We start from the raw sequence: 68,407 nt of genomic DNA on the forward strand, positions 1-68,407 counted from the left end.
TCGGAAAACAGAAGGCCGCTAAGAAATGTAGAAGAAATGATGGACTAAGGGCAGGGGGGATCACAATTTGGCCATCGTTTAGGTATGGCAAGAATCATCAATGACTATTCAAATAAGGGATGAGATAAAAGTGTTTGCTGGAAAGCAGGATATTAATAGTCTCCATGTGTCTCCCCACAAGACACCGATGGGTACACAGGGCAAGACAGAGACGGTACAGATCAGCGACTTGACTGCTACCTCCTTCCTGAGTGACCCGGTTGACCTAACCAGCGACGGGATAAAGAGACATGAGTTCCTCTTCACCAGGGGCCGTGAGGACACAGCTCCACTTCCCAGGGTTCCTGCCCCAAATGCACACAGTGTGTGTAACCATGAAGTATCAGACAAGCCCAAACGGAGGGCATTCTCCAAGATAAACAGTCTATTCCCCTCAAACACAGGAGACAAAGAAAGACCGAGGAACTGTTCCACACCAGAAGAGTAAAGAGACGTGACCATGGAATGCGACGCTTTCTGGACTGATCCTACAGGACTTTTGCCCTCTTTTGCTGTAAAGGACATTAGAAAGACAAGGGGAGCTTTGAAGAAATCTGTGGGTTAGTTCATGGCATCGTACTGATGCTCCTTTCCTGATGTTGGTAATCTCACCGTGATTGTATAAAAGACGGTCCTGATGTGTGGCTCACACGGAAGGGTTCAAGTGCGAAAGCACATTAACTCTAGGATTTGCTCTCCGAAAACGGAAGAGCCAGTGTAGTAAAATGTGAGCATTTGGTGAATCTGAGCGGAGGCTCCACCAGAATTTTTGGTATTATTTTTGCAACTTTTCTCTAAGTCTGAAATTGCTTCAAAATGAAATGCTATTTTTTAAGCGCAGGCTTTTCTGATCCAGTTTCAGCCAGAGCTGCTAACTGCACCCACATTCTAAAACGAGGTGCTAGACCATCTAAAGCAGTTTTTCCAACCCAGGTGGTTAAGAACTGGTTTTAGAAACCCCAGGAGACGGCCCCCTCCTGCCTAGAGTGGGAGAGATGCCAGCAGGAGGAACTGGAAGGTAGAGGGGGGACTCTTTCCAGGGAACTGTTGGGGTGCTCTGCTTCTCCCCCTCATGGGGGGAAGTGCACAGTGGGAGGGAGCTCCCCTTCTGAAAGACGGAGGGAGTGGGGTTTCAGGGAGCCCATCTGCAGAGCTTGGCCTGTGTGTTCTGGATTCCGGGGGTGCTCAGAGGCGGGCTGGACCTAAGCCTGGGAAAGCTTGCAGCAGGGATGCTGACGTGGCTGCCCATTCCAGTGGTGGAATCAGAGGTGTGGGTTGAACACTGTCCAAGCCTTGGTGGAGCCTTGGCTTTTGGAGAACCAGCCGAGGACCTGGGTGAAGAGTGGTGACTTGGAGCTGTCCGTAAGGGACATTGTGCACACCAGCTATGGGCTAGGGCAGCAGGAGAGTGGGCAGTGGGACCTAAAGGAGGTGGTCCTTGAGTAGGGTGTCCCAGGCAACCAATCAGAGAAGACCCTGCCCAGGAAGGAAAGTACAGTGTGAGGCTGGTGGGGGGGGGGGGTAACTCCAAAGAGCCCTCAAAACAACCCTCCAGGAAAAAAAACCTAGCCAGCTTGAATCTTAGCTCTGGCCACAGCAAAAGCGCACTAGAGGGCCTGGGTGCCAGGCAAGGAAAATCTTCCCTTTCTGTTCCCATCTCCATTCCACACCAGTCATGGAGGTGCCAAGGAGAGGAGGATGGAGGGAGCAGGAGAATCTGGGAGGTCCCCAGGGGTCCCCAATGTAAAATGGCAATTACCACCGCATCTCCCTGTTGGGTTGGGATTAAAAGAGATAATCCATGAAAGTGCTTGTCGTGGAACGGGGCCCATGGAAGTGCTCATAAATGTCCCTGCGGCAGCAGGAGCAAGGAGCCCAGGGGCCCAGGGGCTGCGCAATAGATGCCTGGTTCTGTGTGATGCCTGATTCGAGCTGCGGCAGGACATCAGCCAGAGCCAGAGAGGCCTTTGCTGGGCAGAATAAGGTCCCTGCAGGAGGCAGATAAGACTGAGCGTATGGTCAGGGCCTCTGTCCCCTGGAGCTGAACTGAAAAGAGAACCAGTGCCAGCTGACTGGACTGCGTGGGCTTGGCGGGCGGGGGTGAGGGGGGCTTTCCAAAGACCCGAGCGCGCTGGCGCGCCCCCTGGCGGCGAGGCCGAACCTCCCGCCCCTCCCAAGGGCTCGGGGACCCCCCCTGGCTGAAGAGGGCAGCGCGGGGGCTCAGCACCTGGCAGAGTCACCGCCAGCCCCAGCGGCAATTACGTGCCAACTGGAGAAAGGTGGCCCTTCCTCCAGACATTCCGCTGTCCCTTCGCGGTGCGAATGGCGCCCCCTGGAGCCCGCAGAAATTATGGGCTCTTCCAGGGGAAGGTCTGCTCCTCCTTCATTTCTGAAACTCTAAAGCCCAGCGCTCAGGGCAGGCTTGATGAAGGTCGACAATCCGTGGAAGTTCTAGGTTAAAGCATCGGGACATATTTGTTCTTTTATAAATATCCAAGTCCGCGGGTCAGTTATGCAACGCTCCGAGCCCCGCCTGTAAAATGGGCACAAAAATACTGACTTCGGCTGGAAGGAGAGCCTATCTGAATATTTCTGGGCGCTCGGGACTCACTCTTACTGACTGAATATGCCCGTTTCTCGCCTCAGGTGACCCGCAAAGGCGACTCAGAACCAACAACCCCCACTCTGGGCTAGGAGGCAGAGCTGAGGACCAAGGCAGTGACAGGATTGGATTGTTGTTGTGTAAACACAACAATAGAGTCGAAGCTACTCAGAATGTTCGGATGTCGGACCGTGGGAAGAGGAGGACTGAACCCCAAATTCCAGCAGGGCCGAGTGACAGCTTAGTCACGAAGCTGACAGCAGATGTGAAACTGCTCAGACATGGGAGGCGCTGCTAACGCGAGAAGGTTCGAAACAGGCTGTGGCAGTGACTTCAGGTGAGGACTTCGGGATATATCCGTGTTCCTTCAGCTCCAGTTGCGGGGGGGGGGGTGGGGCAGGGGGACTCCTGGGTCACTCTGGGTCTGGGGATTTAACCTAAGGAAATGATAGCTGCTGTGCTCTGGAGGCTGGGTCCTTGGGGGTGGCCTTTCTCTCTACCTGTCCCTGCAAACCTGGCATGGAGGAGTGGGTGAATTTGGTTCATCCTGGGCAATGGGAATGGATTTGAAGAACCATTAAAGTACCTTGCCTCAGGCCCCGATCTCAGGTCCAACCAGCAGTAGACGGGGAGGCAGGGCTGGTTCCAGCAAAGCCAACACTCATGAAAGCTTTGCTCAGGATATGAGCTGCGTGTTCTTCACATGCCTTCCCCTGTTAGCTCATGGAGTCCTGACAACTGTGTAATTACCTCTAACTATTACTATCCTCACTGAGGTGCAGAGAGGTTAGGTGACCTTGCCAAGGTCACCTGTCAAGCTAGCAAGCCGTAAAGCCTGGGCTGGCATGCTTGTCTGGGATCCTGTGCCCCTGAATCACCCCTCCTCCGGTCTCACCTGCTTTCCAAGGCCCAGTTCAGAGCCCTATTAAGAAGGACCTGAAAGCTGCTCTTCCCAGAAGGGGACAGCAGGGAGCAGTGTAACCAACAAGCCTTAGAAGTTTGGCTCCCTTCCAAGGTAATCATCATCCTGAGAAACTGTCTCAGGGATGTTTGGTTTTGTCCTCTAGATGGGGAAGACATGCAAAAAACCAAGAAGAGAGCCAGTCCGCAATCAGAAACAGGACCGCCATTCTCCTGAGCATCACACCCGGAGAGACAACTGTCGCTTCCCCAAAAGGCACCGCAAACACAGGTCAGCCCCAAACTGACCTCATCCCCCTGCTCACTGCCCAGATCTGCCTCTCCTCCTGTACCGCCTCCCTTGCTTTATAGAACCTTCTACTTCTTCTTCCTCCCTGCCTCTCACACTCCCTTGAACCCGAATCTCTTCCTTCCACTTCCTACATACCGACTGAATCTATAGACCTCTTTCGTCTTGGCCTGTTGACTCTGCCCTGGTTGGGGCTTCCCCCTGTCCTGACCCAGATGACCTCTTAAGTAGACTCTCAACATTTCAAACCACCCTCCCTGCAGCCCCCGGAGCGCTCCAAGTGGCCAGTCTAACCCCATCACTCCCTGCCTACATGCCTTAAGTGGATAAAGAAACATTTCCTGCTCTAGCTTTGTTTTAACTAACAATGGCCGAGGGCTCACACTACGTTCTAGGGGTGCTGCTGATCTGACAAGCCAGTCCATATCCCACTTCACTCGTCTACCCAACCAACCCATCCACCCATCCACCCATCCAATATACTGAAAGCCAGGGACTAAGCCAGATGTTTAACAGACACTAATCTTCACAACAACGCTCTGCGGGAGCTACTATCATAATTCTCATTTTGCAAAAGGAAAGATAACCAGGCTCAGAGAGGAAGTTGCTCAAGAACATATTGGTGAGTTCTCAGGAGCAACCCTCTAGCAGCTGTGACCTATTCCCTGCCAAGGGGGAGGGCTTTGTGGAGAAGGCAGAGGCTTGGGTCATAACTGAACTTTCAGCACACTAGGCTGTCCAGTATGGGGAACCTGGGGTGGAGGGGGGCACCGGGATCACCGAGGGGAGCCTCAGACCCCTCCTCTTTAATCCAGGACCAGGACAGAAACATCAAGGAGAGAAAGTGAAGGACAGCTTCCCTTTCAGCCTTCGTCCCCAGCGGGTTCCAGATGACACGAAGAGCTGTCCCTCTTCCCCTCCCTGCAGTATCCAAGATGTCAGTGCCAACGCCAAGTTATCGGGCTTAGAAGGGGACCCTCGGAACCAACCCCTCCTCCCCCTCCCGAATTACAGATGGGAAAAGTGAGAGCTCACCTGATACCTCAGCCTACAAAAGCCGGAGTGAAAACCCAGCCCTCCTGACTTTGACCCACTGCCCTGTCGACCCTTCCTCCCTAGACATCTTTCTCAGGGAACACTGACCGCCCATGGCAGGGGGGCAGGAAGGGGGCCTTGGTGGTCACCTGGAACCCACCTGGGTTGCCGTCCTGCCACTCACCAGCTGTGTGAGTCGGGAGGTCACTTCACATCTGTGTCCGCCTCTGAACGATACGGGTATAGTGATACCGACCTCACAGAGCTGCTGAGAGCCTCAGTGACTAATACAGACATGCAAAGCATCTGGAATATAGGGGGTGGTGGGTCAACTTTAACCCCAGCTATGTTGTCCTTAAAGAACTTACCTTGGCAGAGAACGCAGCCCGCCCCAACCCACACATCACACAAAGAGCAGTATGAAAGCATCTTGGAGAACAGATACAGGTAAATGCTACAGAATCCTGGGAGCAGTAGTTTCTTTCCGTTATCGGCTGTTTGATGACCCAGACCCGACAAGAAGGAAACAGTCCTGTGTAGAGCACACAGGAAGGAGGAGTGCCGGTTTGGAGGAGCACTCTCTATTGTCCTGGTGACCTCGAATCTGACCTTCCCCAAATACCATGATTTGGCTAAAGAGCTTTTTCTAGAGGCCGGGTCTGCGGGCCGCCCACGAAGCGCCGAGTGGATCTGGCTGCGAGGGCCGCTGGGGGGTCCCAGAGACCCCCCACCCCCACCCCGGCCGCCCCGCCCCGGGGCGCGGACTACAGCTCCCGGCATGCCCGGCGCGCGGTACCTGCCCGCCCCCAGCCGCTGCTTGGGGAGGATGCAGACGCCTGGGCGAGCCGGGAGGATGGAGGCCGGGGAGGCAGCGCCGCCGGCGGGGATGGGCGGCCGCGCGGCGGGCGGCTGGGGCAAGTGGGTGCGGCTTAACGTCGGGGGCACGGTGTTCCTGACCACCCGACAGACGCTGTGCCGGGAGCAGAAGTCCTTCCTCAGCCGCCTGTGCCAGGGGGAAGAGCTGCAGTCGGACCGGGTGAGGCCCGCGCGGTGAGCGGCCCGCGGGCGGGGGGTTCTCTGCCCGCTCGAATCCGGGCTGGCCTGGCCGGGAACCCGGCTGCTTTTATATCCCAAGAGCCGGAGGCAGGAAAAACTGGCGAGGGGAAGGGAGGAGGAAGTGACTGGGAGAGCGAGGCATGTGCCCATTGCCGTGGCAACGGGACAACGCCAGGCCGCGGCCATTTGGAGCCTTCTGAGCACTGCCCGGGGCTCCCGCCTCGGGGGGCTGGTAGGATCGGGACTCTCCCCCTTCTTTAGGGCCTTCCCTTCTTCCCCAACGGGACTCCCGCACTGGGGAAGGGAATTGCTGAGGCTGCTTCCCCCGCCCTTCGGAGTGTGGGTGGCCTAGGAGTGCAGGGAGCTGGGTGGAGAAGTCCTGGGGTGCCTTCTGAGCTGGGCCTCATCAGGGAGGAGCCCTGGCCTATCTGGCACCATTTCTGGGCTCCCATCCCGGCTCTGCTGCAAACTGCCTGCGTGACCTTGGGTCAGACCCCTCCCTGGTCCAGGCTCAGCCTCCTGTCTGTAACCAGAGGAGGCTGGTCCGGAGGTGACCTCTAGGGCCCCCTCTCCCTCATTCCCTGACCCTCTAATGCTGTGACCTTGGGCAAGTCCCCTTTTTCCCCCTGTAGAGTTGCACGGATGCCCGCCCTGCCTCCCTGCAGGCCATGCCTGTCCAATGAGATAGCGGCTCCTTTGGTAACTTGTAAACATCCCATGTCCCCAGAATGACTGGGGAGCTGATGGAGATAGTGTAGGGCTGGCTTCAGAGGAACAGCCTCTAAGAGGGACGATCACTGAACCCTACTCTGGGTTGGGTGCCCCTCAGAACTCACTGGAAGCTGACAATGACCCCTAGTTAGAGGGGAACGGAGCGAGGCTCAGAGAGGTCAAGTCACCTGCCCAAGGTCACACAGCGAGAAAAAGGCAGAGGCAGGATTTGCTTCTAGGTGTTTCCGACCCTAAAGCCTTTCTCCTCCATCATGCCCCTTTGCTCCAGGAAAGAGCAGACTGCGTTCACTCCCTCCCTCCAATCCATACTGGGCCTGGAGTGGGGGTCGGGTTGGGGGTGGGAGAAGCTCCCTCTCCTCTCATGGCCTGTGCCCCTCATGTCCATAGGATGAGACCGGGGCCTACCTCATTGACCGTGACCCCACCTACTTCGGGCCCATCCTGAACTTTCTCCGGCATGGCAAGCTGGTGCTGGACAAGGACATGGCTGAGGAGGGTGAGTTGGGCCAGAGGGCTGGCTGGGAACTACATCCTAGCCCTTGCCCTCTGCAGGCTGCCGGAACCTTCCATGGAGATCCCAAGTTTCTCCCAGTTGGGAGGTGGGGTGGGGGGAGGGACATTGAACTTCTTCCCCGCTGCCTGCCTCGTGATCCCTGAAAAGGCTGAATCTCAAGGCCTCTGCATGGGTTGAGCCTCGGGGCTCTGCCGAGCTGACCTCACCGGAGTTTTGTTGAGTGCCCACAGAGAAGCGGAAGATAGAGGGAGCCTGTGAGGCCGGCAGCCTCTGTTGTGGGCACGGATGCTCTTTCCCCGGACCTCCTGGGAAGCCAGGTGTGCGCGGGGTGGAGGTGGGCATGGGAGGAGGAGGTCTGGCTCTTTCTCTGTGGGTGATCCGGTATCTCTCGGGTGCCTGGTGAGGCTGGCAGGTAGCCGGTGGGTGGAGCCGGTGACTCTTCCCCAAATCCAGCCGCCTCTCAAACACAGCTGGCTGTGGGTGGAGGTGGGGGAGGGGACCCTGCTCCCCCAGCAGGGGGTTTGGTCCCTCTGGGGCCTAGGTGGCCGAGGCCCGAAGATGCCCACTTCTGGCTCCAGCAGATGGTTCAGGAAGCCATGCCTGGAAGAATACCCTTTTGGCAAAGCCTCAGCCATGGGCAGGGCCTACAGTCAGGGTCAAGTTAACTCTGAGGGGCCCAGGGTGTGGCTCTGGGTCAGACCCAGCCAGGCCAGCTGGACATGTCACTTTTCCTTTCTCCGCTTGTGTGTGTAAATTAGGGGTGGTGAGAGCATGCTTTGGGACAACAGGTGCTGTGAGTCCCAGTGCTCATACCCTGTGGGCGTCTAGCACAGCCCATCCTTCCTCACTTGGGGCCCACGGTCTCCCTTCCGGACCCACATGTATGTGGTGTTCTAGAGGCCAAGTAGCTCCCCGGTGGGCTAGGGCTCACATTCAGAGTGAACGGTGGGCACCCACCCCGCCGCTTTCAGGCGGCTCCTCAGGGAGCACAGGTAGCGGGGGACCTGGGAGCGGGGCCCGCGGGGAGGGGAGGTGAACACTCTCACTGCGTCCCAGCTGACGTCTGTTTACAGGTTCTGGGATTCTCCCAGCACCTCACAGGGGGCTGGGGCCCCCACCAAAGGAGCCGGAGGACCTGGGAAGAGATTTACTAGCTGTGTGGCACCAAGAAATTCACTTATGCCTCTTTTGCCTCCATGGCCCCGTCTATGAAATGGGGTCACCATAATGCCTACCTTCCCAAGCCACTGTGGGGGTAAAAGGAACTAAAGCAAGTGTGTTCCTTAACTCAGCACCCGGCACCAAGGACCCACGATGCCACGTTAGCTGTCTGTCCTCTGCAGGGCTCACGAGCTGCACTCAGGCAGCAACGCTCAGTGGCTGCCCCCTCTGTGTCAGTGCTGTGTGGGCGCCTGGGACAGCAGGCCGATCAGGCCTGGGACCCGTCCTCAGGGAGCCCAGAAGCCAGTCAAGGAAAGGACCAGAAGGGGTCCCTGCCCTGTACAAACACAGGGGAATCGAAAGGCGCGGGGCCATTGCCCTTCCCTGGAAAGGTGACTCACTTAATCTCCGAGACTCTCAGTTCCCCCAGCTGTGTAGGGACATTAATGCCTGCTTCCCCACGTCCCCAGGGCTCTGCAAACTGTAGGGCTGGGGAGGGGCAAGGGCACAAAGATTATGCATTTGTAGTGGGCTCTGAAGTCAGAGGAACTTGAATTTGGATCCCAGCTCTTGCGACTTAACTGGCTGCGTTGCTTCAGACAGCTGCTTCTCTTTCCGGTCCTCAGTTTCCCCGATTGTTCAGGGGAGGCAACAAAGGTACCTATTTCTAGTGCTGAGAAGAAACTGCAGGAAAGGATGTGGAATGCTTAGCCCAGTCCCTGCACTGAGCGCATGATTCATAAACAGGAGCAGGTCATGGGGGCCAGCCACGGTCCCTCTCGTGGTGGTGTTCTAGGCTCCAGCCTCAGCCAGCTCTGTGTCTTGCCAGCCCTAGAGCAGAGTCCAGATGAGGGCATTGGCAGTTGTCCCTGGGTCGCCAGGCTCAGCACAGGAGGGATGTAGGGTTGGCTGGGTGATGGCCTCTCACCCCTAACACAGAGAATATGGGATCCCAGGAAGGAAACATCCCCTCCTGCTGGAGCCCGGAGCTGACTGGAGTGGGAATAGGTGTCGAGGCAGAGGGCACGAGGGGAGAAGAGCTCACGGGGGCCACCGAGTGACCCGGGGGCTGTCCGGTCTGTGCCAGGCGTCCTAGAGGAAGCCGAGTTCTACAACATTGGCCCGCTGATCCGCATCATCAAAGACCGAATGGAGGAGAAGGACTACCCCGTCACACAGGTCGGGGCGGCGGGGCGGCCGGGCGGCGGGAAAGGATGCCAGGGCTGGGGGAGGCGGGGAGAGGCTTGAGAGAGTTGGGGAGGCCAAGCTGGCCTGTAAAGGGAGGGTGTGGCTGAGCTTCCGGGCTGCCCAGCAAAAGCCCCAGACGGGGAGAAGCGCTCTGCTTGCTGTCCCTGACGCGGCTCTGCTCGCGGTGTGACCTTGGGCCCATCGCATCCCCTCTCCGCCCCTTGATTTTCCCTTGTGGAATACAGAGGTGTGGAGACCTGCACACTCCCCTTCCTTACAAGCAAAATGGGGTCTGTGTGGAGGAACAGGGGGCCCTGTGGGGGCAGGGCACAAGCTGCTGGAGTTCACAGTTCGGAGCGGGGGCCCTGGGCCCCGTGTGTAGGAGTTGCTGGAGGGATTCTCTGGCCCACCTCGGGGGAGACGCGGGTGCGGGCGGATGGGCAGGTGGGAGACTGAAGCAGGGAGGCTCCATGCCGTCCTTCCTGCCCCCTCATGGCGCCCGTGGTCCAGCTCTGCCACATTTAAGTTCGGTGGCCGTGGGCGAGTACGACTCACCTCGGTGAGTCCAGTGCGGGTCCAGTGCCTGGCAGGGGGTAGGCTCTCAGAGTGTGGCTGCCACCTTCCCCCGTCGCCCTGCCCCTCCTCTCCTTCTCGGGGCATGTGGTGTGGGTGGGAGGATGACAGGTGCACCTGCCCCGCCCACGGGTGTCCGCCACGTCGCCTCTCCGCCTGCAGGTCCCCCCCAAGCACGTGTACCGCGTGCTGCAGTGCCAGGAGGAGGAGCTCACGCAGATGGTCTCCACCATGTCTGACGGCTGGCGCTTCGAGCAGGTGCGCGGGGGCCCTGGGGCCACACCGGGAACCGCCGAGCTTCCCCGCATGGCAAGCCCTTCCCTTCCGCACCCCCGGGCTTGGGTGACCTACCGCAGAGCCGCAGGGCAGCTCTAGGCATCCTAGAACTGGGGGTTCTCACATCCGCTGGGGAGTGGTCTACACAGCAGGATGGGCGAGTCTCTGGGCCCCAAAGCTCAGGGGCAAGGAGATCGGAGCCACATGAATGAGCTGACTCCACCTTGGGTCAGCACCTCCTGTGACAAAGGCACAGGGCCAGTCCCAGGGTCCCTGCGAGCGACAGGCTGAGTCCTGGCCTCGCCACGTCTGTGAAGGCCAAGCAGCAGCTTCCCGTGAGGGTTCATAGTGTCCGATCGTCCCCCAATCCACGTGCAGTGTAGTCCTGGAGACATTAATCACAAGTGGGGTTGCCCTCGCCATGCAGCTCGTGGCCCGCCTCTCAGGTTTCTAGAGGAGTAGAGCCAGCAAGTTTACCCAAGGTCACTCGTGTCCCTAGGGAAGGAAGAGGGTTTGGCCACCCCTTTCTCTGCGCCCACCCACAGCTCCTTGCATGTGGAGGTTGACGAAGGGAGAAGGCCCAGAACGGCGGGGCAGGATCGGGGAACAGGCCCCGTCCAGGAGCCAGAGGCCTGGATCTACCACTTACGAGCCGCGTAACCTTGAGCAAGACCCATCTCCTCTCTGGGCCTCAGTTTCCTAGTCTGTGATATGGGGCAGTAGTGCTCCCTTCGCAGGACTGTCGTGAAGATGGGAAGGGCCACTGATAAAGTCCCTAGCCAAGGATAGGACTCCAGACACTGGCACCAGCCAGCACCCTGCAGGCTATGGGTCTGTAAGTCTAGAAGACTCCAGAGAGGACTCAGGATCCCGAATTCTAATCCCTGTTCCACCTCCTCTTCAAGCCAGAGGGGCTGATGGTTTTCCCTGCCTGTCAGGTGAGGGTCCCTGGGTGCTAAAGGTCCTAACCAGGGCCTTGTGGTTGTGGTTGCCCGGGGCCCCCAGAGCAAAGGTGGGGCTGCTCTTGAGAGCCTACGGGAGACTCTGGCAATCGCAGGGGCTCCCAGAGGTTGAGCCGACAGCTCAGGGATTGCTGCTCATTGGCCCTCTGGCCTAAGGAATGGACAACCTGTTCTACCTCTGCTTGTAAGAATGAACAGAATATTCTATGGGTGCCCATCATGCCAACCCTGCCCTACAGCTTGGTTCTGGGACTGCTTCAGCCACATCCGGGATGGAGGGGGACAACCTGCCCATCATCGGCTTCCACCTGCTTTTAGATAATGGCCTCTAGATCTGGGCTGGGGTGAGGGGTGGGGAGCAGCAAACATAGGTAGCCTTTTTCCAAGGAATGCTCCCCCCCTCCCCCGGCTTAGCTGGGCCTGGAAGCAGACCTGATGCCTAGGTGGGGGATGGGGAGCTGACTCTGACTTTCTATGGAAACTCAGGGCTGGGCCTGACCCGAACAGCAAGATCAGGGCATAAGTTGGTATCCTGACCAGTGCTGATGTCAACCCCCATTCTGGGCTGGCCGCCTTCAACCCAGCCTGTCTTCTTCCCCCCGCCCCCCCAGCTGGTGAATATCGGCTCTTCCTACAACTATGGCAGTGAGGACCAGGCTGAGTTCCTGTGTGTCGTGTCCAAGGAGCTCTACAGCTCCCCACATGGGCTGAGCTCGGAGTCCAGCCGCAAAACCAAGGTGAGCCCCCAGCCTCAGCTTCCCTCCCTGACCCCCCCCCCCCGCCCTCCACCTAGCCATCCCTGCTTCTTTCTCCCTCCTGCTACACGCACATAACCACCTGGTCACAGCCAATGCCATCCATCCCATGCCACCCATGGTCCCATCTGCTCACGCCAGTTACCCAGGCCCAGGCGGGGGGAGAAGTGAAAAGGCTAGGCAGCAGGGAACCTAGGGCACAGCAGCAGGGGACCTAGATGCCGTTTGGAAGGGGTATCTGAAACCAGGGGTCTGGGCATGGTGTGCTGTGCTCTGCACGACCTTGGACAAGCCACAGCCTCTCGGCGCCCCTGTTGTGTTCTCCAAGAACTGAGGGTACACCACATCCTTTCTGTGGTGCCATCAAGCTTAGAACTTCTGGGATCCAAAAAATGGCCAGTTTATTTCGCAGAGGGCAGAGGAGTCAAATCCACTAATCCTGCCCCTTTCCAGCCCCTTCCTCAGGAGCTCTGCAGGAGCGGGTGTCAGGAACTGCATGGGGCCCAGCCATGTGTCTTTGGCCCTGGCCCGAGGCAGCAACAGCTGGCCATGGGGAGAGGCTGAGCAGAGGTCCTGCCACCCGGAACCCAGAGCCAGTCAGAGGCCCCAGGGCCTTTGGGCAGGCCCATGGGGTAGGGCAGCGAGCCAGGTTGGGAAGAAGGGACACCATTCCTAGGGGCCTGTCCCTGTGCATCAGAGACTTATGAACCCTGGCTTCCTGTTTGTCTGTCTGCCCCCTTGTTCTGTGACTTCCCCTGCTCCCCCCACCAGGGGTCAGCACTGTCTTGCAAGGGTGCAAGAGTGAGCCCGCTGCTCCTGCCTCTCCAGGAGCCCCTGGGGGGCCTCCCAGATGCGGGTGGGGTCTGCCCTGGGCCTTCCCTGGCCTCCTTTCTACACTGGGGCCTCCTAAAGTGAGGACGTCCCTCGAGGACGCCCTGGCCATATGCCCGCCCGCTCCCCTTCCACCCCTGGGAGCCCCCCTACTGCTCCGTGAGTCCCCAGCCCGGCCCCATTTTCTCTGCCCTTCCTCCGGTCCCTTCTCAGACTCCCCCGTTCCGGGGGGGCTGGACGAGATTCCCCAGCTTCTCCCTCCTCAAGGGCCCCCTTCGTCCTGCCCGCCCGGTGGTGGGGCCCGCGGGGCCAGCCACCCGCCGGCACTGCCCGGCCGGGCCCCTTGTTAGCTGTCCACTCTTTCTTCCCTGGGTCCGCCGGCTGGTGCACAGAGCGCGGAGCAGCAGCTGGAGGAGGAGCGGCAGCAGGAGGAGGTGCAGGTGCAGGTGGAACAGGTGCAGGTGGAGGCAGATGCCCAGGAGAAAGGTGCAGCCACCCCCCGAGGACAATGATTGCTAATAACCGCCGGCGCCTCCCGCCCCCTGCCCGCTGGAGCCCGCTGCCGCACCCGGGGGCCGGGGCCTGCGGGGGGACGGGCCGCCAGGGCTAGCTCCGCCGCGCGCCGGCCGCCTCCCCTGCATAACCATCCCTTCTCTCACTTTCTCTTTGCAGCCCTGGCAGCTCAGGAGCCCGCTAACCTTTTCTCCCTCCCACCACCGCCTCCTCCTCCTCCGCTTCCTGCCGGAGGCCCCGCCTCATCTCCACCCACCTCTTCTTCCTCCTGGATCTCATCTGCACCCTGCCTCTTCCCTCTCTGCCCCTGCCCGGGTTTCCTCTCCTCCGCCTGCTCGCACCTCCCTCCCGGGGCCGCCCCGGGCCCGGCCCCCCGCGCCCTGCCCCCGGGCGCCCCGGCCCCGCACCCGCACCCCCGAGCGTCCCGCCTGCCGCCTCCCGCGCCCCGGCCTGGGGAGCAGGGCCCCGGCCGTCTGTCCTCCGGGCCCGCCAGCCCCGCAGCCACCGCCGCCGCCGGGCCCCGCTGAGGCCGGGCCGCCCCGCCCCCAGAGCCTCACCTGCTCGCCTCCTCCTCACCTCTCCTCCTTGCAGGTTCCCGTCCGCACCCCTCAGACCTGAGGCTGCGCTGGCCGTGAGGGCTCCTCCCCGGCCCCTCGCCCGCCCCCAGAGCCGCCATCCCTGGTTTGTAGCTTGGCGGAGCTGGAGGGAGGGCGGAAGCCAGGAGGGGGCGCGTCTCCTGTTCCCGGACCCGAGCCTCTCGCTCGGCTGACTTTCTCCCCTCCCCTGCTTTTGGCCTTGGGTGTGAGGCTCTGAGAGGAGAGGAAAGTCAGGGGGCCGGCCTGGTTCCCAGCCAGCCGCCAGCACCAGGGCTCCAGAGCCGGGCTGGAAAGGAGGGAGGGGAGACAGCGGCGTCACAGCCCGCCCCTCCCCCACCAGGCCCTGGGGTTCCCGGCTCTTGGGTGGGGGGAAGGACAGCCAGCCTGGGAGTCCCTTGGCCTGCAAGGAGTCAACCAGAGTTGGCTAAGGATCTGGGTGTCACAGAAAAAGTCCTGGCCAGGTCCCCCGGAGCCCCTACTCAATCTTAGCTGCCTGCTGTGTGACCTTGGGCAAGTCACTGCCCCTCTCTAGGCCACAGTTGCCTCTGAAATGGGGACAGACAGCTGCTGTCTCTGACCTTTTGCCTGAGACAGCAGGGACCTGGCCTTGACCCCCTCTGGCCAGAGTCTTGGGGACTCTGACCTCCGAGGCAGCCGCCACCCAGCCCCACCCTGGGGTTCCCGGATGGGCAAGCTGGGTCCCCTTCCTGCTCCCCCTCCTCGGCTCTGAATTCACCTTCTCTGGGCCTCAGCCCCCCACCCTCTTCTCAGAAGGGAGCCTGTGACTCACCTACCTCTCTCTCTCTCCCTCTCTTCCCTGCCCTGCCCTCCATTTCAATCTCCTCTCTGCCCTCCCCTGGCCTTGCCTCACCCTCCTCACTGGCCCCACCTTCCCTCCCCCATCCTGGTGTTCTGATCACCCTCCCACCCGCCCCCCTGCCCCTTCCCCCTCTTATTTTCTAGCTGTTACAAGCCAGAGGCACCCGGATGTGAGGCCCCAGATCACCTCCAGGGACTTGGGGTTCCGATCTGAAATCCTTTATTTTTGTACCGCGGGGTGGGGCCCCGGCTCCAGGCAGAGGAAGCACTCTCCCCCCTGCCACTTCTGTCTACACCTGCGGGGCTGTGATTTCCCCCCGCCTCTGGGGGCGGGGCAGGGGCCCGCTGGGACCTCTCAAGGCCCGAAGTGGGCCCTGGGACCCCTGGGCGGAGCTGCCTGCGTGTGGCCAAAGTGTGACGCTGTCCAGCTGTGTCTCCCACGGCCCCACAGTCCCTCCCCCGGGCCCCCCAGCTGCATGAATGGTACCCTCCCCCCTGACCCCGTCACGTCTCCTCCTTGAGCCTTAGTCTCCTCATCTGTCAAATGGGTTCGCTCTTCCCGCCGCCGCCACCTACCTCACAGGGTTGTTGTGAGGTTACAAAGACCAGCAAGGTCGCAGACAGCCCTCGGGGAGTGTACAAAGCACCAGACCGGAGGGTGGCCCTCCCTTCACCCTTCCCTCAGAGGGGGACGGCCCTGCTCGGCCCCAGATGGAGATTCAGGTATTGGCGGGGTGAAGGGCGTGGGGGTTGGCCTTGTGGGAAGAAGAGGGAGGGTGACCCGGCCTTCACCTTGGCCGCTCCCACCCCTGTCTGCACAGTGGGGTGCAGCGGGCCCTGGCCAGGAGGGGGCAGGCCCGGGTCTCAGCAGGAGCAGAGCAGCCCTTCAGGAACTGGTAGTGATAAGGGCCAGGGGGACACGCCTCCCTCTGTCCCGGGGAGAGTCTGGGGGTAGCAGGGGCTGAGCAAGAGGCTCCCCACGCCTTTATGATCCCCCGGGCTGTGTCCAACCCCACCATGTAATAAAGCCTGAAGAAACAGCCGCTGGGCTGCCTTCCTCTCTTCCTCTGGGCCACCTTCGGGGACGGGGTTTAACTCAAGGTTGGGTCAATGACTCCTAGGTGATGGGGCTTTTTCCTAAAGCCCGGGAACCCTGCCCTGTGGTCACTCTCCTGTGTATTTTGAGGAAGGAGGTCATGGCTCCGTCCTCTGCCCCACTCTGGCTTGCTGGGAGAACTTGGGCAGGTGCCTGCCCTCTCGGGTCTCAGTTAACTCATCTGTGAAGTGAGGGGTTGGAGCAGGTGACTTACAAGGCCCAACCCCGGGGAGCCATGCAGGTCTCTTCCTGCCTCTGGGCAGTCCTAGACCAGCTGGGGATGCTGAGGGGGTAGGGGGCACCCGGGACCAGCATGGCAGGGCCCCCTACTTCCTGGCCTCACCCCACCATTCCTGTGGCCCTTTGCTCCAGCCTAACCCCAACAGGACACCCCCTGCTTCCTGCTGTGACTTTTCTTTGACCCTCTGCCCCTCCAGATCACTACCACCCTTCACCCAAGTCCAGGAAATAGAAACACCCAGGCTCCTTCTCTCTGAGCCCACTGGACCCCGGGCTTCGGCCTGACACCCCCCGCCGCGGCCCCTACCTGGCCAGTCCCTTCACATACCTTGTCCCACTGCGTGTCTACCGTGTTCTCCCATTCCACATCTTAGCGCTGCCAGGGACATCCTGGCAGAGCAGGAGTCCCCTAGGCAGAGACCCTCCCCTGGGCCGGGTGAGGCACCCCCTGCTCTGCTTGAGCCCGGAGGGGGGAGCCCACGCCCTCCCCTTGGGACATTCGGCTCGCTGGACTGACCTCACGTTCTGTGTCTGACTTTGTAAAAAGTCATCAGGAGGCTTGTTAAAAGAACAGATTGTCTACCCACCCCCCCAATTCTGACTAAGACTTGGGTGGGGCCCACGAATTTGCATTTTAGCGAAGCGCCCAATACTGTGTCTGCCAACCTCTGAGAAGCCTGAGCTGCTACGGGCTGGAAATACTTTAACATTTGCCCCACTGAGAGGTGCCCCCCACCCCTACCCCGCAGTGTCTGCTCCATCTCCTCTATCTCCCCACCACACGCATCCCTCCCCCAAACCCCGAGCTGGCCGGCCCAGCAGGCAAGCACCAGGCTTCAATGGCCACTCCCTGCCTTTGAAATTTCCCCCTTCTCCGAGGCTCCCCTTCCTTTTCCCAGCTAGGCTTCAAGCAAGACTTGTCCGCACTGCTGGGCTCCCCACTTCCTTACCTCCACTGCTGCCCCCAGAGAGCACGAGCAGCCCTCCCCGACCACTCCCACTTGGCTGCTAAGGTTCCCCCCCCCCCAGCTCCCCTCCGGCTCTGCCTACACCCCTCAGCCTCCCTTGTGGACCCCCATCTGTAGTGTCTGTCTCTCGCCTCTTCAGTCTTCCCACTCACCTTCTGCGGAGGGGCTCTGAAATCCTCCTCCAGACCTCAAGCCCTGCCTACCTCCTGCACACCTCTCTCCCAGAGGCACCCCAGGTTCCGACACCTTCTCGGAGCCCTTCCCTCCTCAGGGGCCCCAGGCCAGGCAACAGGTCCTCCACTGGCCCCGTGGATCAGGACAGACACCTGGGAGTGGTCCTGGGTGACTTCTCCCTCACCCAGCACCCATCCACCAAGGCACCTGGAGGACACAGGGTCCTTTCAGTCCATCCCCATTGCCCGGCTCATTCGATCCCCTCCCCACCGTCCTGGAGTTCAGCAGTGGCCTCCCCACCTCCCACTCCCTCTACACTGGGCCTAGGGGTCCTTCTAAAATGTGTATCCACTCACGTATCACTCCCCTGCTATAGAGCCTTCTTCCGTGGCTCCCCAGAACACCCAACATCAAGTCCCTAACTCCAGATTTTTTTGCCATCTGATCTCCGTTTGCTTCCCTCTTAACCACTGTTTAACTCAGAACAGCTCACGGATGTGCCCTCTTCTTTTGGGACTTAAACCTTTGTACCTGCTGTCCCCCTGTCTGGAATGCCCTTCCCCACCTTGGCCACCTTTGGGTGGCAACTCAAGTCTCACCTCCTCCAGGCAGCCTTCCCTGACTTCCTCAGCTCCAGGCTACCCCAAAACCCCTGCACACTGGATTATCCTCCTCAACCCTGAGTTCGGGAGCTGAGCTCTGTGCATCTGTCTGGCCCCAGCACAGTGAGTGGCACATAGCAGGAGACCGAGGGCTTAAGAATGAAGGATCCCCAGAATGCCAAGGGAGTGTCATGCTGAGAAGTGGTGGACTGGGAAGCAGGAGGCAGGGCTTCCTCACCAGCCTTCACCCCGAACCCGACCCCGCTGGTGTGATTCTGAGGATGGCTTCTCTCCTCTGCCTCAGTTTCCTCCCAAGCTTGCAGACAGAGCTTACACTTGTCCATCCTGATCTGAGGGTCACCAAAACACCTTCCTCCTGAGGTTGCTCCTGGGACCTGAGCAGCTGCCCTGGAGGTCACCCCTGCCCCCCAGGCCCCACCTTGGCCTTCTAGACATTCGACAAACAGGCTGGGCAGGAAGCAGAGTCTGCTCAGCCAAGAGTGTAGGGTCGATGCCAGGCCCCATTCAAACCCCACAGCAGGCCCTCAGATCAGACGGCTTTATTCCACAGGGCAGTGGAACTCACTTCCAGGTGGGAGTGGGCAGTGGAGGCCTAGGGGACAGGTAGGGGTGGGGTGAGGACCCTAGACCTGGGACTCCCCCCACCCTTTGGCTTACGGTGGCAGCTGGCTCACTTGGCTGTCTCCAGGGCTCTGGGGGTCCCTCGGGGGTGCCTCCCATCCCCACCCCTCAAGTTCACAGGCTGACTCTACTCTCTGCATTGGCGGAGGGGAGCTCAGACACCCCTCTGAGGACCCGGAAGCCCCATGATCACTGCTGGGCGACTCCAACCCCCCAAGTCAGCAGCAGAGGAAGAGGAAGGAGAAAAGAGGATCAGGAGGCAACAGGGCGGGCGTGAAACCCCCTAGCTGGGCCTGCTGACCGTCCAGGCCCTGGGGCGCAGGGGGAGTCTTCACCAGCTGATCTCCATCGCTGGGGCAATGTCAGGGAGCAGGTTGGGGGGACGACGGATGCCACCTCCTGCCTCCACGGGGCCCTGCTGCCCCCAGAATACTCGCTCCCCTGTCTGGTGGGGGCCCTGGACTCTCTGCGTCCAGGTGGTGGGCCCCAGCTCTGCAGGGAGGGGAGCTCCTCAGGTCAGCACCTGCTGGATCCAGCCTATCACCCCTGTGATGCGGGTGTAGACACCAAAGTAGTTGGGCCGGCCACAGCCCAAGCCCCAGCTGACCAGCCCAGCCAGGAACCAGCGGCCACTGGGCTCCTTGCACACCAGTGGACCTCCCGAGTCGCCCTGAAAGGGGGAGAGATGAAACAGTCGCATCAGGGTAAGCCGGGGTTCCTGACTGCTAGGATTTTGCCACGTGACAAGAGACTCTTTCGAAGCCTCTGCTTCCCCTGCTCCCAATCAACAGAGAGAGCCCAGAGCACCCCTGCTGGTCGGTCCTTCCCCGGGTCCTGGCTGTTGCGGAAGAGTGCACGTGTCCCCATGCCCCACTGCTCTCCGCCTCCCTTCTGTGGGTTCCTTCCACTCCTAGCTCCTGTGTCCCCTTGGGCAAAATGCCTTGCTCAGGCAGGGGGCAGAACTGGATGTGAGCCTGAGACCTGCCCACCACCTGCAGCCCTCTGGTCATTGGGGGCTACAACTTGGTGCAAGTCTCCACCTCCCCAAGCCTCAGTTTCCTTATCGGTAAAGTTGGGACAGCCATCCCGGCCCAGGGCTTCAGCAGGCTGGTGTGAGCAGAGGGCCAGGCCTTGAGTGATGTGAGCGATGCCCACCCTCCCTCCCTCCCTCCTGGCCACGGCGTCCCCCCTCCCCAGGCGTCACCTGGCAGGCATCCTTCTTGCCCTTCCGGTAGCCAGCACACAGCATGCGGGGTGTCACCTGGTAGCGGTAGGCCTCACCGCACAGATCCTGCGGGATCAGCTGCACATCGACCTTCTGCAGACCGTTGCTGGTGGGCCCTGCCCGGCGAGGTTGGGGGCAGAAGGCAGAGACGAGGGCGGACTCTTGTGCTATTGTCCTTACAGCTCGGGACTCCCCCACCATCATCTCTCCTGCTCTGCCCGCCCCCTACCCCTCCGCCTCACCATCACCCTGTTCTGGTCCCTCGTGGCCCCAGGAAACAGAGTCCCCACCCAAAGCCTATCTGGGCTAGTGTCCTCTCTGCTGCCCCTCCTGCTTGAGGCGTCTTGGCCAGCTCTCCCGCCCCTGCTCGGGGACAGCCCCTGGGAGGTTTTCCCAGAGCACACATCTGACCCCTCCACTCTCCACTTAAAATGTATCAGTGTCTCCCCTCTGTCCAGCTCAGTGCTCTGCTGGGGCCCCAAGGGAGGGCCCCCAGGGAGCTTCAGTCTCCCCTGTGCCTGGTCCCGCCCTGAGATCTCGTCTGTCTGGCCAGGGTGCGGGTCAGTGGTGTTTTGCTGGAGGCCTCAGTGGGTTTTAAAGGGCAGGTCAGGCGACGTCCTGTTCAAGCTCCTTCCTGCCAGCCCTCGCCAGCATCCACCTGCCCCCAGCTCCCTTCTGGTGCAGGGTGTGCCCAGGACTTCCGGGGTTGCCACTGTACCCCTAGCGGGAACCCCTCTCTCCCCACTTGGACACTGCCGACTCGGCCTCCCAGCCTTGGCTTAGCCAGCACTGTCTCCCCCAAGAATGTTCTCTTCATCTTTACAACCCATCTTCGCCCAGCTCAAGGTCTGGCATACAGCAAGTGCTTATTAACGTGTCCTTGAATGAGTAGCAGATGCACTCATCCTGGCTTTGCCACCATCTTCCAGCGTCCTCTTGAACAAGTCACTTCTCATCTGAGCCTCAGTTTCCCCATCTCTAAAGCATCTCTGCAGTCCTGCCTGCCTCCAGGTTGTAAATCACTGTCCCTCTCTTTAAAGCCACCCCTGTTAAGGGTGAGGGGCCTGGCTGTGGCTGTGCCAGGCTGGGCCTGTATTCAGAGAACTGAGCTGGCCCCTAGGGATGGGGAGTTTAGGTGGGAAGGGGAGAGACCCCCGGCTTCGGGGGCAGTAGCAGGCACAGCCGGGCACCGGGGTCAGGGAGTCCTCGCTGCCAGTCCCCGTTCCAACCTTCTCTGGCTGGCTGACTTGGAGCAACTGCTCGAATGGGACCATAATGCCAACCCTTAGGGGTATCGGGTGGATTAAACAAGACCACGTTCCCGAAAATCCCCCCACCATGTAGAAAGTCACCTGTGTCCAATGAGCAGAGGTTGGAGCTTGCCCATGGGCTCTTGGGTTCCTAACCTGCCCCATCACTTCACACGTATCCCCCAAGATAACCTCCTATCCCCTCCGTTCCCTTGAAACGTGATCCAGAAGGAGGGAAGGACCGGGAAGGCCGGAGCCACCTGCTAGACTAACAGCTTGTGTTCTGTAACATACAACCTGGGTTCACCCCAGGACCAGGGGACCCCCCCGCCCTGGCCCCTCCAGGCTCCGGAGCCCCCGGAGGCGGACCACACCCTCACGGGTCCTAACCCCGCCCTCCCTGCAGCCCCGCCAGCTCACCGCCCTCGCGCAGGGCACCCCAGCCTGTGATCCAGCAGTGCAGGCCGGGCTCGAAGAAGTGGGAGCGCGCGGGCAGGCAGACGGGGCGCACAGTGGCCGAGCGCACCACCGGGTGGTCGAGCTGCAGCAAGGCCACGTCGTAGTCGTGGCTGTCCTCCTCGTGGTAGGGGTGCAGGAGCAGCCGGCTCACCTTGAAGGACACCTCCCCCGGCCAGCGCGAGCTCTGCCACACCTTGCCCAGGAACACCGTCCACAGTGCCGGGGAGGCCATGCTGCAGGTGGGGAGTGGGGCAGGGGACCCCGCTTAGCCGCTGCTTCTTTCAGCCCTGACCCTTAGGCTAGCTGGCTTCCCCACCCGGGCCACCACCGGAGGTTACATCCATCCCTTTCCTGCTCTGGAAAGCCAGCTGGTGGGGGCTACAGCCCATGGTGCTGGTGCTGGAGTCCACCTGCCTGGGTACCAATCCCAGCTTCGTTCCTCCCTAGATGTGTGTTTGCTTCTCTGGGCCTCAATCTCCTCATCTGTGAAATGGGGGCAGCATCTTCGGCTCCTGTTACTGGGGGGAATTCTGTCAGACTGCACATATAAAAAATTAGCCCAGTGCCAGACAGTGGCAAGTATTTCTCTCCCTTTTGTCTGTGCACCTAACAGACGGGGCTGCTGTGAGCTCGTGGAGATCTGCTGGTCCTCCCTGGGAGCGGGTGGGCTTTGAATAGGCAGCGACCAGCAGAGGCTGGGTGGTGAAGACCCCTGGATGCCGGGTCAACGTCCAGCACTTTCTTGACCTCATGGGCCGCAGGGAGCCAGGGAGGCAGCAAGAGAGTGAGGTGGTCAGACTGTACCCAGAAAGGGCACCCAGGCCCCTGGGTAGGAGATACAAAGTGGGGCCAGGCTCTGGGCTCCCGGGCGGGACACGAGGTGCTGGGGAGAGTGTGGACAGGCAGCGGCTGGGGACTGGTCCGGCGCACCCAGAGCACTTGTCGTCTGGCTCTGGATGTAGGGGCATGGGGCGCAGTGCCACGGTGGCCCTGGTCTTTGGCTAGGGACTGTGTGGACCCAGGACAGAAGAGGGGGTCTCGGAGGGGAATCCAGGACTGGCAGGGCCCAGGAGATGGGGCTGGGAGTGGAAAGGGTTGCTGTCAGCCCACCATGCAGATGAAGAAGCTTTCTGTGAGGTTGAGGGGGGGGTGTGATGTCCCTTCTTGGAGGCTTCATGGGCCCCACCCACCAGGGCACAGGCACCTGGCATGGAGGGGAGGGGTATGGTCTATGGCCCCGTGAGGCTGTTCTCTGCTGTACCCCCAGTGTGGCACAGCTCCCTAGTATGAGCATGATAAATATTGCTGAATGGATGAGTGATTACGGGAAAGAATGAGTGAATGAGTTGCTGACCACTGACTGAGGGCGGACAGGTGGAGCAACCTTCCCTGGGCACGGACTGTGTTCATCGTGGAGCAAGGACTGAACCCGAGCATCAGAGCAGCTAGTCTGATGGGCTTCCCTCCATCCCGCCCTCCTGCTTGGACCTCAGACCCACTCTCCCTCCCTGCCGGGCCTCGCCTCCCCTCCCCCATCTCTTGTATCTCCATTCCCACATGCCCTGCTCACCTGTCCTCCTGGAAGCAGTGGGCGGCTGTTATGACCCAGCGGTCCGCGATGAGCGCCCCCCCACAGATGTGTCGGCCCCGAACCTGGAGGCTGGCCTGCCAGGGCCACTCACCCTCCGAAGACACGGCCCCGCCCACGATGCGGCTGGAGGGGCCCTGGAGGCCACAGTCTGGGGGTGCAGGGAGGGACAGGGACGGCCAGAAGCCAGTGAGGAATGGATACAGAGAGAGATGGAGAAGGGGAGGCAGACAGGAAGCCAAAGGAAAGATGGAGGGGGATGGGGAAGAATGACCCAGAGTGCGTGCAGAGGCCGCACAGAAAGAGCCCAGTGAGCTCTCCCTCACTCCCCAGTGCGGCGCCTCCTTCCCTCTGTCCCACACTCAGGGCCCAGCGGGGGAAGAGGGCCCTCTGCCCGCGCTCCCCACTGGCCCCGTGGCTCACCACAGTGCCGCTCGTCCGAGCCGTCTCTGCAGTCGGGCAGCCCGTCGCACTGTGGGTTGGGTTTCTTCACGCAGCTGCGGTCCTCACACTGGAAGGTGAACGTCCCACAAGGCACCCCTGGGGGGGAAGGGGATGGGGACAGGGCATGGAGCGTGGGTCCCGGAGCCCCAGGGACCCTCTGAAACCAGGCCCAGGGAAGGTGGACTCTGAAAGAGGTCAGGAGGAGACTGGGGAGCTGTCCCTTGAGCACACGGAAGGGGCCCTTGAGGCTCCTGCAGGGTACCCTAAAGGCAGGCCATGTCCCATGTCTCTTCACCTGCTCAGGCTGGTGGGGAGCAAGGCTGTGTCTCCACTGTCAGGAGGCTCCTGAGAGCAGGGCTGTGCATCTCCTGTTGGTCCAAGGCTCCCTTTGGAGCCCGGCCCTTCCTCTAGATCTGGGCCCCACCAGCTGGCCACCTGCTCCTCCCTGTCTTCACCGTGAAGAACTTTCTGCAGCCCCACCTGGTCTTGGCCTGCTCGTCTTTCCTTCTGCCTATTTAAGTTTTACCTCTTTGCAAGGCGAAGTTCGAGTCGGAAGATTTCCCTGCCTGATGTCCTCCTGCACTCCAGGCTACCCATACTACTGGACGTGATATCCAGAAGGCACTCGGCCAGAGACAGTCACCATCACATCTTCCTACCCACAGATCATCCCAGAGGACAAAGACCACCTCTTTGGTGTCTTTTATTCCCACTCCCTCCCTCTGCTCACCTATCGCTGGCTTGCATGCAGGTGTGGGTTGGATAGATTGGGACGGACGGACGGACGGATGGCTGGAGAAGGGTTCATACAGATGGGTTGGTGAGTGTTTGGACAAGAGGGTAGAAACCTCTGCTGCAGAAGCGTGCAGAAAGGCTGGGCTGTCCTGGCTGAGCCCATTACTTGGTTTCCGTCTGGGCAGCCGGTCACCCCCGCCACCCTACCTTCCTGGCACTGTTCCTCGTCACTCCCATTGAGGCAGTCGGGCTGCCGGTCACACACTCTGGACAGGGAGATGCATGTGCTGTCTTCTTGGCACTGGAATGTGGCTCTGCAGACTGCATGGGGACACACAGAAGAGGCAGGTGAGAGGAAGCCCGAGGAGCCGAGATGGGACTTTGTGCGGCCTCTAGAACGTGTACTGTATCACAGGCTAGGACCATAAGTCTCCTTCTTAGCTATTTTACGCCCGAGTTTCCCAGCAAGTGAGATACCCCACTTCCTGGGTGGGAACAGAAAGGAGATGATGACCTGTCCAGGGTCATCTGGCTGAACCAGAACCTGAAGCCAGATGCTCTGATTCCACACATGAGGCACCTTCCCCAGCACATCTGCCTTCCCTCCTGCTTCTCTCCCCAGGTGTTTAACACTTGGATGGGATGGGGCTGGGGGAGGTCAGACAAGAAAAGGGGCGCCAGAAGCCAGGACTCAGAAGGAGAGTGCTGACTTGGGGACCCCCAGGGCCCCTGCTGCCGGGACTGGGCAGTGGGGAGCAGAACTCCAGTAAGAGCTGGCAGCTCCTGTCTGAACCCCTTGAAGTGGAGGTATGGAGACCCCACTCAAGGGAGGAAGACGCAGGATTCTCTCCTTGGTCACCCAGGGCCTGCCTTCCCCTTCCTGGTCCTCCATCCGCTCTGTACCTCCTTTGACAGCTGGCTGGGACGGAAGGCTGGGGCCAGTGGCCTGGTCGGGAGGAGCTGGGAGCTCGGAGCCAGGAGACCTTGGTCCCCAGCCTGTCCCTGCTACTACCCCAAACCGTCACCCCGGGGAGCCCACTTTCTGTCTCGATGCTTCCGTCTTCTCATCTCAGCACAGCAAGAGAGCCCACTTCCTGGATGCCGATAAGAGGAGCTGCACATTTTGTGGGGGGCTGGCGTCTCTTCTCAAAAAGGGGGGCTCGGCTCCGTGCTCAGAGAAAGCAAGGCGAGGAAGGGGCGGGACAGACGGGCAGCCTACCACAGTTTCTCTCGTCCAGGCCGTTGGGGCAGTCCTTCACCCCGTCGCACGCGGGCACGCACAGGCCGTTCACAGAGCAGAGGAAGGCGCCGGGACAGGCTGCATGGGGAGGGCGCCCTCAGGACACACGTCATCGTGCAGACATGTGCAGACGTGCTGCCCCTGTGTGCCCACACACGTACGCACATGTACGCACACCCATATGCATGGTGCGCATGGACGGACGCGCCCGGGCCCGTGTACACAGCACACACACGCACGCGTGCATACACACACACACACACAGGTCTGTGTGAGTGTGTCTGCCTGCTGAACCCAGGTGACAGCCTTGCCTAGGGGGCGCACACAAAGCCTCAGGCAATGCACGCACACACGTACGCACACATACACACATACACACATACAGTCCTTTGGTTCCTCCACTTGGGGCTTCCAGGGATGGGAAGGAGGCAGGGAGAAGCGGCGGGGCATTGGGGGCGCCCGCCCTTCTCCCCGGTCTGCTCATACTCACGGTCGGACTGGTTGTACAAGCCATAGTGCACCTGCACGCCGGGCCCGGTGAGGGGGATCTGGGACGTGAAGTTGACCGTGATGCCGGCAGTGGCCACCACAGGGATCCTCTCGGCGTAGGGCTGCAGGGTGCGCAGGCCACACAGCCTGGGGGTGACAGAGACAGACTCAGGGATGCACGGGCCAACCCCAGGGAAGGGACAGCTTAGTGTCCTCATGCACAGACAGGGCAAGGGAAGAACAGCCGGGGTTGGGGGGGGAGCGGCGCCCTCATGTTCCCCTTCTCTGTCTTGACTGCTGCTTTGGGTGACTGCCCACTCCCAGGGTCCTCTTCTAGAAATCAGCCTATGTCATTCCCCTGCGCAAAGCCTTCAATGGTTCCCCACTCGCTGCAGGATAAAATTCCAAGCCTGAATTCTAGTCCCATCACCCAGGAGCTGTGAGATCCTAGCAAGTCAGGGTCCTTCCCTGAGCCTCAATTCCCCCCTTACAAAATAAGGGAAATTATCAACTCTGTTGACTCCAAATCTGAGAGTGTTTCAGTGTGTCCGTAAAGGCCAGAGTCCTTGGCTGGCCTGCTCTGTGTAGACAGGAGTAGCTTGGGCTCGGTGTGGGGGAGGAGATGGCTTGTGTGCCTCGGTCAGGCACGGTCCTTCCCACTGAGAAGCCTCCACAGCCCCGGGGTCTCCCTGTGACTCTGTGGACCTGAGGGGAGCACCACTTCTGCACCCAGGACCGATACAATAGCACGGGGCTGAAGGATGTCATCTCCGTGCATGGCGGCACTAAGGTGGGACCATTCCCCAACCATGGGAGGGCCCTCACATCCCTGCTGGACTCCCCACCCCAATGGGATGCTCTGGTTTCCCCAGAGCAGGTGGGAGAAGCTCCATGGAGGGGCGACGTTCAGAGAACAGCTAGGAATCTTCCTACAGTATAAGGGATTTATCCTACATGGTTTCTGGGCACATCTTGCCTCAGAGCAAGTGGGCATGCTTTTGCCAAGTGGGAGCAAACCCTCCCCTGGAATGATGGGTCGTTCCCCAGATAGCTCCCCGGCGTTCCCTCCCTCCCCAGGAGAGACACCCTCACAGAACAGATGGGTCAGTCCCCTGAGCCCCCCACAGGGAAGAGGGCACCCTCGCTGAGCACATGGGAGCGCCTTTACAGACGAGGGAGGCACACCCAGGCCACAGATCAGAAGAGAAGTGAAAGTGCCCCAGCAGAGAAGGCAGGGGGAAGTCAGGGTGGGAATGTCCCAAAGCATGATGGGAGCATCCCACCACAGGTGCAACAGCTAACTCTCTGGGTGGGGCAGTGGGGGGGCAGGTACTTCCTCGAAACTTCTAGAATACGGCAAGCACCTCACAGTTCAATGGATTAGTCAACGAGCTAATCAACAAACAACTGAGGAAGATTTGGGGTTGTCTTGTCTGGCCCCTCCCTCACGGACAGCGACACTGCAAGGCCTCACTGCACAGAGATTGGGAGGTCCTTGCCACAACCCCACTTTGTGAGACAGAAATTGTTCTCGAATCTTACATTCCAGAGGAGGCTTGCAAAGGGAGTGGCACAGGTAAGCCAGAATCCAGCCTCCTCGGGACCTAGGAGGACCCACCCAGCCTGCTCCGGGGGTGGGGAGACAGGCGCACCTTGGCTCCCACTTCCCATGCCCCCACACAGACCTCCCCATGCTCTCTGACTATAGCGTATCATTTCCTTGCTTCCAAACCAACCCACAGTCCTCCAAGCACCATCAGGGCTCCAAAGTAAAAATTATTTTCACAATAATGCTCACGTAATATTTGCTTTCTTTCACTCTCATTCTTTTCACAAAGGATACGGTGGAATTTTCCAGAGACTACGTGACGTGTGAGACAGCAACCCAATGACGCCCAATGCAGTTCTATTAATCCAGTTTAAGAGAAAGTCATAAAAATGTCAAATAATGATATTTTTCTCACCAAATGCTTTTGGCTTTGGGAACTATAATTAGGTTTTTTTTTCTAAAATGTTGTTTATGTTAAAATTGTAGCAGATTTTTGAGTGAATTGATGTTTTTAAACTTCCTTAGTTATCATATCTAATACTGTAAAAAGAGATAATATAACCTTCACAAAAGCCCTTTGGGGAACTCAGTAATTTTAAAGCCGGTAAAGGGGTCCCAAGGTGGGAAGTTTTGGGAAGCCCTGCTCTCCGCGACTCCTCCAGCCCAGGGGGACGCGATGGGGATGAGCTGCCACAAGGGGGCACCCCCGAGCAGGCCTGGCCCTTCTTGGCCTTTTAAAACTAAGGGAACAGAGCTTGGGCTGTCTGTCTGTTTTTTGGTTTTTGGTTTTTGATTTTTTGTGGGTTTTTTGGTCTGTCTGTTTTTAAAGTGGACAAACAAAGGGTCTCATGGATTAGCATCCCCTGAGAGTTTCCCAGAGGAATGGACAGGTGAGCTAGGGGCAGGAAATACTGGGGAAATGGATCAAGTATGCCCCTGACCATGCAGAAGGTTTGGGGACACAGGATGCTGTCCCCGCATGGTCATGGAGGGGTTGCGGAGAGGCAAGGAAGGAACCAGAGCCAGGCCGGAGAGGAGTGGAACATTTCAATCTAGAAGAGTCTGCATGGTCACCCTGAGCTCTGGCCAGGGGCTCTAAGGTACCAGTGGGGACTGACAGGACATCATCTCCACTGGCGTCTGAGAGAACGAGGTCCAGGATCAGCCTGTGGCTCGGCCTGGAACCCCGGGAACAGCCCCCCTCCACCCCGGAGGCAGTATGTGGTTCTCACCATGGAGGCCCAGAGCAGGGGCTGGTGGCAGCATTCCTGGGGCAAGGCTACAGTCTAGTGGCTCAGGCTGAACCACTCAACTTAAAGATGGTCTGTTTAGTCTGCACAGTGGTAACATAAATATTTTTTCAAGTTCAGTTGCCCGCTAATTTCACATAATAATCTAGATTCTTGCTTCTTCTGAAAAACAAGCCCCAGAAACACTGGCTGGAAGTAATCAGAGGCTATCTGAATTAGACAGAGCACAGGACCCCCTGATAACCAGTCCCTTCCTCTCCTGCTCTCCCCCAAACAGCCTGTCCCCCAGAACTATGCACCAGCTGGGCTCCTATGTGCACCGGCATTTCCAGGTCCTGCCGTAGAGACTTCTGGGGAAGGGTATGCACCTTCAGGCTAATTCCTCCCCATCCACCAAATGCCACCTCCTCCCCCATGAGCCGTGTCCAAGAGGCCATGGAACCCACCTCAGCTACAAAGTGCAGGGTCTGGAGGCGCATTTTTGCACAGTGGCCGGCTTGCCTTCTCACCTCTGTGGATTGGGGATTTTTTTTTCCTTCTTGCCTCACCCAGACTGTAAGAAGGGACCCTGTCAACTTTCTTGCACGTTAGCAACTCCACACAGGGAGGAATTCAAGAAAGAGTGGACAGGTGGGCAGGTGGTAGGTTGGTGGATGGATGGATGGATGGATGCACACACGCAAGCCTTCCCTGCGCTAAGGACAGATGAAGTGGGAAGGAGGGTCGGAGAAGGGGAACACTAAAGAAGGGAGAATGGCAGCGTCGGATGGGGTGAGCAGAGACCTGGACCCCAAGCCTCAGAGCTGAGTGGGAGGCCAGCTTTGCCACATGAGGCAGCTGTGTGGCCCTGACACGTCACCGTCAGCAAGCTTCAGTTTTCACCTCTATAAAATGAGGGTGGGTGATATTATCTGCTTTGGAAGATGTTTTAAGGAAAGAGAAAATGAGACATGAGATGAGAAAAAGACTTCTCCGAAAGCTGCTGACGTTGTCAGGCTATGAGCTCATCTAGGACAGTGGTAGACGCTGTGCCCACCACACTGCCAGCACCCAGCCTCGGGGGCACACACTCAGCCTGACCTGGAGCCTCTGGGGCTACAGGCAGTGCTGGCCACGCCGGGGCCCAGGGGAGCAGAAGAGCCACCCCATAGCCGGGCCTGGCCTGAGGAGGCTCCGGGGGGCCTAAGAGCCAGTGGGTTCTGCCTGTCCCATCAGAGGGAGGGCAGGGGAAGTGATCGGGCAGATCACAAGAAAAGTGACATCACAGGGGAGGAAGCTGGCAGGAGGCAGATTCCCCGAAAGGGGGAAGCCTGGGCCGTGGTGACGCCCAGGCGGAATAGGTTCTGCGAAACCACGCAGCCGGCGGCCAGTCTTACTAGGTCAAGTCCCTTCACCACCTCCAGGCCACTTAAAGCCCAGGAGCTTGGCCGTGGGCACTGGGAGAAGCTGCTAGAAAGCAGTGAGGTGGGGAAGGGCAGAAAGGGCTCAGAGGGGCGAGACCGCAAGCCCGAGGACGCCCAGCCCACAGAGGGAGCCGGGGCCAGCGTTCCCGCATCACTACGCTGACATCTGCGGGGAAGTCACCTTCTTCCCCCAACCCACCCTCCGTTGCTGCTTGTCCATGGCCATTCAGGGTCGGAGGACTGCACCTCCCCCTCCGTATACACCCTGTGCCCACAAATCGACACTGTTCCCCAGACCTCTCATATCTTTGCCACCCACACAAGCAAATTTTCCAACAAATGCTCATTCAAAGAATTTCCCAGCATCGACATTGGATGATCATTATCAAAAAAGATCATAACTAAAGGAAATGGTTTGTCCAGTGCTTATGGTTTGGAGGCACACCTCTGCCTTCCCTTCCACGCTCAGACATGGGCCGCGGCCTGGGGGCAGGCCTGGGGACATGAGTTTCCACCTGGGGACTCTGGATCCTTCACAAAGATCTCAGAAGAGAGAGATGGAACTTCCCAAGCCGTTCTCAGAACTGGCGGGAGCCACAGAAGCCATTGGTCCTCTTGCCAGGATGCCGGTGGATTGGTCAGGAGTCCCGTGGCCAAGAGAGCGAACAGCCGGCACGGCTGCTCAGAGGCTCCGCGGGACAAATCCGCATGGGCGTGAACACTTAGGTGTGCAGGCGTACACACACGGACTCATGCACACTAACGGGTGCGTATACCCCCATGCACTCTGGACCCGACTGCCTCGCTCGATTCTGGTTTCCCCACTTGCAGTCTGGGTGGCATAGTACCAGTGGTTTTGTCTCTCTGTGTCCTGGGTTCCTCACTGGCCAGTGAAGGCAGCCTGGGGGCCTGTTTCCTCACTAAATTGTTGAGGATGAGGGATCCAAATCCCCCAGCTCGGTTTCTGGCCGGCCCAGCATCAAGAGCCAATGGTTAACTCTGTCTGGACCGCCCGCAGGAGTCAAGGTCCCTTGCCCATGATCTCATTCAGTCCTGCCTTGGCGGGTGTGGGGAGGGAGGGGAAGTGTCTATTTCATGGCCAGTTTTCAGATGAGCTGCCGGAGGCTGGGAAAGGGGAGCCCCCATCTCGCAGCAAGGGGACGAGCCAGGATTCCAACCCTGATGTGTCCGGTTTCAGCTCTCTGCTTCTTACCAGCCCCACACAGAATGACATTTCGCTCGCAACTCATACACACAACCTACCAGGAGACACCTTCCTTCAGACATCTGTGTAAATGGTAGAAAGCTGGGGCCTAGGACTGGTCTAACCCTTCTGAAGGGGAAGGTGGTGTAGTCAGAGTTAGCTGTAGACGCCCCTGAGCACATCTCCAAGTCGCCAGGAAGCACAGGGAGGTGTGGGACGAGAGAGAAGAGGTACAGGAGAGCCGCACCCATCAGGCCTCCCCCCTACCCTCCCCAGCCACCACCTAGCCGCACCCTGAAATCCCTCCCACCACCGAAAGGCAAAAGACCAGCAAAAGACGCCAAATCCTTCAGCTTTAGGCATCTTAGGTCTCAGTTTTCCGTCCTGTACAATGGGTGAGGACTGGATTCGACGGCCAGTCCAGCCCTTATGTTCTGTAGCCCGGTGGTGCTTTGAGATGCTGGGAGGGAGCTCCCTGTGACCCCACTGGGACCTGTCATGGTGTCTGAAATCCTACCCTCAAAGCCTTTTCCTTTTCCTTTGGACTCTTTCCAGCCATGGCCCACATTTAAGGGTAGCTCAGCAAGTCCATAGAAGCGGGGCCCATAGCTTGACCTGAGCCCTCCCTGTCATGGAGACAGTGAAGGTCCTCTGGACCATCCTCCTGGTTCCAGCGGTGTGGGGTGTGGGAGGGCTCTGCCTGTGGGGCCGTCTGGGCACCCCTAATCATACCAAACCTCAACTCCCTTTCTAGGAAACCGAATAATGACGGCTTTGATGTCCCAGGCCGGTGAGCCTGGCTCCTGGCAAGTGGGCTAACCTTGTGTGTTGGGGGAGAAGGGCAGGGGAGGCACACCCGGGGCCTGCCTGCCGCTTCCTCAAGGAGGGCTTGAGAGGGTGGCAGGAAAACATGCCACCATCATTTGAACAAGTGTGAAATGTGCGCCCCATTATTCCGTGCGCTCCTGACGCGGAGAGGTGAGCCCAGCCAGCCTCAGTCTGGCAGATCCCAGGTAGGGAGCGATGCGGTCCCCAGAGCGTTCCATGAGGATAAAGGTCGCGGGGCCCAGAAATGCCACCTACATGCTAGGATGTGGGGTGCCGTTGTTGGCCGAACAGCACAGACCTGAAGTCACACCATCTCCTGTCACCAAACCCTCCAAACAGCACAGAGCCGAAGTCACACTATCTCCTGTCACCCCCCAAACAGCATGGGCCTGTAGTCACACCATCTCCTGTCACCCTTGAACAGCACAGGCCTGAAGTCAGACCACACACATATCTTCCTTTTCCCTTTAATCACAGCCCCAGACGAATTCAGAATCCTGGACAGCCCGCGGGCGCCCCAATGAGCGTTGTCAGTCCCTTTTGTCTGAGTAGGGTCAACCAACAGGCGAAATCCACATTGGCGCGTGTGGACACCAGTCCCAGAACCCAAGAGGGGACTTTAGGCCTGTGCTGTTTGGGTGGTGGGGGTGATAGGGAGGGACCCTGGTTATGGCCCCTCCCTGTGGAAATGGTCGAATTAGCAAAAGCAGCCTTGGCCCTGGCTGCGCAGCTTCCTGCAGCGAGGAAGCCACTTGACTTTGGCCACGAGCAGGGAGTGGGAGAAGGGAAGCAGGGCCTCCGATGGCTCAGGGAGGGGCTCAGGGGCAGGCTCTCTAGCCCTGCCGAGTCCCATGGCTCCCACACCGTCTTGTTTAAGGATCCAGGGGACCGGACAGTGGAGTGACAGCACCCAAGGAAATGAGACATTTCACTCTAACTAGACTCAACATCCAAGGTGGCCGAGAGGGTGGCAGGAGGGGAGGCAGGGGCAGGGGCCGGGACAGGGAATGGGTCAAGGGGTGGGGTCACAGGCCCGAGCACCCGGGGCTGGGCTCTCTTCCTGGGCCGCCCCTCTGGGGTCTGGGACTGGGGCTCCCAAGGTGGGTAACTGTGGGGAGTGGGAGGGAATCCCGGGGTGAGGTACCTCCGGTTCTGGATTGTCCACTGTCCCTGGGTGCACGGCAGGTCATACTTCTGCCTCCGCAGAGCATAGGCGTCAAACCAGAGGGCCAAGCCATAGTCCAGAGAGGGCACCTGGGACAGAGGAGTCGGTGTGACGGTGCTGGTGGCCTCACTTCCCAGGACAACAAAGGGAGGAGGTCCTCCGACACAGAGCCCCAGCAGGGGCTGAAGTGGTCAGTCACTCAATAAACAGGCACTACGGTGACCCACAGAGGCAGACCGTGGCCTCACCTGTCACCACCCCCCTTCTGGAGGGATTTGCACCCAGGGCTCAGCTTGCACCTCCCCGGGGCTTCCCGAGCTCCGCAGGGTGCCTTGGGCAAAGGGCGCGTGGGTGGCAGAGGACGGGGCTCACCGTGAGGTGCCAGGAGCAGTGGGTGCTGGGCGAGTAGTAGCTGGGGAAGTAAGGCGTGCTGAGGACGCCCTGCGGCTCCAGACGGCCCTCCAAGGTCAGGTTCACCTCACAAGCTGGGCCCCGAGAACAGCTGTTACACAGGGTCCCCAGGGCCCAGCTCACTGCACCTCCCAGCAGGTGAGGGGCAGCCGTAACCCCTCCACCCTCCTGCCGTTAAACAGTAGAGGTTAGTTGCAGGATATGATCTGGGGCCTCAGTTTCCCCACCCAGAACATGGGGACAATAATAGCCCATACCTCACAGGGCAGGTAAGCGGATTAAATAGACATAAAATGCTCAGACAACCTGACATATAGGAAGTGCTCAATAAATGGTAGCCACCGACACAGATTGTGCCGCACCAGACCCTTTCACCACATGCGTTCACAACAGTGTGAGCCTCGGTTATGGTGGTGGGGGAGGGAGAAGCAAGCCCCTTTTCAAGATGAGGCTCAGAGAAGAAGGGGGACTTGGCTGAGGTCGCAGAGCTAGAGGGTGAGGAATCAGGAGGGTTCCCAGCTGCCCTGCTACCTCTCCCTAGAGTCAGGGTCCCCATGTTCCCCTGTCCCCTGAGTTATGTCAGTGACTCCCATGGAGCCAGAGCCAGCTCCGGCACCTTCTCAGCCCTGGGCACCTCCAGAGGGATGCCAGAACCCAGCACGGGCATCAGGGGACCTGGGTCACTGCCAGGAGGCCTCTGGGGTCAACACCAGGAGAGGGAGGAGAACCAAGTAGAAAGAGGGGGACTGCCGGGTTGGGGGCGGGGAGCAGCGGCTCGTGGTCTCCTGTTGTTCTGGAACCTGCAAGATTTGTTTGGCTGATCCATGCCCCAGGACAGCCAGGGCATGAAGCATGGGGTTCTTCCCGAGAAACGGGGTCAGGGAAGAAGGGAGGGAGATTCGGAACAGGAGGCCAGTAGTGGAGGCCAGCGGGCAGCCTGGAGAGCCCTTCCCGGAAATACTGAGTGGCCTTCCCTGAGCCGAGTGCCATCTCCAGGGAGATCTGTGGGGCTCCTTTTTGGTGTGAGAGGATGGTCTGGGGATAAATCTGAGGTTCTCAGGCCTCCTGACCACAGACCCACCCTCCAGCCTCAAGCGGATACAGAGGGAAGAGGGCCAGGGGAGGAGCTGAGAGAGGAGACACGGGTCCAGGATGGGGACCGAACAGACAGTGAACAGCAAGAGGGCGGGAGAGAGAAGGAGGGAGAGGAGGGACAGGGGACAGGCAGGGTCGGAGAGGGAGGGAGAAGTGGAGTAAGGACAGAGGACAGGAAGAGAGGGGCCAAGGGCTTGGGAGGGAGGAGAGCAGAGGGGCTTCCAGAACCTTCCCTCTGCTCCCATCCCACCTCAACGACAGCAAAGAGGATGAAGGGTGCACCGGCCTGTGCCCTGGGTATCTGCCTCGGCTCCCCTCCCATCCCGGGGGACCCCTGACCCCTCACCCTGGAAGGCCACGGGCTGCACGGAGAGCACAAAGGGGTCATAGTAGCTGTGTAAACCCTTCTTCCAGACCACCGCCATGACAGCGCCGGACGCCAGGACCTCCACCACCGGCTCCTGGCGACTGCAGCCGTAGACCCTGGAGGGACAGAGGAAGGTGACCAGGACGGGTGGGGCCTGGAAGGGGGTTGGGTGGACTGTTGTGTGTCCCCGCGCAGGTGTCCGACCCTCTCTGCCCCAGGAGACTGACTGGAAGCCCTGCAAGGGTCAGGCCAGCTCCTCAGGGGAGAGAGACCAGGAGGTTGCCCAGAATGTCCCCGTCAAACTCCTGTTCCCCTGGATCCCTGTGCCCCTGAGGTCCCAGCCTGTACCCTGCAGGGAGATGAGGTTTCAGGGTTGAGGGTCCTGAGGTCACCTAATGTTGGGGTTCCTTTTCTTTACTTGGCAGCAGAGCCCACCTTGTAATTAAAATGTCTTGAAGCCTCCCAGGGCGTGGAGCCCCGGCAACAAGCCATTGAGTTAAAGTCGGTCGAGGTCCCTTCTGCTCTATCTCCTTATCACCCCTGAAGACCTCTCACGGCTCTGGGATGCAAGGGTGACGATCCCCTGATCTTGTCTGACCCGCCCCTTTAGACCTCCAAGGCCCCGAGATGGCACAGGGTGCCTGTGCGCCATCGTGAGCAGGGACAAGGCTGAGCTGTCCCCTCCCTAACAACAGGCTGGGGTGGAGGGGAGGGGTACTTGAAGAAGCCCCAGGGGAAGCCCATCAGCGTCCCCCCCCCCCATCATCCCTGGAAATCAGATGGTGTCTGGCTTCTGTGCGCTTCCCAGAGCCCTCCAGGAACCCAGCCCACGCGCACCCCAGGTTGAGGTCATCATGCCGGGGGTGTGTAAATGAATGTGCCTGCTGCCTCAGAGCCAGGAGTTCAGAGAGGCCCCGGGGTGGGGGGAGGGGGTTGGGGAGGACCTTGTCCCCGCTCACCCTCAAGGACTGCCCTTGACCTGAACATGCAGGTCCCACACCCACTCCTGCCTGGAAGCTGGGCCAGCCTGAGCCAGAGAAGGCAGCAGCCTGGTGCCCCCACCCCCAGCCCACACCGCCAGCAGCAGTTACTGGCTATTTAACAGAGACATTACCAGGTAATAATAAGGGATGGCTTTGCTATGTGTGAGAATCTCGGCACTGGTGGTTTGATTTCAAGCCTCACAACTCTACAAGGCGGCTGTCACTATGCACCCATTTTACAGGCGAGGACAGCCGAGGCTCAGAGAGGCAAAGCCACTTGCCTTGGGACACACAGCTACGAAGCAACAGTGCAGGGTGCTGCCAGGCTCTAAAGCGTTCAAATGAGCCTTGTCACCTCCCAGAGCAGACCCGAGGGGTGGTCTAGTACAACCGCTCTGTCTCAGACGGGGAAACTGAGACTTGGGGAAGGAAAGGGGGTTGCCCACAGCACACAGCCATTTCCAGCCTCCTATCTCCTCTGTGTGCTAACCTTGCTGTCTCTCAGATACCAGATACCAAGGACCGGGGTCACACAGCCTCTTATCTCCGACTGTGGGGGGTGATGCTCAGCGCCCCCACCCTCCCACCCCCCTTCCCAAGACTCACGAGGTGATGAGCCTCCTCTCCAGGGGCCCAGCCACGTCGTACATGGCCAGCCGGTCCCGGCACTCGGCCAGCGTCCACTCCAGCCGAAGCTTGAGCATAAGGTCCTTGGGACCCTGCAGGTGCCACAGGCAGCTGGAGGCCAGGTGGTCGGGCCCTTTCAGCCGGAGGACCTGGCCCTGGTTCACATAGCTGTAGCGGTAGCAGCCTAGAGGAGGGAGAGGGACAGGCCCCCTGACCCCTGTTCACCAGGAGGAGGGAGCCAGGGGGCCAGCTGGTCCTCACCTGGGCGGGGGTGGTGCAGGGAGAGCCACTGGGTGGGGATGGGCCCCCACGTGCTAGGTCCCATCTCTCTGTTTCCCTGCTGGTTTCCGTCTCCAGTCTCCTCACCCACGCATTCACTCAGTGGTCCGTTCATTCATTCACTTAGCCCTCCCTGAGCTCTCCATGCCAGGCAAGTGTCACAAAGATTCAGTCACTGCCCAGGAGCGCCAAAAGTGGTGAGGACAGATACAGAGCCCAGCGGTAACAGCTCAGGAAGAGAGAACGCTGAGCCCAGCTGCAGGGCAGGGAAGACTTGGCGGGTAGCAGACAGGGTCACGGTGTGAGCAAAGGGCCGGGGGCCAGGGTGGGGTTTGAGGCCAGAGAACAAGCTGGAGAAAAGAGGCAGGGGCCAGATGGTGCCTAGGAGAGGAGGTGCTTTCTCCCACAGCCATGGGGAGCCACCGAGGGTTATGCAGGGCTGGGACGTGGCTGGGCTTCGGTCAGAGAGTCCTCTGGCTGCTGGGAGCAGCTCCAAGGAGGCTGGGAGACCATCAAGGTGCCATAAGGGAAGGAGAGGGGAGAGGGCATTCCAGTGGGGGTGGAGAAGCAGCCTGGGTAGAGGAAGTGAGCTCAAGCTGAGGAGGAGGAAACACCAGAATGAAACAGGTTGCGCTCATTAGGCATCTGCCGGGAGGGCTCCGTGAGCCGAGCGGAGCAGACTGCTGTGATTCTTCCTGCTTACAGACCTGGGCCAGACAGACCCCGGGCTCACCAAACCTTCCCTGGGCCTTGGTTGGCTGCTCTGGAGAATGGCCGCAACACCAGCCTCGTGGGGTCGTCACTTGCTTGGGGGTAGCACCCAGACCTCACGCTAAGTAGGTGCTCAGTGTGTGTGTAGTGACTGCTCTGTGGGGGGTGTGGGGAGAGGCAGAAGGTGGGGCTGGGGAGCAAGTCCTGAGACCTGTCACCCTTCAGCTGGGGCCCCCTGGAGGCGCAGACAGAGACAGTCTCATTGGCTGGCCACTCTCCCTTCACACCTCATTCATCAGCAGCAATATCCCCCTCACCCCACCCCCCAAGTGCCTCCTGTCTTGGGTTCAGACTCCAACCCCACCATCTACACCGTTTGTGCAAGCACTCCGTCCCCCAGCATCGCCGTCGGGCCCCCACCTTCGGTTTGATTTAGGCTCCAGAAACCAGCAGCAACCAATCTGTCCCCTGGACCACAAGTATCTCCTTGAAACCTGCCCACAGCCAGTGAAGCTGTGGGGATGTGGGAACAAGCCCCAGATTGTGGGGGGCAGCTCAGGGTGCAGGGAGCGCCCACACCCCACCTTGGGTCCTGGCGCCCCCCTCCCATTAGCCCAGTGACCCTGGGCCAGTTGCTTAGCTGCTGGGTTCTGTCAAATGAACACTGCATTAGTCTTTAATCCTGCCTCCCTCTCCAGGTGCTCTGAGGACCAAAGACGGAAGGCAGATGAACAGGCTTTGTTCAGATGCTGCTCCCTCAACGCCCCCGTCCTGACCCCTGGTCATCCTGACTCAAACTGGGGAGCAGAGTTCCCCAGGGGGAGACCCGTGACTCCTGCAGAGGGAAGAGACAGGGAAAAGCTGCTTGTCTGTTTTGGGTCATCTGTCGTCTCTAAGTCTTGTTCCAAGTTGATGCTTCGTTTTTGACATTTTAATAATTACTCTTTTTTCTGAGTGCAGAGATATGTGCTGGTCTCTGTTGATAATGCAAAATATCTCGGGGTGACCCGGTTACCGCTGGTCACCGGAAGAAAGTGCGCGCGCATGCCCAGTGCGTTCTCCTCGCCTGCCCTTTGCTCACTTGCCTCTGCGCCAAGTGTCCCTTCCTCTTCTCTACCTGCCAGATTTCTACCTCTGTCCCGCTTGGGTCTGCTGCCTGGCCCACACAAGGACAGCCAGGACTCCCCCCCTCCCCAGTCAGGAGCAACATTTCTCTCCCTCTAGAAGCAGATCCCTTCCTCTGCCTTGGATGGCGGCCCCTGGTGTCCATCCACCGTCCCCAGGGCAGAGCAACTCCCCCTTTCTGCTGCCTCTGGGACCTCTATTCTAGTGCTGGCACTTGATGTTATGAGACACTGTTTATTTGTCTGTCTCTCTCATGGGCTCAGAGCTCCTCCGAGGACAGGGGTGAGGACACGGTCATTTCGTGTCCCCAGAGCCCGCCTGCGGCCGGCATGGGGGAAATGTTCACAAAGCCTATAAAAAGAGTTCTCATCCTCGCCCGCATTAGACACTGTGCTCCAGGAGGGCAGGGGCTCCAGATGAGCGCTGAATCAAATAAAATAATTACAAGGCCACTGCCAGCAACTTGGGGACCCATGGACAGCCAGCACGGGCAAGGGCAGCCGGAAAGCCCATCCCGACCAAGGGTCAGGGCGATGTGAGTAGCAGTGCAGTGTAAGATGGTAGATGATAGGAAGGTAGATGGATCCGTTTCTCACATTCTCCTTTGAACCAGTTTTACCATTCTACTCATTCCCTCGTTAATACGTTAACTAAATCTTTGATGTGTGGCTCACTACAGTTTTGCTTGAGAATCATGATTTTAGCAATTTGAAAATTGCTCATCACCTCCATCTACCAAAGAAGTAAGCATCTGACCAACCAGAAGATAAGAGAGGGAATAACGAGGATTTAAATTCTGCCTCCCTCCCTGAGACGGGGCTGATGCCCTCAGCCTGGCCTCAGCTCTGGGTAGAAACTCTCGGTAGTATAAGAAGAACCTGAGAATGTAAGAGCTTGTGCTCAGGACCACAGGATACAGTAGCACAGGTGGTGCACTGCACAACACAGACTGCGATGCGGACAGTGCTCCCTGGCATTGTGCAGCATGGTGGCCCTTCTGGTACTCTGCTTCCCAGGGCTCAGGAGGAAGACCATGGAACCTCTGGGAGGAAAGCAGGGTGAGTCTGGTAATATGGCATGGGAGGGGGTAGGAGGACAGGGCAGAAGAGCCTGGCTAAGAAGGACAAGAAAAATAGGAAGGGAGTATCCTTGAATGTGACAGAAATATCTCCAAGAGACCAAGTCCATGGGTGGAAATTAGCTTGTGAGCAAACTGAGTTCAGTGATGAAAAAGCAGTCCTATTTATGTGCACCTAAACCGGCACACCCCACACGGGCCACGCACGCATGCACGCACGCACACGCGCACATGTGCACACGTGCTCATGCACGCACACAAGCAGGAGTACACAATGGCCACCTCCCCCCACGGCCCCAGCCTTGCTCAGGACTCATCACCGAGTCCACCATGCCCCCCCCCCCGGTCACCCCAGGCCACTGCTCCCTGCTCTCACCACAAGCCACGTGGTCTCCTGACACTTGACCAAGCCAAGCAAAACGGCAACTCAAAAGGAAATGGAGAGGGGAAACAAAAGAGCATACCCAGCGTGGAATTCAGAGCAACTATGTCTTTCACGCTGGCTTCTGTTAAAAGGAAAGGAACAAACAAATAAACAAAGACCAAAAGTAAATAAAGAAAATGAAATGAAAAATGAAACTGAAAATAGAAGAGACCATCAGAGCCAGCCTGTCTGAAATCGACTGAGTGCCACCTCCCTCCCCGCCCCCTTGCAGCCCAGCCTCCATCCTGGCTCTGGGGTCGCTGGGAGTCCTACCCTGAGAGCATCCCAGCCTGCGCCACCCTGGCCACACCATCCCGTATCCCCCTCCCCAGTACTGACCCAGGATCACCAGGCCCTCCGGGTCCACCTCGTACTCGGCCCTGTAGGGGGCAGGGGCCGAGCTGTTGGCTGTGGACAGCAGCTCCTCCACCAGCAGTGCCCGCACCACCTCGGGGCTCAGCATCGGCCGGCGGTGCTTGGGGATTTGAAGAATGAACCAGAAGAAGCAGGTGAGAGGTCCCTCCCTGAGGCAGGCAGAAATGAGAGGGGTGGGAAGGGGCCTGGAATCTGGCCCTGCCCAGCCCACTGCTCCTGCTGGGGAGACCACCAAGCCTGGCTCAAGCTTCCTACCTCTACCTCATGGAAACCTCCTAACAACCAAGATGCTGTCTGCTGCCCCGTGTCACAGGGGTAATGAAGCACAAGAGGGTAGGCTGTATACCACCGATCAGAAACAGGTACTCATATGGCACAGCTAGGGCACCCCCCCCCTCCCACTCCAACCACGGCCTTTCCAGATGCGTGCCAGGCCCAAGCACACCACAGTCGTTGTCTAGCGTGGATTCCTACCACATTGTTGTACCCATTCTACAGATGAGGAAACCAAGCTCAGTGAAAGGAGTTCGCACCCAGGCAGCCGAGTTGTCATCCTGTGCCTCAGTTTCCCCATTAAAAAAAAAAAGTCATTGCATCAGTACCCTACAGCATCCCCTCCTGTTCTTTGAGTCTAAGATTCTAGCGAGGGCTGGTCAGGGGGCCAGGGCGACTCACCCGAAGGAGTAGACTGAGCTGGAGTTGTAGTAGGTTCCCAGACGGGTGCTGGCGATGAGCTCCTTGAGCTGAAAGGAGGGAAAACGGGAGCCCCCTGGTGACCGTGTGCAGAAACCCCCTTCCTGCTCTTTGCCCCTCCTGACAGCCCCGTTTGACAGGCACCTGCGAGGTAGAGAGGCTTGCCCCTGGTCACCTGGGGGGCAGTGACCGCTCAGGGAGAACCTCACTCCTAATCTTTCCCCCTCCCCCTCTACCTCGGCACTGCCCCCCAACACTGCCCTTCCGTCAGCTCTAGCCTACACCAGACCCCCCACAGCTTCTCTCCCTCCTGTCAAATGTCACCCCTCAACTCTAGAAAGCCCCACTGGGCTCCAGAGTCTGCCCCTTACCCCCAGCCACCAGCCACGGGAGCTCAGCTGGTTGGTGTGTGCACCTGTTCATGACTGGAAGGGGGACAGCCATCGTGGCTGTAAAGGAGCAGGATGGAGCTGTGGGCAACTGAGGCACAGTCCGACACGGAACTCCGGAAGATGGTGGGGGCATCCTCAGAACTGTGCCCTCACCAAGGCCAAGGGATTGACCCATTGACTTGGCATAATCAGGCCTCCCCACACCTCCCCACCCCGTGCATCCCCTCCCGTCCCCACAGCCCTTCCCTACCATCTTCTGGGCTTTGGCGGTCTCACTGCGGAAGGCACTGGACTCCCGGCGGGCGAGGTCCTGGGAGAAGTGGCGATTGAGCACGCGGAGGCTGCCGGAGTACACCTGGCTGACCGTCACCTCCGCCTTGTACCCTGCGCAGGACGCAACCGACAAGGTCAATCAAGGGGGCCACCGGGGGAGACTCCTGTCTCTCCGACGTCTTCTCCTGTCACCCAGACCCACAGCTCAGCCTCCAGCATCTGGGACCTCTGAGGCTCCACCATCATCATCATCTCTGTCCCTGTCATCATGTCACCCAGTGTGTTTTAGTGACAGGGAGGAAAGAGGCCCATGGATCACGTCCTGAGGGCTCCCAGTCGGAAGCTGACGCAATCATCCATCCAAGATATAGATGATGCAAAAGCCAGGAAAACCACATGGCCTAGAAGGGGTTAGCACCTCGCTGCACCCTTCCTTTCCCGAGATTGTCCCGACTGCCCCTACCGTGTGGGGTACACTAGTAACCCCAGAGAGCTGCGTCTCCCCCTGCAGAGCTGCCCATGGTGGGTGAGACAGGCTTGACTCCTGTGGCCTCAGAGCACACAGGCCCATCCCTGAGGAGTGATTTTAAGAGGAGCCCAAGGTACAACTGAGGGAACCTGACCAAGAAACAGGGCCTGGCCCAGGGTGACTGACCAGCTGAGATGGGAGGATTGGAGCATCCACTGGGAAAGGGGGAGGGAGTGAAGTACCTTTAAGGGCAGAGGGAACAACATATGCAAAGGCCCTGTGGCAGAGGGATAATGGTGAACACTGGGCTGAAACCTCTTTGGTTGGAGCTGTCAGATAAGGGGAGGGGCAGCAAGAGGCTGGGACCTCAGCAAGACAGGATTTGGGTCTTTACCTGATGCACAAAGGAAACCACAAAGGGTTTAAGATCGAGGATGACATCATCAGGTTTCCACTTTGTAAAAACCTGTTTTGGCTGACAGTGAAGAAACTAGACTCATAGCCCTGGGCATATACCCCTATTCGTTCAATTTATGCGTCCATTCAACAAATGTGACTTGAGAACCTGCTATGTTAGGTGCTGGGCTAAAGCACTCAGGGATATGTCATTAGAACCATGAATAAAACAATAAAGAAAAAACCTTGCCCTTAAGAGCTTGTAGTTTAGAGAGAAAAATCAGACAATCAACAACAAACATAGCATAGGACACAGGAGAGGTGTAAGTGCTGTGGGAGACAGGGAGGGTGGTGGGCTGCCCCAGGGAGGCCAGCGAAGAAGGCGATAATGTTAGTCACATGGATGTTAATCTCTGGAAAGAGTGGTCCCAGTAGGGGACCGGCAAGTGCAAAGGCCCTGGGGCAGATGCTCATCTGATGGATTTCAGAAACACCAAAAAGAGAAGGGGAAGAGAGCAGGAAGCAATGAGAAGGGGGAGAGGACAGCCACACAGCATTGGGCCGACCACAGGGGACTTCGCTTTTACTGTGGGTGAGGTAGGAGCCATGGGAGGTTTAAGCAGAGAGGTTAGGGGCTTGGATCTGCTTTCTAAAATGATCCCTCCACAATTGTATGGCGAACAGGCTCTAAGGAAGCAAGGGCAGAAGCCAGGAGACCCACGGGAGGCTTCCGTAGTCATCCAGTGACTCATCTGTTGGCCAGGCGTGGGGCACCGGAGCCTGGACCAGGCTGCGCAGGAAGGTGGTGAGAAGTGAGCCGCCAGAGGCAGGATACAGTCTGCAGTCAGAGATGACCAGGTTTGCTGGCAAACTGGGGCTGGGGTGTGAAAGAGAGGAGTCAGAAGGGGGAGTCAACCAGAAGGGGGAGATGGCCACTGACTGGGATGGGGTGGGGGGTCTGGAGGAAACCAGGGAGCGCTGCATGCTGGACCAGGGGGGTCCGAGATGCCCTTAAACCTCCTGGTGGAGGGCAAGCCCCAGCAACACAGTGGAGCTCAGGGAGGAACCCAGGCTGGACACGCACATTTGGGAGTCACTGGGGTATAAGGGACATTTGAAGCCAGGGACCCTGGATGAGACCCTGAAAGAAGTGGGCTGAGCAGGGAGAAGGAGAATCCTTCTATCAGTGAAGGACACGGAAGGGAGGCTGCAGCTATGAGCTGGGGGAAGAGAAATGCCGGCCCCTTGGAAGCTGGGGGAGGAAAGGGCTCCGAGGAGGAGGGAGTGACGTGCCTGGTCAAGTTGCCACTGAGGACAGGGGACTGGCCATCGGATCTAGCAAGCGGACCGTAGGCAACTTTGGTAAGCACCCCTGGGTCGGGACAGGGGAGCCAGATGGGAAAACGTTCTTGAGGGGCTGCAGGTGCAGAATCGGAGACAGCTCTTTCAAGGTGTTTGCTGCAAAGCGGAACAGAGAAACGGGTTGGGGGGCACCAGCGGGATTTGGCTGCGGGAATAAGGAAAGTGCTCGTACGGGGACAGGCCACCTCTGGAACCCCGCCACTGTGTAGGAGGACAGCTGCCTTTGGAAAGGGCAGGGATGGTTCACCTGTGGGGACAGGGCGGGAGGGCAGATCCCATGGGTGCTTCTGGGAAGGCACATTGCCAGCTTCCAAGGGGCTTCTCTTCTTAGTGGTTCCCTGGGTCCAAGCAGGGGGCAAAGTGTGCGTGTGTGGAGGCAGGAGGTTTGGAAAGAAAGCGTAAACTGTCAGCCAGGAGAGCAGGAGGGGGAAAGTATGAGGAAAATACGATGGGCAGTATTAAAGGCTCCCACTGCAAGCAGAATGTACCCCGGGGCCCCGGGGCTACGCTTGTGGCCAGCGGGGGGAGCCAGCTGCCACCCCCAGCTCTCCTCTCCTCAGTCCCTTTCTGAGTCACACTGCCACTCAACCAGTCCTTGGCAACTCACTCTGGGTTTCTCTTGTGCCCATAGACTAGGCCCCTTTTCCCTCTCCCCTTCCAGATGCATCTCTTTGCCCAATGCCCAGGCCCCCAGAGCACAGCCTGAGCCCAGGTGGGAGGAATCCTTCAAACAGCTCCTGAAGTGTGGTCTTTACCCTAACTCCCTTTGTGGGCGCCGGAGTTGGCTTCCCCCAGCTGAGGCTTTGCAGCGCTCAGCCCCTGGGTCCTCAGCCCCACGGTACACCCACTCCCCGAGGGGTGATTCACTCCTGGAGCATAATCAGGAGAAATTAGACTCCACAAAGAAAGACAATTGGCAGTCGAGTTCCTGGCCCTCCAGCCTGACACGGTGGTTTACCCTGAAGACTAATTATCTGGCCGCCTACGGAGGCCTTGGTGGCCCTGTGCTATTTGGGGTGCTGGCTTCCAGCCGGTGGTGAAATGCACACAGCTTCCACTCCCCCGCCACCCGCATCGCTCGTGGCTCTGAGGCTCTGAGCAGACTTACGGTCCCCTCTGAGTCACTGCAGGCCTGGGCTTCCCAAGGGCATCGGCCCAGGGGCTCATTCCAGACACACCCTACCCTGACGCCCCCTGGATCTGGGCCTAGGATGGACCTGATGAGGCTCCATAGTGGGTCCCCAGTCCTTTCGAGGAGCCTGAAATTCCACCACGAGATTTAGCCAGTACAACTATTTCTGGAAAGGCTCTGATCACCTGGGCAAGGTGTCTTGTCTCCATGGCTCCCCGGGCCCACGCTTCCTCTGTTCTAGCCCATGCTGTGCTTTCTCGTGCGGGCAGGGGCTGTCTCCAGAGCCTGGCCCAGAGCCTGGTGCACAGAAGGGGCTGGGTACTGAGCTTCTGAATAAGTGCACGTTAGGGATGAGCTTCCAGAGTGCGGGGGAGTGTTTTTGTCAGCAGCATCTAATGTGCTTTATCTGCTCCTTTCCATTGCCAAGAGCTAACAGAACCCGGTATGCTCTCCATCAGTTTCAGAGGAGGACACAGCAGGTGCTCAGGAGTATTTATTGAATGAATGAATGAATGAATCCATGCATGTATGCATGAATGAATGGAAGGATAGATAAATGGACCCAGAATATGGGCCAGGTACTCCTGAGGCTCCAGGAGACTGGTTGAGGGCTGTGATACCAGGAAGGGGAGACTAGACTTCAGGACAGGGGAGGGGCCCCAGGCTGCCTGCTTGATCCCCTCTCATTGTGTGTTGAATTGCAGGTGTGCCTGAGCTGGGATAAGAAAGCCAGCTCTGTGCTAGGGCAGCCCCCTGGGTACTCGAGTCCTGTGTCTCCCTCCCCTTTTTCCCCACTCATGCTGGGGCCCTGGAGACCCAGAGGTGACAGAGCTGTGGTCCCCACCCTAGAAAAGTTCTCAGGTTGGGCTCGAGTGAGCAGAGGTGCTAACTGGTGCCAGGCACCACCGGCGCCACTGGGCCTCCTCCCACGGAGCCAACTGGCTCCGAGCCCAGGGGCAACCCAGGAGGGCTTCAGGGAAGGGAAGGCAATGTTTATACTCCTTCTGCTTGTTGGTTCACAAGAGTTGGGTGTTGTGAGATCACTCCTTCCCCAGCTGGGGACACTTGGTGCCAGCAAGGAACTTGCACTTGGCCTGAGCCCCAGGACCTAGAACACAGGTGCAATAGCTCTTCCATCTCACGGGACAGAAGGAGGACTCAGAGAGGAAGCTCATTGGCCAAGACCATGCAGTGTGTTGCTAGGCATTGCTGAGCCTGGAATTCTGATCTGTCTTGCTATATACCCCCCACAGCCATCCCAAGTCATCACCAGGTGCCTCTCCCAGAAGGGCCCGCCGCTTACCTAGGAAATACCAGAGCAGGACCCCCACTGAAGCCAGCAGGACAAGGGCCAGCCACAGCGGTGTCAGGCGGAGGTAGTCCCGGACTTTTCTCTTGGAGTTCTTGGGGGCCTTGAACATCCCCTCTGGCTCTGCCTCCTCACCGTCACCTCCATCACCCTGTCCACCTGCTGCCTGGGGGGCCTCGGCCACAGGCATCCTGGTGGAGAAACAGACCAGGGTTGGAAATGGCCCAACAGTGGCAAAGGGGCCTTTGCCAAAGATCAATGGCACACTTCCTGCCCTTGGGACAGGAAGGTCCCAACCCTAGAAGCAGTGATTGAGAGTGGGCCCCTAGGCAGCTCGTAGAGCAGGAAAGCAAGCCTCAGAGCTGCTCGCTCCAGAGGACAAGCAGCAGAGCGGTAACCTATCCGGTTCTGGGACCCCCGCTTCTGTAGCCATACCAGCCCCTCTGTGGTCAGAGGCCGGGTGGAGGTTTCCGTGCCTGAGTCCCCCACCCCTCCGGAGATTAGATCCACAGCTGGAGCTCCTGGAGTACTAATGTCTATAAGCCAGCTCCTCACGCCTCTGGCTTTCCTTGCACTGGGTGCCTTTCCTTCCTTTTGGTTCTTCAAAGCACAGCTTCCAGAAATACTGATCCCCCTTAAACCCTCCCCTGGAAGGCCCTGAGCCACTGCCCTGCTGGGCCAGAGAGCTGCCCTTCCAGAAGTCCCATCGCTTTTGTCTCCCCTGCTGAAGGTCTCCTGGGGACAGGGAAGGAGGCACAAACTAACATCGATTCATTGCGTGTCTACGGAACACATTTCATTTCATCCTCTGGTCACCCGGGGATGTTGGAATCGTTGGCCCCAGTGTTCTTCTTCCTTGGGCCCAGTCTGCACAGACAATTGACGTGTATCACCTTGCTTGAACCTCTGTACACCAGTTGGGGTTCTGTACCCATTGGACAGATGAGGAAACTGAGACGCGGAGTGTTTTAATCACAACTCACTCTGGGGTTTTCCTAGCCTCGTTTTCCCAGTGTGATTCTAATATCTGTCCCTCACTATCAACCCCATAGTACAGACGGAAAAACTGAACCCTGGAGGCTGAGCCACTTGGCCCAGGGTCATACAACAGGAAAGCAGCAGGAGGTGGAGGTAAAGCCCAGGTGTCTGACTCTCTGCTCCTCCCACCACCCTGGGCTGCTTCCTGTTAAGCAAGCTGTTAATGAACAATCAGAATTTAATAATAACTGAGTGACGTCCGCGTCAGTACCCTGAGCCCGCAGCTGTATCTTCAGGAACCCCCTCCCTCAACCCAGGAAACTTCCAAGTGTTACTCGGCTTCTCAGGCGGACCTTCCCACCGCACAAAAGAGGGCCTCCAGCCACCCACCCACCAAGCCAAGTGAGGATTCTAGACCACCGAGAAGTTTCTTCTTACTGCATCCAGAAATGCTGCCGTAGCACTAACACCCATCCCCAGATGTGTATGTGTGTCGAGGTGGGAGGGGTTTGCTTTGAGCTGTGTCTTGGGTTTTCACACGATGGGTTTTCGGAACATGGGGCTCCTCGGTGAAGTTCAAAGTCCCCCCACCTGGACTCAAGGGGCCTCCTGGACCTCCTTCTGGCTTCCCTGCTCCTGGCATTGTTCCCAGGTAAAAGTCTCAGGCACCAAGCCATAGGGACCCTCGGGGTCCCCATCCAGTACAAGGGAAGAGGGACTGCATGCAATTCTCAGCTGCACTAGGAACCCCTTCACCCCGAACCAGAGGACATCAGTACTCATGGGGCAGGCCCCGCTGGCTCTCGTGGGGTCACATATCCTACAATGGTGGGGACAGCCCCGCCCACTGCCCAAAGTGTGGCTAGCATCCCTGGTGAGAAACGGGCTGTCCCAACAAGCTGAGCGGGGCTAGATCAGGGAGCGGCCAGGTGACAGGTCAGCTCCTTGCCCTCCCTCAGCCCAGGTCCACCCCTTCTCCCGGACATGGCCACACCCCTGATTCACTCTTGAGTCCGGATCACTAAGGTGCTATTTCAGGGTGACTCACAGAGCCCTGGGGACTTGAGGGGCCCAGAGGTGGCAATAGTGGACATGTGTCTCAACCCTTTTCTACACACTGTCTCATGTACACCTACAGAGACCTTATGGAAGTAGGTTCTTTTTATGAACCCCATTCTACAGTTGAGGAAGTTGAGGCAGAGAGAGGTTGAGCAACTTGGCCAAGTTCTCCCAGTTGGTAGCAGAGCCAGGCTGCAAAACCCAGCGCTGTGTCTCCACATTTGCACCACGACCCTTACACTCCCCTGCCTCACACACTGTCGGGGTACTAGTGGGGAAAATGAGGCACAGAGAAGTTCAGACGGAGGTCTTTCAAGGGGAGGCATCAAGGGGAGCAGTCGAGGGTCAGATGTGCAGTAGGGCCCCCTCCCTTCTTCTTCCCACTCCCCAGACCAGGCCTTCCTTCCACGGAGTCATCTCCTTCGTAAGTGCCCCCTCGCCCCCATCTGGGAGGACTGTGAGCCTCTCAGAGGAGCCCATTTTTAGAAAAGCCACTGTGTAAAAACCCAGGATTAGATAGAGCTTGCCAAGGTTCAACTGGGTTCCCCATCACTTCCCACCAGGACTCCTGGGGCCCTGGTCATTCTGTACCCCCCCACCCAGGGCAGCCACTCCTGGTTGCTCCCCGGACCTTCCACAGATCAAATACGTCCCACCTCGGGGCCTTCATGCTGGCTGTTCCCTCAGCCAGGAATGCTTTTCCTTCAGTTTGCTCCAAGGCCTGGCCTTTCCCTCCTTCATGTCTTTGCTCCAATTTCTTCAGAGCACTTCTGGCGACCTCAAATTGCATGCTAGGCTTCTGTGTCCTTTGTCCGTCTCCTCTTGTATGCCGCTCCCAGCCGCGTGCCTTCTCCAGCAGCAGGGCTAGGCTCTCCGTCCTTGTCGTGGAGCCCAGGAGTGCTAGGATCCCAGCTCCTTCCCCACAGCTGGAGGGGCTGTAGGCACACGTGGCCGGCCACCTTCTCCTGCCTTTTCTGTCCCCGCTCCCTCTTTGCCCTTTTGGCACCCCAGTGACACTGGATGTGTCAATAACGAAGATGGGAGACATCATCTACAGCCAAGGGCTCTTAGCTCACTCTGCAGGAAGAGCATCACATAGATCGTTTCTGGAACCCTGAAAACTCGTGGGCGTCACCTGCCTTTCCCAGATGCTTTTCCTTCTGCCCGGCTGCCCTCCTCTGACTTGGGCTCTCAGCCGGCCCCTGCACACCTCGGCCCAGCTCCCACCTCTTCCTGGCAACTCTCCCAGAATGCCCAGCGGCTGTCTCTCTTGAAGCATCCCGGGCCGCCCCCATCATTGTGCACAGCACCTTAGGGGCATTCGCTGCCCCCTGATGGTGAGCCCCTGGAAGCAGAGGCTGGATATGCCTCAACTGACATTGGGGGCGGGGAGAGGCGAAGCTTCTTCTCTGACCCGAGCCCCTGGCCCCCTCCCTAGCACCTGTTCCTCCTGTTCTCTGACCACTGGAAGCGGAGCTCATGGGGGCGGACCTGGACCTCATCCCACCTGCTGGCTTTTTGCTGGACGATGCCGCCAACCACATTCTCCTTCAGCCTCCACTAGCCGGGGACCTCTGCTTTGTTATCTCTAGTAGCTGGGGAAAATGAGGGGCAGAGACATAAAATGACTTGCCGCGGTCATTCATCTGAGGCAGGGCAGAGCGGGGAGGAACAGACGCAGAAATCTGATCTCGGGCTGTGGGAGGAAGCTTCCAGCGAGGCTCCCCGGGGCCTAGAGTAGGTCCCTGCTACTTCGTGTGAGCCCAAGTGTGGGGCCGTGTGCCTGGAAATGCCCCCCACAAACACCAATACATCACAGACGCATACATAGGTGTGCCCCAAGGGGGATACATTACGGTACTCACATACCGTCTGTGACCCATAAACTTGCGGAGGCGTTGCTCACACTTCACACCCGTGTGCACATGCTCGAGGGTGTGCACACTCACACACACGCACGCATGCAAGCAGAGCCCGCAGCATTCAGCTCTGGGCCTGGGAGCTCAGGGTCCCCCATTTAGCACAGCGTCAGGCTCGGGGCCCTGGATCCCACACCGGGAAGCCCAGGGAGGTGTGCGGGGATGGAGAGGGTCACATCTGGTCTTGCAGCAAGGGTGGGGTGCTCAGCCTGGCAAATTGCGCCTCTGCTCCACCCAGTCCCTGCTCCAGAGTCCACCAGACGCACCTGAACCCCAGCCTCCCAGCACCCCAAAGCCGCAGGCCCTCCCCTTCCCCCGTGCCTGCCCAGACACCCGGCCTCACGACATCCTGTCCTGCCTCCAGCCCAGCTCTGAGGACCCCTCACCTTCCGCTTACCCAGTCGCTGTCTGGCCAATGCGGCCCTGCAGACCTGGGCAGAGGGCAGAGCTGGGCGGAGGGCTCCAGCCCCAGGGAGCTGGGCTGGCTCTCTGAAGGGACACTGTCACTGGGTCATTCTCAGATCCTGGTCCCCTGTTCTGGAGGCCCCCGCTTACCTCTGGGAGTGGCAGGTGGGTGCCGGGTCAGCACGCAGGCCCCAGAGCTTCTGTTTGTCCAGGCCAAGGTCTCCCTACCCCCACCCAGCCAGCCTGGGCTGGATCAATGGCCCAGAGCCATGGCCAGGGTGTCTGGCCCTTGTCCCCTGTGGCCTGTGGCCCCAGGCTCCATGGGCCTGCTGCCGGGTTTAGGTCCGCACTGTGACTGAGCACAGGTAAACAGGCCCGAGGCAGGGGCCAGGCAGGGCCCGCCCCGCCCCACCCTGCCCCACCCCGCCCCGTGGGCACCCCGGAGGCTGGCGGGCAGGTGCAGGAGATCCGAGCTCTCCCCTGAGGCCTGTTGCCTGGTGACGTTCCTGCCTGGTTACAGCCCCTGGTCCCCTAGAGCACGAGGTGGGGGTGGCCCAGGACAGGGGGCTGTGCAGAGGGGCCGTGCTGTGGGCCAGGCGCCCACAAGGGTCTCCTTACCGAGTCCGGTGAGACCAGAGGGGCCAGTGGCCAGAAAGAGAACCGGAGGCCCCCGTGGTCTGGGGACAGAAAAGGAGAAAGTGGGGTGGGGGTGGGGTTCAATGCGATTTTCTGTTCCTCTGGAAGTTCTTTGAATTACTACGTGATTCTCCAGAGTTGTGCTCTCCATTTTGGTGGCCACTGGCCACATAGGGCTTTTGGGCCCCTGGAATGCAGCCTGACCCGAGACACGCTTCGCAGGTGAGACACAGACCAGGTCTCCAGGACTTAGTGCAAACAGAGAACGTAAAATGCTCGACAAGCACTTTTCACAACGATGACATGTTGTAGTGACAGCATGGTGGCTATACTGGATTCAATAAAAACATGACAAAAATTCAATTCACCTGCTTCTCTGCATATTTTGTAATGGGGCGACCGGACCGCTGAGATCACAAGTGGGGCTCACGATCCAGCGCTAGTGGGCGGAGCGGACGTGGCCATGGGGGGCTGGCCCGAGAGCGTGTGTTGTAAACTGGGGTTGCCTGGGTGTGCACAGGCTGGTCTGTGTTTACCCTATGAGGGGGTTGCCCGCCTGAACCCCTGTGTGCTGTGTTATGTGGGTCCCGGGGTGTATGTGAGTGTGAAGTAGGATGGTGTGTGTGGGGAGCATAAGGGGTGTGTGTGTGTGAGGAACATGGGGTGTGAGGTCTGTGTGTGGAGTGTGCAGTGTGTGAGGTATGAGTATGAGGTATGAGTGTGGAAAGTGAGAGGTGAATCAGGTGTCAGTGTGGAGTATCAGGTGTGAGTGTGGAGGGTGTGAGGTGTGTGTGAGTATGAGTGTGGAGGGGGAAGTGTGAGTGTGGAGTGTGAGTGTGGCTGGGCGTGTGTGTCCAGCATGTCTGGGCCTGGCAGCTACATGCCCTGAGGAGCAGGCACGGGTGAGGACGGCTGCATGAATGAGTTTTCTGTGCACCAGCCGGGCGGGGGGTCCTCCCTCACTACTCCTGTTCCTCAGCTCTGCCCCTATGGGCACCCTGGGACGGAGGCCGCGCAGCCCTGCCCCAGCCTCCATAGCCCCCGCCCCAGGCCATGTTCCCTCCCTCCCTCCTCCCCTCCTCCCAGGCCCTGCCCCTCCGCCCCCCCTGCAAGCTTCCCAAGGAAGACTGGATTTGGTGGAGGCCAGGGGTGGGGAGACCTGAGCCCTGTCTCTGTACCGCACCCTGCCCTTCAGAAGGCGAAGTGGCCCAGACCCCGGACTGGGCAGCCTCGTAGCCGGACAGTCTGAAAAGCCTAAGATCTTGTGCAATCGAGGTCCTCTGGACTTGGCGGCCACAGGGCCATTGATCGGCCACAGACTGTGGGGGAGGGGCTGATCCTGGAGTGGTGGGGGGCAGGGAGACCAAAGATGGCCAGCTCACCCCCAGAGAGTAGTAGGAAAGAGACATGGAACAGGGTCTTTCCCCTGGGCCTCTGAAAGAACCAACAACTCGGACTTGGACTTCTGGCCTTCAGACCTGGGAGACAACAAATTTCTACCACGGGAGTCTCTTGGTTGGTGATATTTGCCACACAGCACCCGCCAGTGAACACGGTGCTTCATGATGTGGGGTTGGGTTGATGCCTGCTTGGGTGTGTCGCTCCCTCCCGTGGTCCTGCACACAGCAGGTGCTCATGCCTGCCACCAGTCAGGGCCATCAGGCAGTGGCACATCTTAAGCCACAGAGTGGAAATGCGGGGGCAGCACAGGCACAGAGGTCTGTCACTGCCCGCTCTCACACCCCTAGACCAGGAGCTCCGTGAAGACAAAGGCTTCGTCTGTCTTGACTCTGTCAGTTGCCAGCTTGGCATGCGGGGCATGAGTGAACAAATGAGAGCTTCTGTCAACTCCCCCAATGACGATACGGTCCGTCTTTTGAGCTCTGGGCCCGGAGCTGGGCCCTTCACAGTGACATCTCAAGTGCAGGTGTGGGAGTGGGGATTACACGTCTCTGCTCTGCAGAGGAGGAGACCAGGGCTCTGGGAGGAGAGGTTGACTCGGCCCAAGTCCTGGCTTTCTGGTGTTGTTAGCAACCCTTAGCACATCTTGCCTGGTAGAAGCATCGCACCAGGCTCTGCCGCCCTCCTCACGCTGCCTCTTCCCTGTGCATCTGGGTCTCTGTGCCCAATAGCCCTCTACTTACAAAGGACACCCTATTGGATATAGGGCCACCCTAACCCAGAATGATCTCATCTTAACCTGCTACAAATGTGCAAAGGGCTTGTGTCCGAATAAAGTCACGTTCACAAGTTCCATGTGGACATGAATGTGGGGGGAGGGGGGGACACTATTCAGTCTGGTTCAGGAAGGAAGCGATGGTTCCACAATACTGTTCCAGTGGGGATTAGGCTTGCCTTGACCAAGCCTTCAGAGGCTGCCCAGGCGGGTCCCTGGACGCCACCAGGGTCACCTCCCTCCAGCACTGCAACTCACGGGCTCATTTATTAAACAGGCGTTGGCACCCCCATGATGCTGGCCTGGGCTGGGCTTCAAGGCCACAGACACTAACAAGACCCAGACCCTGTTCTTGAGGGACGCAGGCCAGCCCAGGGAAGACAGACAGCGGGACAGACCACAGACTGTGCTCTCAGCAGCAGGCAGAGGACCAGGCCCTCAGCAGGACAGAGGGGCCTTCCTTAGTGTTTCAGAATAAGACTCAGTCAGGATGGCCTGTCACCGATTCAAGGGTGTCAACCCCGTTGTGGCCCTCCAGGGGAATCCACAGTCTCAATGGGCTTCTGGGACCATTATGGAGGCCCTGAGACTCTGGGGCGTTATGATAAAGCTAACCAGACACAGGACTGGCCTCACCCCCCTAATAAGAAAAATGGCCATTTGACCCCATTTTTCAGGAGAGGAAGTGGAGATTCAGAAGGCAGGCATCACTTGTGCTGATCACACGGAGCAGGGAAGTGCTGGGGTTCAAACCCAGGACCCCCCGATGTCGGAGACCTCAGATGCTCTCCCACTCAGTCTGTGTCCCTCCCTTCTTGACGTGCCACCACGCCCGGGCCCCTCACCCCTTCTGTCCTAACCCCGGCTCCTGGCCTCTGTGGCAGGCATGGCCTTGGCTGGGTCCCTTGAGGCTTTCCCAGCCAGAGGTCAGGGGAGTGGCTTCTGATCAGGGGCTTGTGGTTTGAGCGGTGCCACCTCAAGCCACAGTCGGACACAGAATGGAAACTCCTCGTGCGTCACCCAGCCCGGCCTCCTCCACTGTCCCAGCAGCAGGGGCGCCCAGAACAGTGGGAGCCAGAGACGCTGGTGGGAGGAGATCAGGCAGCAAGGCTTAACAAGGCCAGGACCTGAACCCGAATGACCTGTTCCCCGTTCTGTGCTCCTCCTCCCCAGACTCCGCCCACCCCCCAAATTTTAAGAATAAAATAAGAGGACAGCAGTGTCACTTTACAGGCAAGCCATCAGGCAGATAGACAATAAAAATTTCCAAGGCACATAGAATCCCAAGTTTCAACATGTATTTTTTTTCCCCCCTTTGGTCTCAAAATGTTGTTACAGCCAAGACTCCCCCACTCCAGACAGTTCCATCTGAGGGTCCAAACCCAAAGGTGCACCATCCAAAGATGGAGACATAGAAGGTTCTCCAAGGAGCTGCTTTTTTGCTGTCCTTCAGAAGAAGCATCCAGTGCTAGCTCAGGACCCCTAGGGCCTCTCCCCTCTGGATAACTTGTGCCAACAGGGCTGCTGGTAAACCGGTGGGGCTGGAGAGGCCCCAACGCCTGGGGGCTCTGTCCAGGTTCCAGAACCCTCCCTGTAGCTCTCCTGCCCTCCCTCTCTTCCTTTTTTCTTTCCTCCCTCCCTCCACCTGTTCACCAATATGCACATTCCCTCAGCGAACATCCTATGGCAGGTTGCTTGGGGTGTTGGGGGGCACTGCTGTGGGGACAAGGATCTGCGAGGGCCATCATGGAACATTCTAGACCTTTCGGGTCTTCCAGAGCTGCATTAATGGAGCCCTTCGCATGCATTGGGCTCTGTTCTAAGTGCACTGTTATTAACTCACTTAATCCTTACAACACCACCACGAGGGCAAAAAGGAGGTACTATTCTTACCCCCATTTTACAGATGAGAAGACTAAGGCAGAGTGGTTCAAGCCCAGGCCACACAGCTAGAACATCAGCAAGCAAGGATTTGAATCAGGAGGACTTTGGCTCCCACAAGGTCAGTCTTCTTACTGATTTTAAAGCGTGAGCACGCCTAGTATCACACACAAACTCTCAGCGATCCTGTAAAACAGGAACGACCGAGATTTTGAGTTCTGTATCCCGTGGGAGGACAGAGCTGAACAAGGAGTTCAGGTGGGGGCACTGGAACCCTGGGCGCTCACCTCTGCCTCCTGCTGTCTCAGGACCACTGTTGTACTGGGGGGGGGGGGGGTGTGGTTTAGGGAGGCCGTTGGGTTGTTGATTAAACTTAGCTCAGTCCCAGCGCCCTAGGGCCGGGCCACTGTGACAGCCCCGGGACATCCCCTTGGCGGCCTTGCTCAGAGACATTTTCCACCACTACGGTATGACACGCTTGACGACGCTCCCATCACAGGGCTGGGGGGGCGGGGGTGGGTGGTGAAGGGCTGTGGGAAAGCAAGCCCGGAAGTGCTGAGTGGGGAGAGAGATGGAGGTTCGGGGGAGGGGTACCCAGTCTACAATTCCAGGAAGCCAGGACGCAGAGGGAGGCGCAAGCTGGCGGGAGACCCATCACCTTCCTCTGAGCACCCGGCCCCCGTGCCACGCACTGGCCACAGAATCCTCAGCTTGGAGGACACCGATAAGTCAAGGCACAACCACACCCTTCTCTGAGGAGCCCAGAGCTTTACCAGAAATACCCTGCCTGGGAGGATTCTGAAGGGATCTCCTGAACGGGGGAGGGAGAGGGGCGGGCGTGTTACAAGGGGCTTTAGCCAGAGAGGCTTGTGACACTTATTTGGGATATATTTGCCCCAAGAGGTGGAAGGATTAGAGGGGTAGGGGGCAAGGGACAGGTGGACCCAGGAGGAGACTGAGCAGGGCTCCAAGCTCAAGGCCATGCTGCTGGGTCACAAGGGTGGGGAAGGTTTCAACTACAGTTGCGATCACGGCAAGTGAGCTGCTGTGTTCATCTTTGAACTGGTTGCCGGGAAGCTTAGGATGGAATTTTGCTTGTTTTTTCTCCATTCATGTAATTGTCTCCCATGCAGCCCTGGTGTATGCAACGGGCCAAAAACTCTGTGGCCAGAGGTACGGGAGTTTGAATCCCAGTTCTAGCAACCACCAGCTGCATTTTTAAACTTCCCTGTGCCTCAGTTTCCTAATCTGCAAAATGGAGAAACATAACAGCTGCCTGGCTGGGTCTTTTCGGGTGATAAGGATAATGCTGGGGAAGTAGCTGGCCCAGTGTCTAAATTCATTTCTTGATCTTTTTTGAAGTCATCTAGGATGCTACTCGTTAAGAGAGATGGAATAGGGCTATTCACCCAAGGAAGGACGGTTTCCACCATAAATTGCTCAGTGACTGTGGAGCTGGAAGGTCGGGGGGAGAGAGCAGGTATACCAGATGACTGGGGAGATGATGAAACTAATAGAGTCTGAACAAATAACCCAGTCAAGAAGAAAATATAATTTTTAAAAATGAAAAGAAAAGAAAAGTGTGTCTGGGTGGCTCAGTCGGTTAAGCAGCTGCCTTCAGCTGGGATCATGATCCCACGGTCCTGGGATCCAGGCCACAGCCAGCTCCCTGCTTGGCGAGAAGTCTGCATCTTCCTCTCCCACTCCCCCTGCTTGTGTTCCCTCTCTCACTATGTCTCTCTCTATATCAAATAAATAAATAAAATCTTTTTTTTTAAGTGGGCAGAAGACATGAACAGATATTTCTCCAAAGAAGACACACAAATGGCCAACAAACACATGAAAAAATGTTCAACATCACTAAGCGTTAGGGAAACATCAATCAAAACCACAATGAGATCCCACCTCACGCTGGTCAGAATGGCTGAAATTAATAATAGACATTTGCAAAATAATAAATGTTGTCGAGGATGGGGAGAAAGGGGAACCCTCTTACACTGCTGGTGGGAAAGCAAGCTGGTGCAGCCGCTCTGGAAAACAGTGTGGAGCTTCCTCAGAAAGTTAAAAATAGAGCTACCCTATGACCCAGCAATCACACTACTGGGTATTTACCCAAAGGACACAAACACAGTGATCCGAAAGGGCACGTACACCCCAATGTTTATAGCAGCAGTGTCTACAATAGCCAAACTATGGAAGGAGCCCAGATGTCCATCAAAAGATGAACGGATAAGGAAGATGTGGTATATGTGTTATATGGTGGACTATTACTCAGCCATTAGAAAAAAAATGAAATCTTGCCATTTGCAACAACGTGGATGGAACTGGAGGGCATTATTCTAAGTGAAATAAGTCAGAGAAAGAAAAACACTCTATGATTTCACTCTTATGTAGAATTCAAGAAACAAAACAGATGAACGTAGGAGAAAGGAAGGAAAAATAAAATAAGACGAAAACACGGAGACAAACCATAAGAGACTCTTAAGTAGGGGAAACCAACTGAGGGTTGCTGGAGGGGAGGGGGCCGAGGGATGTGGTAATGGGTGACGGGCATTAAGGAGGGCACGTGATGTCATAAGCACTGGGTGTTCTATGCAACTGATGAATCACTAAACGCTATCCTGAAACTACTAATACACTATATATTAATTAAAATTAACTTAAATAAAAAATTAAAAAAAAAAAAAGAAATTGGAGACCTGAGAGGTTGGAAAGCCTGGCCACCTCTCCCTCCTTCTCTCTTATCTCTCCTAAGTCTGCCCCAGCTGCCTCCTGCTTCCCACTCTGCATCTGACAGATCTTCCCTGCCCTCGGCTGCCTGGTCCCCAGCTGGTGCTGCTCCCCTCCCTGCAATCTGACCCAGGCAGGACTGTCTCCGCTTCACCCTTTCTGCTCCTCCCAGCTGCTCCCTCTTTGCCCCATCTCCCAAGGCACAAACTCCATCCCACCCTGGACATGTCACACTGTGACTTCTGGCCCATCAGTCCGCCTGGTATAAGGCGGCCCCCCATTCTGCTCACCACCAGCTCAAGTCTCTCGTCACACCTGGTGGGGACAGCTGGGTTCCCTGGGCGCAGCTACTCATAGGACCCCTCTCAGCTTTCCAGCCTCTAACACCTCAGCTTCAGTTTTCCCTGCCTGGAAAATCAGTCTGGGAAGATAAGACCTTCCATTGAGGAAGGAACCTGAGGGATGATCTGGTCCAGATAGGTCACCAGGTGCCAGGTAGGATCAATTGGGACCTGCCTGCAGAATCTCAAGCTGTCCTCAAACTTTGCAGGAAGGACAGCCATGATCAATTAGCAATGTCTGCCATGAGTGGGTGAAATTGATTAGTGATGTCTGCTACAGGTGCATCTTTATGAATGCCCAATATTGCCATCCATAATCTGGTCCAACTAGTCAGAGTCAAAGACAAAGAAGAAAAAAATGTTATATATATATATATATATATGCACACACATATGTATTTATACATATTTATATGCAGGTAAATATATTTATATGCACACATATATAATTTGTATAATATATATTTATATATTATTTACATATACTAAAAATTCTGTATATTCTATTTGATTTATATTTATTGTGTATTCTGTTTATAGCATGTTGATTATATTACATTAAATATATATATAAACTATGTTTTTATGATATTTTATTTTTATTTTCCCATGAGACCATATCAGATGGTGTCCAGACACAGAATAAGATAAACCTGATTCCTATTAGTGAAAAAGATATCCCCTTTACAATCTTTTTGCTTTCTCACCATTTGTGGCTGTCTGGCATGTCTTCAACAGTTTCCCAACACTTGTTAACCTCCCCTTTAACCTAAGAGAGCAGACTTACAGCACGCGAAGAATTGAGGCACTTTATTTTACCGTATTTACTTTTTACAGTCACCTTTTATTTATAGTGAATATCAGCTTTTCCATTTACAGAAGCAATACAAAGATTTTTCTTTTTAAATAAAAGTGAACAAAAAAGTGAAGGATTTGAAGAAAAATAATGAGGTAAACAATAACAGAGATGGCACACACAGGTCATTGAACATCCGTATGGCACAAATGCCCAAGACTTAAGAACCAGAACTGTCCCAAGAACTCTTCCAAGTGGAAACTGACTCACAGAGGGGTTTCACGGCTTGCGCTGGGACACAGAGCAAGGGTCTCCTCACCGAGCTTCGGTTTGATGCTCAGGCCAGGACTGAGGAGCCTCGTGGCCCAGAACACGTGGCATCGTATGGCAGGAGTGACCAAGTGCTCAAGTTCTTCCGTGGGAAAGATCCAAGACTCAGACAACCTCAGGAAAAGGGAGTTTATTTCGGACTTAAGGAAAATGAGAATCTTAAGCGAACCGTCGGTAGCCCCCTGTCAGCGGGTGTCTCTATAGCAGAACCCAGTGCCCTCCGCTAACGAGGTTGAACTCCTCCTTCTCAGGCTTCTCCAAGAGCCTTTTGCACAGGCACCTGCTCCCAGGGACCTCCCTTCTTAAGACCCTGAGTTGAAATGCTCAAGACTGACAGAAATCTGATTGGCCAGTTCAGGCCGGGCCTCCCTGACTGGGCGGAGCTTCTGTTCTAAGCCAGCTCATAGGCAGAAGCTTGTCGGCCTATGGGTGGGCTTGTGTCAGGCACCCAATCAGCTAGGAGCAGGGCCTATAAGTGCTGGCTCGGCGTGCTCGCCTATCAGGGACCTGGGAAGGAATCCTTTGCTCGCCGGGGTTGCTACTGTGAGAGGAAGGTTGTGGCAGGCATCACAGGTGTGATCTATGCCAGGGACGGAAGGATAAGAAGTAGAGAGGTGATGGGGAGAACCGAGGAGGAAGAGGTCAGCTGTGTGAGTTTGTGTTTGTGCTGCGGGGAGGACTGCGGTGAAAAAAGACGAGGCTCTTGCTGGAATGGGCATGCTGGAGCCTAGTGAGCCTGGGGCTTCGCCTCTCTGAGTCTTGACCTCAGAAGAGGACGATGGCCCCTGTGTAAAGGCAGCCGGACACAGGGAGTCCAAGCAAGGTGGTCCCAGATAGTTCACTACAGGGAATAGGATAGGGGTGCCAAGCGAGTTGCCCTTCTGGACGCAGCATGCCAGCCCCCTGAGTTGTGGAAGAGATCTCTCCAAGAGAGGTCTAGACTCCCTGTGACAGCCTCAGAACCAGCCACTAAGAGAGGTTTACTTCCCAGAAGCATGCCTTATGAATCCATGAAACCACAATGGAAAGATCCAGCCAGTGTCTGCTTTCCCCGGGGGGGATTCGCATCACAAATTGGGCCACAGTGGAAAGGACGCAGTAGCTAAGTATTCTGAGGTCACAAGAGATCCCAAGGGCGAAGTGACAGGGCCACTTTGTCTAGCCATCCCGTAATACTGAAGCTTGAAGTTCGGGCTCATTAACGGATGCAGAGTTTCTCTCCAAAGGAAGCAGAAAGGACCCTTGAGGCATAGGGGATTGGTCACCTGGATGAGGGAGGAGAGAGCACCGCAAGTACAGGGAAGAGCATGTGCAAATGTGTGGGGGCATGAGGGAGCTGCTGGTGGCTCAGTAGGACCACTGGGAGGGTTCTAGGAGGGAATGTTCCAACATGATGCCAGGGGAGCAAGAGCCAGGCCAAGAAGTGGTGCGGAGGGCAGCATGGAGCCATGGTGGGCTTTAAACAAGGGGCAGCAGAGCCATATGGTTTGTGGTTCAGAGAGAGCGCTCTGGCTGCCCTGTGGAGGATGGGCAGGAGGGGGTGGGACTGGGGCAGGAAGCCCAGTGAGGTGGACAGGGTGAAGATCCCTGGAGAACCCCGAAAACTCTCCCTAAAGAGTCCTTGCAGGGCTCCAGAGGAGGGATGCTTTAAAGGCAAAAGCCATGGGACTCCGTGACAGCTGAGGGGAGTCACAGTGTCCTCACCCACTGCAATTCCTGGCTTGAGCCACAGGACCAGGGAGCAGCAGTTGCCATTTGGAAATGAATGCCCGAATGGGCAAGGCTGGGTGGGGGCCCTCAGGGCAGGGATGTCCAGGGGGCAGCAAGCCTTGAGGACAAAGAGTCCTCACCCGGGCCTGGCACAACAGTGGGCAGCAGTCTGCCTTGTTTGTCTACACCAAGTGAGCCGGGTCCTGCTCCTGCAGCTCTTGGAGAGACACATAGGCATCGGTGTTCAGGGTCAGGCAGGAGGCAGGGGTTCCGACCTGGCCTCGCCCGGGGGGTCTAGCCCAGGGGAAGCCGATCCCCTCCCTGGGGCCAGGGGCCGGGACCTCCTCTCTTGCTTCTCCCAGGGCACGCTCCAGCGGTGGCTGGCTGTCCCCCGGGTCAGACGCTCCTGGGTTGGGAGGCACCAGGGCCTGGGGGGCCCAGTCTCGGGGAGCTCCCTCCTGCAGAGAGGAGGGCAGCTTCTCTTCACAGGCTCCAGTGCCCCTAGCCATGGTGTTGGAGGCGCCGGGGCCACCCAGGAGCCTGGGAGAGAAGAGAAGCAGGTCATCCCCCGGGGGGAAGGTGCAGTAGGCATCGTCTTCTGCTGGCAGGGGTGGCAGGGGTGGCAGGGGTGAGAGGAGAGACCCCTCAGGTGCCCCAGCCCCGCCATCCTCGGACTCTTCTGTGCAGGGGTCATAGCTGAAGTACACCTGGCAGGCCTCGATCTCCAGAGCGTCCGGGAGTTGGAAGAAGAAGTAACCTTGGTTGGTGAAGCAGCTGGTCAGCGAGTGGCCGCTGGTCTCGGCCGAGGGTGAGGGCCCCTTCTGCTGCAGCAGGAGCAACTGTGTGGCCTTGGTGTCCCGGTCCAGCACCTCCAGTGGGGAGATCTCGGGTGCCTGGGTATTGGGACTGAAGGATGACGAGGGGAAGGGCGAGGAGAGCCACTTCTGCCAGGAGAGAGAACAGATGGAAGGTGAGTAGGACGCCTCCTCCTCCAGAATCTCAGCAACAGCTTCTCATTACGGTCTCCTCAGAGCTTCCACCTCCAGGAAGGCCTCCCTGACTACACCCCACCCCACCCCCACACACCAGCTTGCAGAATGCTCTCGGTCAGCCTGGAGAGGGTGATTCCTGTAGGTGCCCAGGGGATGTGTTGTTTCGATGAGGATTGTTTATGGTGCTGTGAGCCTGGCACCACACGAGGCACCAGGCAAAGGGTGCATCAGGAAGGGACTAGCCCCAGTGTGTGAGTCCACAAACCAGGGTCAAAGCTGAAAGGGCCCCGAATGGAGCCCATCTTGTCCACCTTACAGATGCCCAGACGGGGGCCGTCTCCTAGCCCTGAACATACAGCCGGCTCTCTGACAAAATCTCTGGAGGGCGCAGATGGTCCTGACATTTTCTGGCCACTCCTCCCCCCCCCCCCCGTGATGTGCAGCCCCCTCCTGCCACACTGTCCCTCCACAGAGAGAAGAAAGTACCCGCCAGAGCCCTTCCCAGTAGCTCCAGAGTCCGGAGAGCCCTGGTCCTCACTGACCGTGTGACCCTGGGCAGGTCACTGCCCCTCTCTGAGCCTCAATCCCACAACACTTAGCCCCCTCTTTCCTAACTTCCTTATTGTGAGTAGGAAAATGTCAGAATAAGAAACTGAAGGCAGAACTCCCTGGCCCAGGGTAAAAGGCAGACCACCCACAGAAGCGAAAGGGACAGTAGGCCCTCAGGGGGTGTGATGGGGACCCAACAGCCCTCTGTCCTGGGAGCCCTCAACTGCTGGACTGGCGTCCCCTGAGCACACGGACCAGGCGCATTGGGCTCCTCCTACACTCCTTCCCTCCGCTAGGCTGGGAAGAGAGGGAGAGAGCAGGCTCTGGGTGGGGGGTGGGGAGGAGGTCCAGCCCTGGAGGAGTCAAGGGAGGAGGGGAAGGGCTGTGCAACCAGAAGGAGAGGCCGGGGCCGTGACCAGCCCTGCCTGGTGTGCCAGGGCCTTGCCGGCCCCTCTCAGAGGGTCAGCTACTTCCTGGGCCTGGGCTTCCGTCCTCAGTGCCCTGAAGTTGGGGGGACGGGGCAGGGAGGCAAGTGCAAGGAGGAACACATCCCCCTTCACACACACACACTTACACACTGGCACACATATCCCCAGGTCTCCTGGACAGAGCAGTGGGCCTTGTGGCCTGGTAGCTAGAGGTCCTGGGGTAGGGAGAGAGGAGCAGACCTCCCACCCAGATGCAGAGGAGAGGGTAGGGTCCCTTTGACCCTACCCCCACCACATTGTGCATCCCACGGCTTCCCTGGGATCTACCTTCCACACCCCAGGTCTGGGGCAAGCATCTAGACCTGGGATGACCACATGGGAAGACAGAGCAGTTGGTACCTCTCTAGGATGGAGCCCACTCCCAGCTCAAAAGGTCCTAGTCCCATAGAATCAGAAAGTTTTCACTCGGGAAGAGGACTAAGGATGCATCCAGTCCAGCCTCCAACCAGGAGTCCCTTCTGCTATATTTCTGACATATAGTCAGCCAAGATTTGCTAGAATGCCTCTGTTGACAGGGAGGTCACTATCTTTAGGGCTTTAGGAAGAATTTTAAGGAGGTCCATTCCCTGACATCGAGAGAACTGTAGGCAAGCTATCCCCAAATCTTGGGAATTTTCCAAAGAATTCCAGAATTCTTTGGCTGTAATAGGGAACTCCAAAGCCAACTCTTGACATCTCTGGCCCAGTATGGCTTTCCAGCCCTTCCACACTCCTGCTGATCGCCCTCCACCCCGACCTCATCCTCCATCAAATCTAGAGAGCCGGTGGAGGGGAGGGGTGAGAGAAGCAGCCCACCACAGCCCCTTTCCGCCACAACACTTCCTTCCTGAAGCAAGCGTGGGCTCCGGGAGGGGAGGCGACTGAGGTTTAAATGGGGTTCAGGGTTACTACTCTCTGGGCCAGCACCTTCCCAGTGACTCTGCTTCGATTGATGAGAAGCACCTCAAAGAATTGTTACCATCAAGGATACAGTGTTGGAGCCTGCCCAGTGCTTTCTGCAGGGGGTGAAGAACCGCTGCCCATTAAGAGAGTCAGCACAAGGGGGGGCGGGGGGTGGGGGCGCTGCTCAGTCAACAGACCAGGGACCGAAATTCTAGCTAGGACCCCTTGAGCACTTACTACATGCCAACCAGTGATCTTGGGCCCATCCATGTAAGTAACACTTAGTAGGTTTCCCTCCCTGCTGCACAAGTGGGAAAGCTGAGCACAAGAGACATTCTATGACGCGCCCGAGGTCACACAGCCAGGAAGGGCTGGAGCCAGGATTAGAACCAGACTGTCTGGCTCAGACAGGAGGTACCATTCAGCCTGAGAATAGTGGTGCCCAAGCTGGGGAAAGGGACCCACACCCAGCCCAGAGGCTGCTCACTTTAGTATTTGTCTCCTGTCGCAAACCCACCACCTCCCCACCCGCCCACACCTCTGGCCGCCCCCCTGCCAGCCTGAGCCAGATGCCTCCTTCTCTCCGCCAGCTCCAGACTCCTACCTGGAAATCTCCTCCATGCTCTGACTTCAGCTGGGAAAAGAACTCTGACGGGTCTGGGATGTGGCACTTCAGAACCTTCTTTAGCCTGAACAGGAGAGGAGGAGGGAGGGAATGAGGATGAGAAGGGAAAGGGGCCATGGTGTCCCGCTGGCACCCCACTGCCCTGAAGGGAGGGTACAGAGCCATTCCGCATTCATCTGTTCGATCAGTACGAAGTAAATGTCCAGTAAGGGAAGGTGGGGGCCTGGGGACACAAGAATGGCAGACAGAGAAGGTCTCTTTCTGACATTCTACTGGGGAGACAGACACGAACCAAGTGTGCAACATGACCATTCATTCTGTGGACACAAAGCAGGGGTCCGTGCAAAAGAAGGATGTGGGGGTGGGGGACCATAGGAGCCCGAGTGGTCAGGGACTACACAGAGCCAAATGTTTGGAGTAGAGTGAACAAGGAACAAGGAAGCAGGAGGTAGGAAAGAGACCAGATTCTGTGTCTTCATGTCCAGACTGTCATGGATGGTCGTTCAGGTTGTGCACTGCCCAAGGGCACCGGTTTTAGGGGGGTAGTGAATGGGTGCTGAATTCCAGCCCATGCTCTGCTTGCCACACTGAGTGCCCCAGTATGCATCAGCCTCAAAAATATGGTCATAGCCTCAAGGACCCAGAAAGCCTGGCTGCCCCCCAGTTAGATGTTCAGGCTCAGGTGAGCCCTCTCCTCCGCCCCTGCTGGTCTCCAACCACACTTGCCTCCCTGAACTCTCAGTTGCTGTAATGCTGCTTTGCATTACCCATGTAGGGCCTTTGCACACCCTGTTTCCTGTTTGCCTATGCACTCCCCATCCCCTCCCCATGCCTGGTTAGCTCCTCCTTTCAAGGGAATCATCACTTCCTTAGGCATGTTTCTGCTGGCCATCCCCCAGCGGAGGTTCCTCTCCCTGTGGCCTACTTCCAATCCATCAAGTACCTTCCTTTACCCTTTTATCATGGTGTGTCATTGTACTTTCATATGATTTATAAACATCTGCCTTCTTCCACGTGACCATGAGCTCCATGAAGATGCGACCGCATGTATGTAGCCTGCCCTTGTATTCCCAGCACTCGGTACCAGGCCTGCCACTGAGCTGGGGCTCGACAAAGGGACCTAGAGAGATCCCCGAGGACACATACACATAGAGACAGCAGGCATTTGCACACACGCATACACACATATGTGCACACACATACTCAGAGTCATGCTCTGGGCGGGGTCTCCATGGGGCTCTCCCTCCCCGGCTCCCCTCAGGCTGGTTCCCTGGGGTTCCGTCTTTGGGGGTTGGTGCCAGGGAAAAGCTAGGTATCAGGCAGGGAGGACTGTGGGGAGGGCAGAGGGAGCACGGGTGTGTCTGAGCAGGGGTCTGAGCCGAGGGCCTGAGCACTCAGGGGGTGTGTGTCAGATGAGAGCACGAAGGAGCAGGAAAGGAGGGCTCTTACCACGGTCCGATGTACGGACAGTTGGCCAATAAGTAGACCAAGACGAGAAAGACGAAGACGCTGCTGATGCCCACGATGACATGGCCAAACCAAGGAAAGGGCAGAGTCCGCTCTCCTGAGGCCACCCAGGGGCGGGTGGAGAAGCGGGAAGAGAGGTTAGAGAAGCACCCCCGCTCGCCCAGATCCCTCTAGCATCCCCCACCCCCTGCAGCCACCCTGGTGCCTAGGGACTGGCTGATCTCTGACCCAAGGCCTTGGCAGGTCCCGGCTGGCCCAGGAGACCTGCCGTGGGAGCTGACAAGGGGCATCGCGTGCCTCATCACAGCAGGTCTGCCAGGTAGCACAGTACCCACTTTACAGATGCAGAAACTGAGGCTTCCGGATGCGAGCAGCCCACTCCGACCACACTGCTCACTCTGCAGGGTCACAATGAGTGGGCTAACCATAGCAGGTGAGCCCAACTCGAGCTGAGCCCTGTACCCCAGTCCCAGGCCTCCCCCACCAGCCGCCCTCCAGGCCACACCCCAGCCATCCCCTCCGGTCTGAGCTCCGTCCCACCCCTTCTCTCTCCTGGTACCTGCAGGCCTCGTCCTGAAGGCCAGGGGCTGACTCCAGGGACTCCAAGCTTTGTGACTGCCTAGGTGGGCCCTGACCCGCACTTGAAATTCATACAAGGTGCCCGGAGTAAGTGTCTCAAGGCAAATCCATTGCTGGTTTTGCCTGAGGATCAGCACGGAGGCCTCCTGGGGCAGAGAGAGGCGGGGGGCTGTCAGAGTGGAGGGGGGCCCACAGCCCACCTCACCTCCCATGGCAGGGACTGGCTGGGAGGCTGAGTGGGTGACGCCTGCATTCCTTCCTGCCAGCTCCTCCCCTGCCCCTCTCCCCCCGCATCCCTGACTACTCAGCCCCAAACCCCAAGGGCATCCTGAACCCCTCCCTCTCACTCACCATCCATGCACAGAGCTGCACGGACAGGTGACTTCCCAGGGCCTCTGAAATCTCAGAGGATAGTCACCTGCCTCTTGGCTATGTAAACTCTAGCCCTGGCATCTGCCACCAGCTGGAACCCCAGGGCTGTCGGGGGGCACATACAGGGCGGGGAGGCCAGAGCAGGCAGGACAGGGGAGGAGCAGGAGCCACCTGGGGACTACCGTGACTTTGCTGACATGAAGCTTGGACAGGGTGACCAGGACTGGAGGGAGGAGTCGGGGCAGGTGGGGACCAAGCCATGCACTCACCTCCCAGCTGTGGCCTGGGGACCTTGTCCGGGCCTCAAACTCCAGGTAACTTTCAATGTAGTGGGAGGACTGCGGGACTTTCCAGGTTATGTTGCATTTGTGGGTCCCGACATGGGTGATTTGGAGTAAGTCGGGGGCCATCAGGCGAACTGGAGGTGAGAGAGAGGAAGAGACAGTGACCCCGGGGGATGCTGGGTCACAATGCCATGCCAAGGGGATAACGTTCAGACACGCCCCCATCTCTACCTTTGCACCTGCTCCTTCTCCCTCCTGGGCACCCTCCCCACCCCCAGAAACCCTCACCTCCTT

The 68,407-nt window shown here is 58.1% G+C and overlaps 3 protein-coding genes across 8 annotated transcripts in view; 1 reads left to right on the forward strand and 2 right to left on the reverse strand.

Annotated features, from left to right (window-relative positions):
* The first annotated feature begins 5,649 nt into the window (after window positions 1–5,649).
* On the forward strand, window positions 5,650–15,217 carry KCTD17 (potassium channel tetramerization domain containing 17). The gene is given in 9 exon segments (XM_059186881.1): window positions 5,650–5,922; window positions 7,062–7,170; window positions 9,437–9,528; window positions 10,273–10,368; window positions 11,960–12,085; window positions 13,327–13,420; window positions 14,039–14,053; window positions 14,056–14,128; window positions 15,007–15,217. Coding segments are annotated over 9 exon segments (933 nt in total). The 5' UTR covers window positions 5,650–5,664; the 3' UTR covers window positions 15,077–15,217.
* A 3,270-nt stretch (window positions 15,218–18,487) lies between these two features.
* On the reverse strand, window positions 18,488–51,643 carry TMPRSS6 (transmembrane serine protease 6). 3 transcript variants are annotated; one of them, XM_059186877.1, is made up of 18 exons: window positions 51,426–51,643; window positions 46,909–47,105; window positions 42,224–42,357; window positions 41,564–41,631; window positions 40,853–41,037; window positions 40,554–40,595; window positions 36,876–37,080; window positions 35,266–35,402; window positions 33,786–33,898; window positions 33,393–33,502; window positions 26,016–26,161; window positions 25,505–25,603; window positions 24,493–24,606; window positions 23,530–23,646; window positions 23,089–23,257; window positions 21,480–21,751; window positions 19,789–19,925; window positions 18,488–19,254 (listed from the first exon to the last, which is right to left on the reverse strand). In XM_059186877.1, exons 2-18 carry the CDS (start codon window positions 47,102–47,104, stop codon window positions 19,096–19,098), a joined length of 2,403 nt encoding a protein of 800 aa, XP_059042860.1. In that variant the 5' UTR covers window position 47,105; window positions 51,426–51,643; the 3' UTR covers window positions 18,488–19,095. The 3 variants fall into 3 exon arrangements, with proteins under 3 accessions (XP_059042860.1, XP_059042861.1, XP_059042862.1); XM_059186878.1 differs by lacking the exon at window positions 51,426–51,643 and adding an exon at window positions 51,268–51,392; XM_059186879.1 differs by lacking the exon at window positions 40,554–40,595.
* Window positions 51,644–60,280: 8,637 nt separating this feature from the next.
* Window positions 60,281–68,407, reverse strand: part of IL2RB (interleukin 2 receptor subunit beta) — a 16,370-nt gene continuing 8,243 nt past the window's right edge. For all 4 annotated transcript variants that reach the window (XM_059186882.1, XM_059186884.1, XM_059186883.1 and 1 more), the window contains exons 6-10: window positions 68,099–68,247; window positions 67,438–67,603; window positions 66,861–66,975; window positions 65,391–65,475; window positions 60,281–62,819 (exon numbers count right to left, since the gene is read on the reverse strand). In XM_059186882.1, coding sequence (XP_059042865.1) covers window positions 62,058–62,819; window positions 65,391–65,475; window positions 66,861–66,975; window positions 67,438–67,603; window positions 68,099–68,247 — 1,277 coding nt within the window. In that variant the 3' untranslated portion in view covers window positions 60,281–62,057. The remainder of the gene's footprint in view (window positions 62,820–65,390; window positions 65,476–66,860; window positions 66,976–67,437; window positions 67,604–68,098; window positions 68,248–68,407) is intronic.

Source organism: Mustela lutreola, chromosome 8 (genome assembly GCF_030435805.1).
Source record: "Mustela lutreola isolate mMusLut2 chromosome 8, mMusLut2.pri, whole genome shotgun sequence".
Taxonomy (NCBI): Eukaryota; Metazoa; Chordata; class Mammalia; order Carnivora; family Mustelidae; genus Mustela; species Mustela lutreola.

Excerpts from the sequence above, each read along its gene's own strand:
- TMPRSS6 (XM_059186877.1), bottom strand. The coding sequence starts at position 47,104 with ATGCCTGTGGCCGAGGCCCCCCAGGCAGCAGGTGGACAGGGTGATGGA. Across the intron at positions 41,632-42,223 it reads CCGCCAAAGCCCAGAAGATG|CTCAAGGAGCTCATCGCCAG; the intron begins GTAGGGAAGGGC and ends CCCTCCTTTCAG. Across the intron at positions 19,926-21,479 it reads GGGTGCCCTGCGCGAGGGCG|GGCCCACCAGCAACGGTCTG; the intron begins GTGAGCTGGCGG and ends CTCGCCGGGCAG.